This window comes from Tachypleus tridentatus, chromosome 1 (assembly GCF_004210375.1).
Source record: "Tachypleus tridentatus isolate NWPU-2018 chromosome 1, ASM421037v1, whole genome shotgun sequence".
Classification (NCBI taxonomy): Eukaryota; Metazoa; Arthropoda; class Merostomata; order Xiphosura; family Limulidae; genus Tachypleus; species Tachypleus tridentatus.
Genome location: NC_134825.1, coordinates 67718072 through 67790160, shown reverse-complemented (window position 1 = coordinate 67790160; position 72089 = coordinate 67718072). Strand labels below are relative to the sequence as shown.

At 32.5% G+C, this 72089-nt stretch overlaps 3 protein-coding genes and 1 pseudogene across 4 annotated transcripts in view; 1 reads left to right on the top strand and 3 right to left on the bottom strand.

Moving 5' to 3' along the window:
* The window catches only part of LOC143251127 (hemocyte protein-glutamine gamma-glutamyltransferase-like), a 7892-nt pseudogene extending 245 nt beyond the window's left edge, over positions 1-7647 (bottom strand). Inside the window, exons 1-14 of the transcript XR_013028510.1 lie at positions 7276-7647; positions 6667-6876; positions 6073-6351; positions 5835-5955; positions 5548-5674; positions 5066-5243; positions 4227-4365; positions 3652-3754; positions 3182-3337; positions 2425-2535; positions 1975-2259; positions 1160-1320; positions 901-1037; positions 1-392 (exon numbers count right to left, since the gene is read on the bottom strand). The exon at positions 1-392 is cut by the window's left edge and continues 245 nt beyond it. The product of XR_013028510.1 is annotated as a hemocyte protein-glutamine gamma-glutamyltransferase-like (transcript). The remainder of the gene's footprint in view (positions 393-900; positions 1038-1159; positions 1321-1974; positions 2260-2424; positions 2536-3181; positions 3338-3651; positions 3755-4226; positions 4366-5065; positions 5244-5547; positions 5675-5834; positions 5956-6072; positions 6352-6666; positions 6877-7275) is intronic.
* Positions 7648-28496: 20849 nt separating this feature from the next.
* On the bottom strand, positions 28497-35388 carry LOC143251122 (uncharacterized). Its single transcript, XM_076502496.1, has 2 exons — positions 34924-35388; positions 28497-29340 (listed from the first exon to the last, which is right to left on the bottom strand). Exons 1-2 carry the CDS (start codon positions 35248-35250, stop codon positions 29104-29106), a joined length of 564 nt encoding a protein of 187 aa, XP_076358611.1. The 5' UTR covers positions 35251-35388; the 3' UTR covers positions 28497-29103.
* Positions 35389-43646: 8258 nt separating this feature from the next.
* On the top strand, positions 43647-48392 carry LOC143232489 (peroxiredoxin-5, mitochondrial-like). The gene is given in 8 exon segments (XM_076468036.1): positions 43647-43661; positions 45255-45344; positions 45347-45391; positions 45684-45714; positions 45717-45799; positions 46785-46823; positions 47518-47573; positions 48258-48392. Coding segments are annotated over 8 exon segments (465 nt in total). The 3' UTR covers positions 48364-48392.
* Positions 46856-65136, bottom strand: LOC143251115 (5'-AMP-activated protein kinase subunit beta-1-like). The gene is made up of 7 exons (XM_076502483.1): positions 64892-65136; positions 64034-64188; positions 59058-59151; positions 56802-56919; positions 54151-54287; positions 53397-53465; positions 46856-52349 (listed from the first exon to the last, which is right to left on the bottom strand). The coding sequence occupies exons 1-7, from the start codon at positions 65057-65059 to the stop codon at positions 52272-52274; spliced, it is 819 nt and encodes a 272-aa protein (XP_076358598.1). The 5' UTR covers positions 65060-65136; the 3' UTR covers positions 46856-52271.
* Positions 65137-72089: the final 6953 nt, after the last annotated feature.

The following is a 72089-nucleotide window of genomic DNA, read 5'->3' as shown; positions in this document are numbered from 1 at the left end:
TTCAAGACTTCGAAAATATATTTAAAACTTCCAAGAAATACTATAACATATCGTATTGAAATGAGAAAGCAAAAACAGAAAATTAACATGCTTAAAAAAAAAAAAGTTGATCCCTGAAAGGCATAAGTTACACAGAAATACGAGTATATTAATTAAACAACACGATTCAATAACCTAAAGTTTACAACACTGCATCTCAAACAGTAACTTTAAACAGAACTTATAAAGTCTCGTTGTGGCTTGGATCGGATTTTGGGATCACCTCAATATGTTTTGATCCCATGAGCTGGATGAGCTGCCGAGAGCTGAAAGTGACGAATATTGTCTTGGAACCAGGCTGCTGAGGAACGAGTTTTTCGTTATGAGTTATAGTTTCACCTGGTTTGATATCCCTGTAATGGTACAAAATTATGTTATGAAAAAAAACATAATATAGCCATCGATGTGTAAACTTTGTATTGTTTTAAACGTAGTTAAACAGGTAACATTATTCAGATTCGATATTAATCTACAAACTTAATTATAACTAGTATCTGAACAACAGTTGTTCGACTTAAGAAGATCTTAATTGAGTTTTTTTGTGTATGATTATCTCACCATTTAAATGTTGGTTAAATGAAATTCTCCTTAAACAATATTATAAACAAAGTTAAAATTACTATATGAGAAACAACTGTTAAGTTCAGAAGTATCTCTTAGTCTTTCAACCGTTTTTTATCAACTTCTCACACATTGTCGCTGAATTCGTTTATTTTAGAATTGTTATTATAAAGTAAAGACGCATGGTATTTGTTTGTTCGTAAATACGGATAGGTTTAAAGAAATTTTGTGTGAAATTGAATTTACTCAAATACGGAGAGTTACTTTGTTTTAAGACACGAGAAAGCACATTTTCCACACCTGAACTTTGAATGGTACGGTCCTGCAAGTCCCGGTCCTTCAATATTGAAGACACAATCTTCCAGAATACGTTTCAGTGGGTTTTGAAAAGTGATAACTAATTCAAATGGTCTTCCAACCTCTGGAGTTCCGTGGACCTAAGTTAAATAATAATAACAGTACATTTCATTATCGAGGATTTATCATGGATTCTAGATATGGAACATAATGTAGTGTCTATCGTTAGAATTTTAAAAATATGATCTTTATTTGACCTTACCTCAAGACTCAACTTCGGTTTGTCCAGTACAAAATCGTCCTCACCAGACCAGGATTGCTGCGTTTCCATCACTGTGGCCAAAGCGTAGATTTTTATCATGGCGTAATCCACCAGTTTGTCGAGATATTCGCTTGAGGTCAATTTAATTGAAAGAAGTTCCTCTGTAAATAACATATATTTAATATAACTTTCTATGTAAAACGAATCTCTATAATCCCTACAGACAGTTATTACAATTTTCCCTAAACCTATTTCTCAATGCGTACCGAACGTTAAATTCATTTGTACACGTTTATGCTACACATTTTTCTTGTGACAACACTAGATCACAAGTTAATTCTATGTAATTCATTGTTTTTAATAATAAATATTGTGAATACATATCTTTAGTTACATCATCATTTTTCGTTACTTATATAAAGATAGAAAATTCCTGAACATTACTTCTGGGAAATATCAAATTTAACTTTAAATATATACATATATATATTAGAACAAATTTGTTGCTATGATAGAAAACATTCTATTAGAAACAATGGTGTTAATTAATTTAAGAACAGTTATGTTGAACTAGTACAACAGTGTTTATCATTTTAAATAAAGTTGTATTAGACTTCTACGTTACCGTACTGAACTACGCAATTACAGTTTTATCAGAACTCTATTTACTTCGTCAACACCCACACCTGTCCTGTTTATCAATTACCTTACATATGGTAATTAGATTATTCTATAAACAGCTCATGAGGTCTATCTTCTAATCAGTACAAATCATACGGATACAAGAAAGGTGAAACTAGGTAACATAAGTGTACCTTGCTTAGGTTGAAGGATAAATTTATCACTCTTCCGTTTCAACATTTTAGCTGTAATTCCAGTGTAGTAAACGCTGCTGGCTGACAATATGGCTGACACTGTTCTGGGTTTGCTGCTCAGATTTTTAATCTTTATTGTTACATCGAATGGCCGTCCTATCATCACTTTCTTACTCTCCAATAGCTCGAATGAAACGTCTTCTTTTTCAACAGGTCGGTCGAATCTGTGTCTCACAATATCGTTGTTTGTGGCGTTCAGTACAGACATTCTCTCTTCCTCGGTTCCTGCAGGACACAAACCAGTTTTATCAGGCAACAAGATTCTCTGGTGCAATTTTATTTTCAAACTCATTGTGTAGCTTTCCACTTAGAAACAAAATAAACAAACTCTCCAATACACAAGTGTTCAAAACGTCGGTTTATTTTTATAAACATATACTGGTTACTTACCTTCTTTGTTTTTATACTCGTAAGTGATATCCTCAGCATCCCTGTTTCCATAATCATCATCAACTCCAACCTTCTTTGTTAGTATAAGACGGCCCACACTATAAGTTTAAAAAAACAACAGTTTATCACACTCGTATTGTGCCTTTGAAACAAGCTAATTCTCAAATTAAGCAAGTTGTTGTTGTGGAGTTAAACCTAACATGGAACGGAAATGAAATAAAGCCAGTCAGTAACTTGTTAGTAATTCATTTAACATTGAACATTTACGTCTACTAAAAAATAATTATCTTTTAAACAATATCTGCAGCCAGACGTAATATCAAATTGATAGCTTTTGATTGCATTAATTAATAATTGGATTAATTATCTTTGAGAAATAACCTATTATAAGAAAAGTTTGTCTTCTAGGGCCTATTTTATTATGCAAGCATGAAGGACCAGCTTATAAATAAGAAGTGTGATTTATATAGATATAACAAAGCGGTATTTTTAACTGAAATGTATTGTGCTCAAAAACATGCATAAGATTTCAGGAACTGGAATTTTCAACCTAAACGGCACTTTGTATAAAAGGTGGCTGAACTGTGAGGTCGCAGACACTTGTATTCAGGTATACCCGTTCCTGAGTTGTTACTACGGAAATAAAGGAAAAGAAGCCAACCAGAATATCAGTCACTACAAATGGCGAATACGGTGTACATTCAGAAACAACATGTAACAACATGTAACACTTAAAATTACGTACTGGCTAGTGTTTGTTTTCATTTTTTCCACCCAGTTTCCGCTTTTCGGTCTTTCTGCCAGTAAACGATGTCTGCATTGACTTCAGCGAAGACAAAAGGGACGTCGTATCTGTATCCAACTTCTCCTCTTTTCACAGCTAGTTGAGATGCTGGTCCTAACTGATAGATACCTGAGTGAAAATATCAAAACATATCTCTAATTATATTCCCAGAACTTTAAAGTAAAGAGTAATTTTTGATATCCTTTAAAATTTCTTGATTCTAAGACTATGAAACTTGCTTTAACTGAGTTTAATATTAAATTGCAAGATCCAAACTGCAAGTCATCATACAAAACCACAGTTTTCGTATTCATACTTTGTAAATAAGTAAATATTAAATAATATTGATGATTATTATGGTTTACTTAATACAGCCATAACAAATATTTACATAGAAACTATAATTTTATTCAGTTGAAACTATAATTTTAGGAGTTAGATACCTTCGCTGGTTTCCTGTGGGGTGGCGTCAACTATTTGCCATCCCCGTATCCTGCAGGAAGGTCAGATCTCGCCATCCAACACTCATTCCATACATGGAAGTTCCTGAAACACGAGTTGTCGAGTTAGTTAATACATCTTTGTTTCTTATTCAGAGGTTATCTGAATAAAGTGAACGAGTTTCGTGTTGTAAAACTAATCACAGAAGAAAGATTTCTTTATATAAAATACTTAAAAATGTTTAACACATTGATTTCATTCCGTTCAAAACTCAGTGACAAAGTCACACATACTTAACAAGTTTTGTGATCGATCGTTAGAGGATGTTCTTGTCATAAAGATAAAAGAAAAACCTTCTGTTATAATGAGCTACTTTCCCTTAACTTTTCACTGTTTAGAAACGTATTTTCAAAAGTTATATATCATATAATATATATATATAAGAAAAACAAATGCAGAAACTCTTTATAAAACTGTACTAAAACGGCTAGTAATTAAATCTTATCTGAACATGCCGTTAATATGCAATAATTTGGAACAATATTATCACATTAAAGTAACATAAAACCTTAAGTACCATATTGAATCGTTTGTTCCTCCAGACATCTGATCTCCGTTTTCGTTAAATAGTTTGTCAATGGTTAATGTGGCGTCTGCATCATGAGCTGACACGAAGTTTGAAACTGGCCGACAGGGGAGCCCCAAGGCTCGGCAAACTGTAACCATAACACATCAAATTAAAGTTTCATAAAATGTTTTAGCAACCGACAAAATTTTCGTAAGTACATTTTCGTGATGTACAGTAAATATTAAAACAATAACTTGGGTTATTGAAATCACTATATTACTTCTGTTTATCGCTTTTATGATGTGGAAAGAGATTCTTCGGAATGTAGTGATATGAACAGGAGGTGTTAAGATAGTGAAATGTTAATAATCATTTTGTGTGAATGTTAACATGAATGAAACAACTGTATCATCTTATAAATAGTTACCTTTAAATAACTTCTAAAACACTTAATAACTTTAATGGTTAGCTCCTTTTGTAATATAGTTGTATAAAAAATTGTCATCAACTTTATGTTTAATAAATGGTTTAAGAAACTTTGAACATGACATATAAAGGCATATACGCAACATTAGATTAGTTTGTTGTATGTACATGTTAATAAAAAACCTGTTATGTCTGCTTGTGATTAACAGATTAAATTGTTATATTTGTTGTCACACAAATGACTTTGATTGCTCATCATTTCTTTCACTGATATAAATATCTTAAGATTATTGATTTTTCCTTTTTATTTCGTTATGACAAATGTATGATATTAAAACAAATCATGAATCTACATTTTATTAAATCCAGCTAATAAAAGTTAGTTATCACATAAAATATAGGCAGAAAGAAGCGAAACCTACCAGTATTGCATACACCAGCAAATACCCAGCATTGTCCATATTTCACTGGATCTCCTCCGTTTTTCATAAACTTTTCTAGAATGGCAGCACTTCCAGTCCATTTCCAGGGGGCGACACCTTCATCATAAGGCTCATGCCATCTACCTATTATCACACCGTTGTCGTTAAGGCTGTTCACCTTTAATCAGAAAAAGTCAAAGGTTTTTAATGATTTCTGATTATGTGTTTATTACATTTACTGCTAAGTATATGTAAAGTGTATAGTTAATCTTGAAATATTAAATTGGATTAAATATAGTTTTGAACGCGCTGAAACTCGTGAAAACAATTAGTTATTATACTATTATATTTAGACAATACTTTTAATGATTTCCTGACACAAACAAGTGGATAAAACTTGCATCACAATTTTGATAAGAGACAAAAGTAAATGTATTAAATTAAGGTAATACTCGTATCACGATTTTTCAAAGAAATCTTACCATGGCCGACACAGCACGAGCTACTTTGACTGGGTTAGTCCTGGAACTGTAATCGAGACGAGAACGTTCCAACAAAAACATGCAAGCCGGAAGGACCGAGTCTTTAAACTGAAATACAAAATATACTCTTCTTATTGACTCAAGTAGAATTGATAGAATTGTGCCGTGTAACTGTTTAGAAGCCGAAATGAAACATAAACATCAATATTTTTCAATAGTTTATTTTTTAGATGCTATTAAACTGAAGAGAAATGTCAGTTTTATTTAAGTTATTAAACATTTATTACCTGCCCAAAAAAATCCACTGTCTTCCTTGTGGGTAGTTAAACGAACCTACATAAATCTTTCCAACGTCATTCAAAACGTATTCTTTTCTCATTTTATCATCTTGCATGTAGACAGAGTCATCTGTCGACCAAAAACAAAATTACATCTCGTTAGTACTCTTAGCACCTTTATTTAATGAAAAAAATCTCTTCGTAAAACATAAGTTTTAGTTATGGATATTTTTACTTTTAAACTCACCTTTGTTCCATGGATTAAAGAGAACGTAAATATTCTCCTTGCATTCATACGTTTCTGAAGAAGAGACTGGTTCGTCATCTTTTGAGTTTAATTGTGAAGTAACTTTCATCTTCCAAATTCCAACTCCCACGGAAGAGGGCACGTGTACTTGGAGAGTTATGTTAGAACCATCGTGACTTTGTAGTCGCACATCCCACTTTGTTTTATCTTCTTTATATGAATCGTTGTTGGTTATGGGTATTACAACTAAGGTGCCTTTACTGATTTGAGGGTTCGAACCTAAATATAAAATGTATAGAAAAAAGTCTTCAATTAGTGTAATCACGTGACAAGTATGTTTTTGTGCACTTATCACACCTTAAGAATAAAATAATACATTTTTCCAGAATATTTTATATCGTAAGATAGATCTCGTAAAACTCTTAATCGACAAACCCATAATCACTGTCATCAAAGTTGAATATTATAAAAACTAAATGTTTGTTGGTTATTATATCATTTTTAAAATCAAAACTTATTCAACATGTCTTTAAGACGTTAGGGTTAATAAATACGTTTGTAAACGTGTAGCAGGTTTTAGTTATTCTAACTCACCACACGACATTTCCAGTTTAAGCGTATGTTTCTTTGGATCGTAGTCTCTATTGAACAGAATGGTAACAGTAAACGACAAGCCACGCCGAAGTATGAGAACAGGCTTAGGACCCTCTACGAGTTCGTACATTTGGGTGTTGTGTTTTAGAGCATTATCTCGTGGAAGGAAATCCACGCTCTCTACTTTTAGAGCCGAGGATCCATCTTCACCTGTACAAAGCAAAAATAAAGTGATAAGAATTGCTGCATCTGATGTCTTAAACACAATTTTCGTAATAACACTAAGATAAAATTACTAACTGTATGGATTTTGTTTTACTTTATGTGAGAAACAGAGCTCTTGCTACATAAATATTTATATTTATATAATTTCATAGACTCGTATTTATATGAGACAATTTATATTTTCATGAACGGTAGCCCCAGGTTTTATTATTAGATATTTTTAAGATTACCACACACCCAGAGGGAGACTTTATATTGTTTACTTATACTGAGAGAGAGAGGTTTACAAAAACACTACAGTTTATGTTCAGGTATTATTAAATGTCCGAAGTAGAAATAAAATGAAATTTAGAATACAATAAATCCAAAATATGAACTGCCTACCGTTCTCAGAACCGTTCAATTCTCTTCTTTTCTCGTACTCTTCTAACATCTTTCTTAAAAGGTCTCGCAGGTAGCTGTTATAATCATCCACGTCACTGACATTATAACTGGAGACTGTGTTGTTGGACACGTCGGACAATGGAAGTCTTCCAAAACTGTACATCTTCCGAGTTAAGATTTCTCAACACAAGCCAAATAGTTTTCTCACTACGATATACTTTAGTAATTAATGTCAACTTCGTATATAACAAAAAGTAGCTGTTGGTATTAGTTTGAAAACTCCTTAAATCAAACGTTGAAGCAAAGATAAATTATAACTTCTGAAGAACGTTATAATCAGAGTATAATAACTTTCGTGATATCTTAGATCAAGTAAGCTAGTGATCTTCTTTATATAGATGAATGAGTGAACAGTTTTGGAAATACCAGTTTCTTAATATATCATGTGATGGTAAGAATCAATTACGAGAGAAATATGTTAGCCTATTAATTGGAAATTGGGTTCTTGGTAAGAGGGAGTCTCTGCTGGCCTATCGGTGCCTTTATCTGATTTAATTACGTGTACACATGTTACAAGGTACATGTTTATATGTTTCTTAAACTGGACATTCCCTTCCGGTTGGAAAACAACAATATGACGTTCAGTGCCAGGGTTTCTAAATGGGCAACGTCATAGAAGACGTCACATTCCAGCCCATCTGTTTTCTGTGAATTTGTTACTTTTATTTCACACGTTATCATAATCTACATATTTTGAGAAGCAGGGTCTTACGAAGCAAACAACATTTTCAGCTACAAGAATAGTGGTTATACAAGCGTAAAATAATCAGAGTAATTTTCATTATGAATTGATACTCACATAACTTGTTTTCATAGCTTTTTACATGTAAGTGATTTGAATAATTTTTTATCACGAGTGGCGCCATGGCCAAGCGGGTAAGGTCGACTCGTAATTCGATGGTCGCGAGTTCGTCCCCGCGTCGCGCTAAACATGCTCGTCCTCCCAGCCGTGGGAGCGTTATAATGTGACGGTCAATCCCACTATTCGCTGGTAAAAGCGTAGCCCAAGAGTTGGGGGTGGGTGGTGATGACTAGCTGCCTTCCCTCTAGTCTTACACTGCTAAATTAGGGACGGCTAGCACAGATGGCCCTCGAGTAGCTTTCCAAAAAACAAACAATTGTCACGAGTATAAATAGTTTTTTGTTTCAGTCCGTTCTTTATAAGCAATTTGTTGTGTGCACGTATAGACACAAGATTATTTTCATCTTTCTATATGATACAGAGCAATAAAAGTTTGAGTAACCATTCTTCGTTTTCTGACAGAAAAGTGTGAGTTAATAGTGACGTCACCTAGATTGATGACGTCTTGATTGTCAAAGTCAAACGTGTGCAAGCTTTGTTTAGGCATAACATATGTAGCGAATTAATTGAAATCTAGCAGATATGTAGTTTGGTATTTTTAAACCATAGTGTTTTTATTAATGGTATTTTCATACGATAACGGTTTATTAGAATAGTGTGACGTGTTACTAAATAATGTCATATCAATGAAAACTTTGAAAATTAAACGCTACAACTCTGAGTAATAATTCTGTACAAACGTTGTTTGCTGTAATTCCTGTTGTGTAGTTGAACTATGATTGTCTAATATGTTTGCTATTTAATGGTCCACTAGTAGCTCAGCAACAATTTGGTGGTCTTATAACACTAAAGCTGTTGTTTCGATACCAGCAAAGCAAACATAGCTCATTGTGTAGCTTTGTGTTCCAAATCAAACAGATAATTAACTGATCCATCCAGGCGAATGCGACTCTACGATTTTTTTTAAATATCGATTGTAACATTTTATGTAAAACAATAAATAAAAACACATTTAATTTTTAAGTACATCTTCAATATACGTTTGTTTTTAAAATGTTCATTCCTAATTACTTTCCAAGACTACACTATACTGAAGCAAAAGTGTAACTGAAAGTGAAGTATCGATAACTATTATAATTGTATCAATTATGTTTTTATTTGTTCGCGTGAAGGCCAATTTAGTGTAACTCCCGGACTATTCACCTACTAAGGGGGAAAAAAGAGCGCATGCGCGTTTAAATTTCTTGGGAAAAGGGTGTTTTTAGTTGTTCAAGCTCGTGCATAAATTGCTGTAGAAATCTGCAACAAATTATGAGCTTTTTTTGTTAAATTTCGGGCAAAATTATTCCAGGGTTATCTGCACCAGTCGTCACAAATTTTGAAGTGATCAGAGAGCTCGTCAACATTTTCCATCGTCAATATTTTGGTTACTTGTGTTTACCCACGACTGGTGGATTTGACTGTCATATTTTATGGCCCAGTGACTGTCAGTGCGAGAATGTTTGGTGAAGGAATTCGATCTCCTCACTCGCAAGTTTCGAGTCGAGCGCCCTAACCGTCAGGTTATGACTGCTATTATATTGAAGTTGTCGTTTGTGAATTTCGTATAAAGATCTGTTTTAAAACTTTGAGTCTGAGACTCAAGCTAGTAATTATATATATAAGTGATGAAAATGTAGCTCAAGTTACATTTGTACATTGTTCTGTCTTTTTAACAGCAAGCTTTTCGTAAGACGTAATTTCTTTCTCTTGTTGCTGTGTATTACAATACAACAAGACATCCTGGTTGGTGCAAGCTTCTCTTGGCCATTTTTATAAACGTTTCCATCATTATATTTTATATGTAATTGTATATCTCTTTGTAATAATTGAGTTTGATTTGGTAACTTGTTTTGTTCCACACTGGTATGGAAAACACTTTTTTTTTTAGTATCGTAGTACCGTAGACTAACCGTTGAGCCACTGGGCTGCAAGAGCTGCTAGAGATAAACGTCAACTGATCAGTTGTTAAAATAGTGAACTCCTTTAAGAAACCAGCACTGTCTCGCTGGTGTTGATGGAAACATTTTATTTTATTCTATCTACAAAGTAATGTGGTTACTTCGCACTCGCAAAGCTACACGTGGGCCAGCCCTCTCCGGTTTAACAGTGCAAGACTGGAGTGAATGCAGCTAGTCATCCCCCCACCGCCAACACTTGGGTTACTCTTTTACCAATGATTGACCGTAACATTATAACACCCCTGTGGTAGAAAGCGTGAGCATGTTTGTCTTTTAATTAAGAGTACGCATATAGAAGCTACACGATAATTTTAGTTGTTATAATTAGAGTTCCTGTCCTCGTAGCTGTGAGAAAAGCTTTGAATTCGAATACAAGTCGAGAAAAAGTTTAAAATTGGTGCAATAAATGTGTGAAGTTTTGTTTATAATAAGGAAAAGATGCGGCAGTTTGGGTTATTTGTTAAAAAGGATTTTAATAACAATTATTTGGAAATGATCTTGAATTTAATACGCACATTTATTCTTACTTTGTTAAACATTGTTATATTCTCAAAAACATCATAGTTAACTAATATTGTCGGGTCTGGTAGTTGGGTCATTCCTTTGGTAATCTTGACACATTTTTGTTAAATCTACAACATGGTTAACGTCTCTCTATGCATTAATATATGTATGCTTTGGAGAGTATTTAATTTTATAAACAATACACTGGTCCAATCTTCATGTAAGTGTTAGTTCGTAAAACAAGTATAGATGAAGACAGCATAGGCAGATCCTGATAACGTATTCCAAAGTACACTTGAGCAACAGAGAAGCTGTTTGAGACCACAATAATAGGAGGTTTCTAATTTACTGAGATGAATGTAAACACAAAACAATTTAGAATTCGCATTTTCAACCAAAGTGACACTTATGAAAACGTGGGCTAAACGGCCAGGCTGGAAACCCCTAGAGATCATGTTATGTATCCTTAATTTTGAGCTGTTGACCAGAGGGAGGGAGGGAAGGTAGATTACAGTACCCACCGCCACGAAGACTTTGTCTGGCTTTATGAACCAAACAACATGATTGACTGTAACTTTTTATCATGGATCAACAACTGAACGTGTGCAGTGCATTCAACAGCATCACGCCTCGAACATTGGATCTTAATAAACTGCTGATTAAAAACCAATGAAACCAGTCAACAGCATCCTTGGCTTCTTTTAAGCGAATAGTGTAATAAACGAAAGCTTTCATAACATGTCTACAGCTAAGAGTTTAGCACGCGTTAAGAACCATTTTTTAAGAGTTAAAACCAAACAGTTTAAAAGTGTACGAATAGATTAGACATTATATAAAGCACAAGTTGATTCTCTTGTTCTCATCTTTTACTAGTGAAATGTATAATCGCACCAACTTCTCACCTATCATCAAACATGTCTTTTAGCTTTGTACACGATTTACCACTTGGGGTTTTATCACCCAAAACGTTATCATCAGCATAAATGTTAACCCTTTAAAGAAGCTGTTTTCACTACTGTTATTAATTTCTAAATGTGTACTTGATATCTCTTTCTGCTACTGATAAAGATCCCACATCAATGACTAACTTATCTTACTATTTTTATCCAATACAATGATTCACAAGTACATTTGAATAGACTACATTACCTCACGGATATTGTATCACGTTTGTATTTTCTAAATACAATATCACTCTCATTGATTCGGACGAAGAGAGGGCGTAATTATTTTCAGTATTTGATGAGAGAGCAAATTCGGTGCGATCGGGTGTGCAGCACGTGAAATCGCAGAGAACGGGATCGACGAAAATGAATGTCAAAAAATTGTTTTCTGGTCACTAGTTGGTTTGGTTTTGGTTTCTTTTGAATTTCGCGCAAAGCTACACGAGGGCTATCTGCTCTAGCATTATCTAATTTAGCAGTGCAAGACTAGAGGGAAGACAGCTAGTCATCTTGGGCTACTCTCTTACCAATGAACAGTGGAATTGACCGTCACATTATAGTCCCCTACGACTGAAAGGGCGAGCATGTTTGGTGTGACGGAGATTCGAGCCCGCGACCCTCGGTTTACGAGTCGTCACTAACTGCTCCTTGCAGGTATAACCTGTATTCCTCGATAAAACGTACAGCTAAAACATAACAAATGATTCACGGAAGGTTCGTGGAAAGTGAGCAGCACAGCCAACAATAACGCTGACTAAAGCCAGGATTTTCTATATAATTTCGTAAAAATGAGAGATTCCATCAGTTGTCTGGTCAGTTCCTTAAACTGTGTTGTAACGGGAAAAATAAAATTACTCAGTGTGGTGTAACATGATAATCCCACAGACAGTGAATGATATGTAACTAACTCAGTAATTTGAGGGTTAAATTACTATTGCTGTGGTCCTTAGATTTATTTTTCAACACATATAGAGATGGCTCTAAGAAGGGGAATAATTTATTTGCTCTACTTGTAAAAAACTAAAAAGACACTTCCTTTATCCTCTAATGAAATATCGAATGGAAGACTTTTTATTCTTTTCAGTGAACAAATATTTGATGGAAACCCATTTTTTTTGCTCTGGTGAAACATCAGATGAACACTTAGATTGTTCCTCTAGTTAAAACTCACATGAACAAACTGCTTGTTTTTGTGGTGAAAAAATGAATAAATATTCCTATCATCAGATGGAGATGTTTCTTGGTCTTCCGCTAAAAAAAATCAGATGAACATTTTATTTGTACCTTTGGCGAATATACCTCAGTGGGATAGACGACAAACCTTTGGAGTTACAACATTAAAATCAGGGAATTCGATTCTTCTTGGTGGACACAGGAAATAGCCCGCTTTGGCTTGGCTACAAGAAAACATAAGAATAACATAGCCTTTGGCGAGAAACACCAAATCAGTAAAGAGAACGCAAGAACTAAAAACGTGTAAACACATATTCTTCCTCTTGTTACCTCCCCCTACATTTTGGTAACAAAATTTTCTAGGTCAGCAATTACCCTAAAATGTGTCAAATTTCATTATATTTTACGAAGCCTAATTTGACATGTTATGAATATGGAAAACACCCTTTCAGTATTTCGAATTTATTTTTACCTTTTTCTGTGTACAGACACGCTTTTATTCCTAATATTATTATTTACAATAAACCCTAAACGTACTAACAATAGTTTCACTGGATTGCAGTTGGTGTCTTAGAAACAATGGTTGCTTAGATAGCCTAAAATCAGGTTCATTGTTTCGCCAAGGTCTTATTTTTATTTCAGAATTTTAAGCCTTTTGTACTGCTTCATGCCATTTCTGCAGTTACTTGATGTAGGAGAGTAACTCAGAAAGATGTTTACTATTTTTATTTAGAATACTTTAAGGTTGATATTTGTTGAATTGTGGGTACATGCTACCAATGGGATGTTGTACACATGTTTTGATTCAAGTTCATTAATTTCCTGTTTAAGTCTGAGTTCTAAGTAGATGAGATATTTGTACGAGATATTTTTGTAGCATTTACAATTAGGTGAATTAGCACTTGCCATTTCTATTAAATGAGGTGAAAACCAGAATAAAACTACATATATCCTGATTCCTCCTTCATGTTAAACCTCGGGTTTTAATGACACGTTGTTCTTATCAACCTCTTGTAAAAAAACAAAGCTTATCTACTAGTAGTTAGTGATGTCTTCAACATCAGTGAGTGTAAATATTCTGAATAAATATTGTGTTATGTCTCGTTTCATGTTATGTATGAAGTACATCTAAGAAGATTCTCTCATTAGCTTTTTCATAGTTTAAACATAATTCAAATACCGTCTCATCTCGTAGTCTGTAATAAATTGCATTAGTCTGTGACAGTCTGTATCCTTTGTGAAGTAGAATTCCATGTCAGCCGAGATCCCTAAATCCTTGAAAGTATTTAATTCAATATGAATTAAATTGATGAGCTTTCGTTATTTGGACTAATTTGAAAGAAACCTTTATTCACTGTTAGGGCATTTATGAGACACCAAACTCTATTCTAATAACGTGACATGAGAAGAATTATTAGAAGTGTGTTACCCAACACATGTAGCAGGTCACATATCAGTTCAAGAAGAAAACCCTTGTCATACACAGTAAGAATAGCTTTCTGTAAATAGACTAGTTTGTATCAACTGCTACATCTTCATGTCCTAGTTGATCAAGAATCAGAAAGGAACATTTGAATGCTGTATGTACTGTCTAAACGTCAGTGGGCTGGCATCAATATTTAGATAATATCCTACTGCAGTTGGCGGAGGTACATTTTTGTTACGTAACTAGGTGTTGAATGGACCCCCCTCTAAATATAAAGAATGTGTAATATAAAAGTAGAATATGTACAAGTGAGTTTAAGTGCTGTCAGAAATATTCTTCAAAACTCCTAGTAATGTGTAAATGTATTGATTGATTGTAATTAAACAAAACTTTATACAATAAATTATTTGTGCTCTTTCTACCACGGGTTTCGAAACCCGGTTTCTAGCGTTGTAAGTCCGTAAGCATGCCACTGTGTCACTAGGAGACGTAAATATATTGAATGAGTTTCTACCCTTTAATATAATACAGTTTTACATAGAGTGTTTGAATAATTTTTATAAAGAAATCTCCAACATCACATTCCTTAGGCAGCGGCAACAGAAACAGCTAAGAGTATGGCTTGTTCAGTGTTAACAGAAGATGGTCTTTAGCTATATGTCTTCTTCAAAGTTAACTACAGATGGTCTTTAGTTATGTGGCTTGTTCATTGTTAACAGCAGCTGGACTTTAGTTATACGTCTTGTTCAATGTTAAGAGCAGATGGTTTTTAGTAATATGTCTTGTTCAATTTAAGAGCAAGTTTTCTTCAGTTATGTGTTTTGTTCAAAGCAACAGCAGATGGTATTTCGTTAGTCGGATTCATAACAGAATTTAAGATTATTAGTCCACTTCCTATAGGATTGAATGGAATCATCTTCTCTAGAAAAGTTAGAATCATGGTTTAATGACTGGTGGCACTAACATTAGGTGATCCTGGTGATGTTGATGTTTGAGAATATGATGCTGAATGATGTTGTATTGATACAATGAATCTACTATGTCAGGCTACTGCTATCCCAAAAGAAGGAATTAAGAATGTGTGGCCGAGTGTTTACAAATAATGTGATGTATTGTTCCTTTATGACCTACTTGGATGATATAGAGGATTTGATTTTGAGCAACTTTTTGCATGGTATATCGTAAGTATAAGATATACTAATGAATATGAAAATTATCTGTGAGCTCTCAATGAAATTCTTCACGTTAATCAAAAGGAAAATAGTTTAGATGTTTGGAGATTTGGATACATTATGGAGTAAGTCCTGTCCAACGGTGGATACTCTTTGATCAAGTTCACCTTTCGTAGGTATTTGCTCCAATGTGCTATAGTCATCTCTGATCTCAGAGATCATCCATTGCCTGCACTTGGTAGTTGTAAAGATCATATCACCTGAAGGTGGCTAAGGCATTTAGTTTATTATTTCATTCAGTTCTTTGTGAAAATCGCTGACAACACTGTAAATTTCTCAAATGTTAACAAGATCATCAGCTGTGAGGAACTTCTAAAAGTGATCATCATATGTGGCTAATATCTTAGGTGTTTGTTAAGTACCAGATTCAATAACTTGTCCTTTAGGAGCTCAGGACAAGACATTATATCTGCTTCACTTCTTACCCCGGGATGCTAGGAAACAAATCTCGAAATACTTCTTAGAGAAGTGAGACATGATATTGTCGCAGATCATTCATTTTCAAGGTTTTATGATCAATGATGACACATCTGTGTATTTCGCATAAATGCCTTCAAATGTATATGAAATGGAGCAGTTATAATGACAATGTACTTCTGTTGCAATAGAGTCTTTGTAAGAAGAGGGACTTGCGCAATACACGGTCAAGAATATACGTCAGAAGCTTTGTTTGTTTGTTTTGGAATTTCGCACAAAGCTACTCGAGGGCTATCTGTGCTAGCCGTCCCTAATTTAGCAGTGTAATCGTCAGAAGCAAACATGAAAACTATACTGAAACAAACGTAGGTATTAAAATAAACGTATGACGGCAAATCCGTTACAATCAACAATTCAACAATATTGAACCACGAGGTTCCAGGTAATAACGTTTCTCAAGCTCTCGTCTACTTTCAGTAACTTCGAAACAAATATCTCTGAAAAGAATTGAAGGACAAAATGGAAACCCGAGGTAAGCCCAGCTAAGAACGCCTTCATTCTGGAAGCTCTATTTTAACTAATTTGCTGCTATCATGTTTCAGATATAGTAAATACGAAACGGTATTGCATGTTGTACATGATTTTATTACGAATTTAAGCAAACTGTTGCAAGAGTGATGCACAATGAGAAACTAATAATACGGAAGTGAGATATGCAATTTCTAATATGATAGTGTGATACAAAATGTATAAGCACTGATAGAACTTTTCCAGGTTGTTGGAGAGTGAGATTAGGGTAGATATTGAAATGATAAACTTTGACCTATTTCTAGAAACATGCAGAATTATGAAGTAGTCATATATTTCAATGTTTTGATATGAAAAATGTGAGCTCGCCAGAGGTAACACCAAAATAAAAATGATGCCATTTTTCAGAATCCATGTGGTAACGTATTTTCTGACTTTCGTTACTTGTTTGTATGTTTAGTTTCGTAATTGTTAATTATGATTTAAAAAAACAAAAGCATATAGTAACATCTTATAAGTGTTAACACTGTATATGCTGTGTTCATTCATTATATTCTATCTTGTATTGCTAGATACAATTATTAGATACTTTTCACGTTTTATAATAGTTATTAACATTGCTTCTTCTTTGGAAATTGAGATAAATTCCTATCATTACGCTATATGTCTAAACGTAACCTGTAACTATATCTTTCAGGAATGTTTTTCCAAATAGCGTTTCAGCTGGTTTATGGTTTGTTTGGCATATCTTAGGGTTGAACTGAGAGTATCTGCAAAGTGCAGTTATCGAATCACCGACACCAATAACAATAAATGTTTCAAAACAATATGCGTGAACGTGAATAACTGATAATTTCTAAAGTCATCGATAGATGGCAGAAGTTAAGTAAATAACTATTCACAAGAATAATCAGTGATGACGAGAAACCCACTTGTTGAGAAATTTATATGCAAAAAACGGCTCGTTTGGGCTGAGAAAACACTTTACATAGAAGAGCGAACAACGTTTCGACTTTCTTCGGTCATCGTCAGGTTCACAAAGAAAGAGGTAACTGACCGGAAGCTGACCACATGTTTGAAAGGGGTTGTGTAACTGTGTGTCGAAATGTAGAGGGCGGTATTAGATGTTTGAATATATAATTTATTATATTAATATAGGTATAAAGGCGTTCCTTTATATTGGTTTATTTTGGGTTTAAGTTGTTGTATAAGTAAGGCTTCTTTAATTTTACGTTTGTTTATGTTTGTTTCTTTATTTAATATTTGAGTGTTTTCTATGGTTATGTTGTGTTTATTTGACTTGCAGTGTTCGAAAACGTGTGAAGGTGACTTTTTATGTTCTTTGAATCTGGTTTCCATTTTTCTACTTGTTTCTCCAATATAGAAGTCGTGGCAGTTATCACATTGTATTTTATAAATAATGTTGGTGTGGTGTTTGTCAGTGTAGTTTTTACATAGTATAGACCTCAGTTTTGTGCCGGGTTTTTGAATAAACTTGGTATTAATTGGAATGTCATATTTTGTTACTAATTTTTTTGCCAAATGTTGGTTATTTGTTTGCTGATGTCGGGAATATATGGTATACAGCAGTATATGGTTTCGTGGTTTTTTGATTCGTGAGCTGTATTTACTTTAGTTGGTTGATTTTGCTTTCTGTCTAGGTGTGTGCGTATAATGTTTTCTACGGTTTGTGGAGGAAACTTATTGATGTTGGTGAAGTATTGTTTTATTTTGTCTAATTCATCGTTAATTTTATCTGGTGAGCATAGTTTTATGGCTGTGTTTATTTGGTTTCTTAGTATGTTGAGTTTTTGTGTTGTTTCATGTGCTGAGTCCCAAGGAATGTATAGTCCAGTATGGGTGATTTTTCGGTGGATTTCTGTTTGAAATTGTGTATCAGTTCTTGTAATTTTGAGGTTAAGAAATGATATTTGATTGTTTTCTTCCTGTTCACATGTGAAGTTGATGTTGGGATGTATAGAGTTAATGTGATTGAAAAAATTTAAGTATGTGTTCTGTAGATTTGAATCCCGCAACCGTGTCATCTACATATCTATACCAGTATAGTGGTGGATGTAATGCTGTGTTAATTGCTTGTGTTTCAACTTGTGTCATAAAAAATATTGGCTAGAACTGGTGATACTGGGTTGCCCATGCTTAGGCCGTTTGTTTGTATATAGTTTTGGTTGTTGAACATGAAGTTTGTCTTTATCGTGGTGAATTCTATGAGGGTTGCTAACTGGTTACTGGGAATTTCTATAGTTGGGTTAGGGTCTCGGATATAGAGTTCTAAGGCTATCTTGCAGGCTTCAGTGGTTGGAACTTCTGTAAAGAGGATATAACATCGAAACTGGCCATTAAGGCTTTATGATTAAGTTGATTTAGATTAGACTTGAAATTAAAAGAGTCTTTGATAAATGAGCTGGCTGATGTTACATATTTGGAGAATGCCCATGCTATGTATTTACCAAGGTTGTAATTAAACGATTCATATGTGGACATTATTGGTCGTAATGGACAATCTGGTTTATGAGGTTTGGGGATGCCGTATATTTGCGGTGTGCGTGAGTCGGTTTTACGTAGGTAGGAATAAAGTGTTTGTGAAATGGTGTTGGCTTTTTTTCATTTGTAGTAGTAATTTGTTCAGTTGCGTCTCGTGTGTCTTTGTTGGATTTGTGTGTATTGGTTTAAATTTGTTCGTGTCTGATAGGATGTTATTCATTTTTTGGATGTATTCATTCGTGTTCATTATGACTATAGCGTTACCTTTATCTGCTTTTAGAATTTTTTATGTTTTTGTCTTGTTTTAGGTTTTTATGCAATTAATGTCTCTTTTTGTAAGGTTGTTTTTCAGTTTTCTGTTTTGTGAAATTATGTTGATGGTTTTGTGAGAAAATTTTCTCACTGAAAAACAACCTTACAAAAAGAGACATTAATTGCATAAAAAACCTAAAACAAGACAAAAACATAAAAATTCTAAAAGCAGATAAAGGTAACGCTATAGTCATAATGAACACGAATGAATACATCCAAAAAATGAATAACATCCTATCAGACACGAACAAATTTAAACCAATACACACAAATCCAACAAAGACACACGAGACGCAACTGAACAAATTACTACTACAAATGAAAAAAGCCAACACCATTTCACAAACACTTTATTCCTACCACGTAAAACTGACTCACGCACACCGCAAATATATGGCATCCCCAAACCTCATAAAACCAGATTGTCCATTACGACCAATAATGTCCACATATGAATCGTTTAATTACAACCTTGGTAAATACATAGCATGGCATTCTCCAAATATGTAACATCAGCCAGCTCATTTATCAAAGACTCTTTTAATTTCAAGTCTAATCTAAATCAACTTAATCATAAAGCCTTAATGGCCAGTTTCGATGTTATATCCCTCTTTACAGAAGCTCCAACCACTGAAGCCTGTAAGATAGCCTTAGAACTCTATATCCGAGACCCTAACCCAACTATAGAAATTCCCAGTAACCAGTTAGCAACCCTCATAGAATTCACCACGATAAAGACAAACTTCATGTTCAACAACCAAAACTATATACAAACAAACGGCCTAAGCATGGGCAACCCAGTATCACCAGTTCTAGCCAATATTTTTATGACACAAGTTGAAACACAAGCAATTAACACAGCATTACATCCACCACTATACTGGTATAGATATGTAGATGACACGGTTGTGGATTCAAATCTACAGAACACATACTTAATTTTTTCAATCACATTAACTCTATACATCCCAACATCAACTTCACATGTGAACAGGAAGAAAACAATCAAATATCATTTCTTAACCTCAAAATTACAAGAACTGATACACAATTTCAAACAGAAATCCACCGAAAATCACCCATACTGGACTATACATTCCTTGGGACTCAGCACATGAAACAACACAAAACTCAACATACTAAGAAACCAAATAAACACAGCCATAAACTATGCTCACCAGATAAAATTAACGATGAATTAGACAAATAAAACAATACTTCACCAACATCAATAAGTTTCTCCACAAACCGTAGAAAACATTATACGCACACACCTAGACAGAAAGCAAAATCAACCAACTAAAGTAAATACAGCTCACGAATCAAAACCACGAAACCATATACTGCTGCTGTATACCATATATTCCGACATCAGCAAACAAATAACCAACATTTGGCAAAATTAGTAAATAAAATATGACATTCCAATTAATACCAAGTTTATTCAAAAACCCGGCACAAAACTGAGGTCTATACTATGTAAAAACTACACTGACAAACACCACACCAACATTATTTATAAAATACAATGTGATAACTGCCACGACTTCTATATTGAGAAACAAGTAGAAAATGGAAACCAGATTCAAAGAACATAAAAGTCACCTTCACACGTTTTCGAACACTGCAAGTCAAATAAACACAACATAACCATAGAAAACACTCAAATATTAAATAAAGAAACAAACATAAACAAACGTAAAATTAAAGAAGCCTTACTTATACAACAACTTAAACCCAAAATAAACCAATATAAAGGAACGCCTTTATACCTATATTAATATAATAAATTATATATTCAAACATCTAATACCGCCCTCTACATTTCGACACACAGTTACACAACCCCTTTCAAACATGTGGTCAGCTTCCGGTCAGTTACCTCTTTCTTTGTGAACCTGACGATGACCGAAGAAAGTCGAAACGTTGTTCGCTCTTCTATGTAAAGTGTTTTCTCAGCCCAAACGAGCCGTTTTTTGCATATAAATATTCACAAGAATTTTCCTATTATTTTATTTTAGTGATCAGCCTGTATTAATTGAAATATCGTATTACTAGTTTAAGCGAGACTTGTGCACAGAGCTTTTGACTCAATCAGTCTACTTCCCAATTAACCTTCGGTTACAAACATTTGATAAATACAACTTAGGTTTTAGATAGTTGTGGTAATTGTACTGGTAAACAAATAGATTAGTTCAGTTTATGCTAAAATCTTTATAAAGTTATACAACTTATAAAAGTTATATACTTGTTTGTATATAAGACTGCTTTTACTACTTCTTTCATTTCAAAACCGAAAAACACGATAAAGGAAATCGTAAAAAGGCTTCACCAACTTTGGCAATTACTTCAAGCCACCAACCCAACTGCCGCCACGTACCACTCTGCTATCTATTGACCAATTCATGCAAACAAGTAGAAATACTTCTACAACTGATCAAGCCACCCAGATCGACATCTTTGAAACTAACGATTCATCCATGTAAGCAGACACCGTCATTTATGCCACCAAGTTCACATAGGCTAAACCTTACACGAGTAAAGACCACCGTTGACCACTTTCGGCGAACAACCTTCATGAAATCTTCTAAAACTTCGATTCCACACGCCTATACATTCCGACCCTATAGCTTTTGACGGCTTCTTCCCTTTCAACCAAATCTATTACCATGATTACAACAGCGATTACGAATATAGCCGTTCCTTGAAAAGCCTGCAACGTTCTGATGGTAAATATCTTCTGAGAAAATAATGTAATGTTTCTCACTCTCATCTTTCCCTCCATAAATGTCTTATTCAGTCCTTTTCTTCCCGGTAGTGACCCAGGCATGTTTTTTTGGCATTCCCGTTTCTTCCACGATTTGGTTTTATGGATCCTTGTCACTTTAAAAGATTCTATGCCTCACAAGGGTCATTTGGTTTATGAATTCTGGGTTCAAGACTCTCTGGATTCCTCCTGACTGCTTGAAGCGTCTTCAAACATGTCTTGAAAACACAGTCTGCTTTAAGTTAAAACCACAAAACTTCAAGTACAGCCCACATCAAAATCACGACAAAGGCGAAGAGAAATTAAAGTTTCATTCCGAAATTCGTGTTACGTATTGAATTGAAATAACTGATAATAGCTGAAAAAGGACAGGCCAGTGTTCTCTCGAAACACGTAATATGTTCCATCATCAGTAAAGGTATTCCTTGCGCTCATAAATCGATGTTTGCTTACCTATTATTATATTGGAATAATAATGCTCCTTTACTCAAGTAAGCACCATCTGCTGACCACAACGAGAACCAAAACTAAAAATCTACTCTGTTGTGAGTTCTGCTAAATAAATAGTATGTATAAAGATCAGAACGAATTCTTCTATCAGCAAAGTACTTAGCTGCTAGCGATATTTTCGATTGCAGACATAATGATATTTGTTTGATTGAAGTTAGCCATTAAACCATATACTAAACTAATAAAACAAAATAATATATATAATAAAATACAATGATGTTAACGATAATGGCATGAAAGAAAGAACAAATTACATCTTACTTACAAAACACACAATTATTACTTATTACTTCCATATACTGTCGTCGGTAACAAGTATTTGAAATGTTATTTTTAATTCTACTTTTTAACGAAATAAATTTAGAAAAAAGTAACCTTTGCTAACTATTTCAGTTGATTCCAATTCAAGTACTTTTGTGTTTTGTATGTACAGTAATTTGTAACTTATTTTCTAATACATTAGACTATTTGATTCATTAACACCTTTGGAATAAAGATGTTTTATTACATATTCACGTTTGTTTGTTTTTCAAATTCATGCTCTTTCTGCATGTTGTTAATCTAGCCCGTGTTGACCAGATATCTCAATGTCGTAATCACGTGATTATATTTTTACACAGGTAATGGTTACGTACTGTAATTTGTAGAACTTCTACGAATTTATGCTATTCAAACAAGTAATAAAGTAACACGTTTGTGTCTTTTAGAGCAAAGCTACATTAAACCATCTACTGTATCCATCTCTAGAAATCGAACCACAGATTTTTATTGTTGTAAGCTTGTAAACGTGTCGCTGTCCCACCAGAAGACATGTACAAGCTGGTTTGAAATGGCATAGAACAATATATAAACTACTGGTTGAAGTATGTTATCTGAGAACTTACAAGGTACGCCACAAAGATCTTTGCCTAGCTATAAAAGTAGGTGTCCACATAGATCTCGTTCTTGGAAGGATTCATTTTTCACTCCAGCAACCAGTTAAATTCTATGAACTTATAAGAGGAAATAAATTAAAAAATATAGATCAGCTATCCTAGCTCTGCAATATTCAGTACCGATGAGAACCTTTGATCAATACCAGAACTCATCAGGTCAGCTGGGATACGCCAGGCATATTAACGGTCTAGACAATATTTATGTCATTAACCTTTATGATTATCGACTATTATGATGTAAACTAGATTAGGTTCATGTAGATAAATCACAAAAAGTGCGTAATGATGAAACTTTTTTTTTACTTTACTTATATTATCCTTGAAGTTATAGAGAAAGCATCTAAAATAAACAATGTTATTAAATTCCACTCAGTTTATTAAAAAAAAACACCTGATTATCAAGTGTGAATTATGGCATACAAAACAAAACAGTCATTAAATGAATATAAACTACATGTCAAATTGTACTTTAATTTCTCACAATTTGTATGTGTGTCTGAAACAATTATGTGTAATAACAGACTTTATCCTTGGAGAAAGAACTGTTTGAATCAGCTTGTCGTTTCCACACATGCAAAAAATTCACAGTATCTTAAAAACAAAACAGAGTACAAACTATTCGTGATTCATTTCATTATTTTCGTCATGGGAAGTAACACCCTTATATTCTTTTCTCCCCACCTTCGTTTGTATTATTCACTAAAATACGTCATGAGAATATAAAACAAAAAACAAAAGCGAAATATGAACAATGTTAAGTATAAATCATAAAGTTTAGGTATAATAATATAAATATTATATTGTTTGCTGAAAACTTACTTTTGCCACAGGCAATTTACAATTTACAAAGGAACCATTAAAATAGTATAGACTAAACACTAAAACTAAATTTTGCATCAGAAATGAAAAAAAAAAGATCTAATATATGTTGGCTTAATACGATTGCTATCATATAAGGAAACAAAAACTTAATAATCCGTTTGCCTAATATAAACACAAAACTGGCATAATTCTATTGTAGTATTTTCAGACTAAAATATGTTATTTCTGAATTTATAAATCTTTAATTGGGAGGGAGTCAGACAGAACAAATATAGCCCATTGTGCAGCTTCACTACAATCAAACATATATTTTCTTCTGTCTGAAAGATCTGTTCTAGTCTGAGAAAATGTATCCTTCGGGATCTAGCGTTACAATAGAGAATAAGAGAGGTTGTTACCTCGAAATATCACCTGACATACGAATGAAGAAAAGTGTTGTCTGCTTTCGTAGAATAGGTAAAACCTTACCGTTATCTTCACTACAAACAAAAAATAAGTTCCTTTGAATTAATTATTTTTACTTATCATTCAGAACAGGCAAACCAGTGAGAAGGGAGCTTCACAACCTTCTTGACCGATGTATTATGTGGAAACCACACATACACTAGAACAATTGGTTTGATTTCTTTTGAACTTCGCGCAAAGCTAAAGGAGGGTTATTTGTAGTAGCCATCCATAATTTAGCAGTGATAGAGAAGAGGGAAAGCAGCTAATCAATACCACCCATCTCCAACTCTTGGGATAATATTTTACCAATGAATAATGGGTTTGACCATTACATTATAATGCTCTCACGCCTGACAAGGTGAGCATATTCAAAGATTCGAACTAGCGACCCTCGTATTGCGAGTCGAGCGTTCTAACCGTCAGTCCATGCTATACTCACTAAAACAAATGACAAATCTTAAAAAGCTCAATACTAATATAAACGAGTAGCAGTATATGATATATCAAACTATAAGTCATCACAGCATCATATATTGTCGCATAAGACGTAAATACTAGGTTACAATAAGAGAGAGGTAGTTAGCACTAAACGTTATCTATTCACCTCTTTACTGATTATTTATTAATGCGTAGTTAGCCCTATAATGGAGCTTTGTTCTTAAAACTTCCGACCCAAGCTCGAATCCTTACGATGCCACAAAATATTCCCCAACTTTAAAATGTGTATGCGTTATAAGAGTGAAAATTAATAATCTATATTGGATGGTAAGATCCTGTTGACTGGTTGCCTAGTCAGTAGTTCAAAATTAGGGACCTGAGTAGATAACTTTAATTATTTTACTATAAACATAAAATACAAATAATAGGTCATTCAACAATATCTAAATTTTACATATAAATACAATACACCATTAAGTTAATATAAGACATATAATATTTTGTTTATTATTTTCACTTTAAAATTTTACTTATGTTTGTGTGTTACCTACAAATATATTTCCATTTAATTTTCTCTAATATCAGGCAACTTAACTGTTTTTGTTGGGGTATTTTTTCTACCAATTCCGTCCGAGATTTACAAACTAATTTAAGATACATCAGAAAACATTTTAAGTTTTTTTTATCTGACACTAATAGCATTTGAAATAAAACTTTCTATCATTACTGAATCATTTCACGCATTTCATTTTTAATTACTAGGATTCGCAAAATTTAGGAACATTTTATAATTGTAGGTAATTCAACACATTTATAAAAAGGGAAATCCCCTAACTACTTGATTGCTTCCTTCATGCGAAAATGTCGTACCAAAGATCTCAGATAGTCGCAGTCCCAATAAATTGGTGACGAATTTCATTCGGCACTTTAATTGGTTGAGTTGTTGTTTGTTCGTTTTTTTCTAATTTCGCGCAAAGCTACTCGAGGGCTATCTGCGCTAGCCGTCCTTAATTTAGCAGTGTAAGACTAGAGGGAAGACAGCTAGTCATCACCACCCACCACCAACTTTTGGGCTACTCTTTACTAACGAATAGTGGAATTGACCATCACATTATAATGCCCCCGGCTGAAAAGGAGATCATGTTTGGTGCGAGAGGGATTCGAAACTGCGACCCTTAGATTACGAGTCCTGTGAGTTGTTGTAATGGAAGTTTCTAGAAAGAATGCAGCCAGCACAAATTAGTTTCTGTTCTTCAATATTTTGTTTCAAAATATGGAAACTAAACATATTAAAGTCCTAATTTTTGGTAGTATCTATTTATCCATCTACACCTACCTATCTATTATCGGTCTATCAAGGTAAAAGATAAGCTTTTCATAATTCACTACTGATTTACTAATTTCATTTGTTGTGCATGTACACACACCTTGGCCTACTCTTTAACCATCGAACATTTGGATTGATCGAAACAATATAACGGCCCCTCGGCTGAAAGAACGAGCCTGTTTGGTGGACGGGGATTCGAACCTGCAACCCTCAGATTATGAGTAAAGCGTTCCTAATCATCTGGCCATGCCAGACCACACCAAACAATTTTTAACCTCCTTGGAATAACCTAATGATGACCAAAGGAAGTTAAAATGTTGTTATTTGTTTTGTGTTTTCTACGTACCACATATTTACTTAAAGTAAATTCCTCGTCATCACGAATTAATATGCAATAGTTATGGTGATTAGCTACAAGAAAAATATATTTTTATAATCCACCCAACGAGAGTTAATTCACAAGCATTTCTAAGTAGAAAACCAGTCAGACGCTTTGTACGCATATAGAGCAGAGATTACACGACATGTTTTTTTTTTAAAGGAAATGCTTTAGACAAAAAGGAAGTTCCTGTTTAAGACATCTTACTGTATGCAGCTCTGCGTAACAAATATCTGTCAACAGATACGCATTGCGAAATTATAAATGATTTTTTTATCATCAGCCCTCTTGCAGCGTTAAGTATTTCACACAAAAAAAAAGATTCGGGGGAAGGCGGGTTGTTGTGTACAACTTGTGTAGAAAGGAAGACACACAGGCAATTTAAAAAAAATAGATAAATTTTCTTTACCTCTAAATGGGAAGTTTAGAGTTGTTGGCATAAATAAGATGCACACAAAGAAAGGATAGGATATATTCGAAATAATCAGAACTGAATAAAAATGAAATAAAATCAACATATTGACAAAGTTGAGAATTAGTGAAAGTCCAAAAATAAAACCGTATTGAGGTCAACCATAGATAATCGACCAGTCACATGTGCACAAACACAACGTGCGAGAGTTCTATTTTCCCATCTAGTTCTCGTGTCGGTAACTCCCCTAGGTCAGCTAGCTGCAATGCCCGTCAAAACCAATTCACAATTACAGTGTACTATAGAGGCAACACATTTCGTGGCCATGATTATAACAGCTTAGGGTTCAAACTGGGTTGATTAAAAATACTTAATTTTGATGTACAGAATTATAGGAAAGTATAGATATCATTTTCGAAACAGTGCTGACTTCAAAAAGAGCATGACTTAGCACTGACTGCGTATTATTCGTTTAAAATTATATGCCTGGGTTTTGAAGTTCTGTCCCTGCTACAAATGAATAGATTCGGGGCAAATCTGGCCCATTTTATTCTGTTAAAAGTCAGTATCAGAAGATTTTTATATTATTGTTTGTTTGTTTTTTAAATTTCGGACAAAGCTAATCGAGAGTTATCTGTGCTAACCGTCCCTAATTTTGCAGTGTAAGACAAGAGGGAAGGCAGCTAGTCATCACCACCCACCGCCAACTCTTGGGATACTCTTTTACCAACGAATAGTGGGATTGACCGTCACCGTATAAGGCCCCACGGCTAAAGGGCAAGCATGTTTGGTGCGACCGGGATTCGAACCCGCGACCCTCAGATTACGAGTCGAACGCCTTAACCTAACTGGCCATGCCGGGCATTTTATATTAATATACATATATATATATATAATTTGAAGTGATTGTTTATTTGTTTTTTGAATTTCGCACAAAGCTACACGAGGGCTATCTGCGCTAGCCGTCCCTAATTTTGCAGTGTAAGACTAAAGGAAAGGCAGCTAGTCATCACCACCCACCACCAACTCTTAGGCTACTCTTTTACCAACGAATAGTGGGATTGACCGTTACATAATAACGCCCCCACGCCTGAAAGGGCGAGCATGTTTGGTGCGACGAGGATTCGAAACCGCGACTCTCAGATTACGAGTTGAATGCCTTAACCCACCTGGCAACACCGGGATAACTAAAATTATGTTTTGATATTTAATAACGAAATTCTTCAAATATTAATGTCTTGTTTGACAAAAAGTTGTAAAGACTATGTAAGGACTAAGGACAACTAATTCTAAATTACTTTATTTCATTACCAAAATACATAAGATATTCAACTCGCATTTTTTAAATCTCTCAGAAAGTTTTCTATTTAGCCATAATGCCAATTGGAGTTCATTTTTACAGCATTCTGTTTCTTCAATTGGCATTTTAAAACATTTGCCTTTTAAGTAAATTCAGCCCAATTATTAAATTGGTCAAAATGTCAAATTGGCTAGATGTGATGTAATTCATATTATGATTAACGTAATGTTATATAATTTCACAATTATTAATTTGGTAAAATAAGAACCTGATTGACTACAAACGGTTTGCTGTATAAAATCCTTTTCCTTTATATAAGTTAATATTTCACTGATATTTAAACAATAAATTTAATATTTTGTTTTCTTCTGAAAACAACAAAAATTTTCGAAAATTTATTTACAATTTATCTTTTTGAAAATAGTAACAATCAAAATATTACCTGTTCTCAATAAAACCAGTAAAAATAATTAATTGATAATCATATATATATACATAACTTTCATTAGAATAGCACCATCCACCCTGATTTATTTATAAATTTTAAATTTACAGAGTCCATCTCAGTGACTTTTGTTGTTCCGAACTGTCTTACCACACACTAATTGGTCGATTTCTACCCCAAGGATTTCCAGTATAGTTAATTGATCCATATTGGTTAAGTCTTGAAGGATATGTGCATGGGTAACAATAATTTTCAGAGTACCAGAACGGATTTTCCACAGAAGCAGCCATTGGCGTTCCAACGGTGGGAGCCATGTTTGCCAGCCCAACTCCAATATAACGACATGCCTTCATCGCCGTTCGTCTGATTCTTTTTGAACGTTTCTTGAATAAAATAAAAATAAGAAGAAATAAATTAATACAATCTGTAAGTAAAGGATCACCTTACTCACGCATGCGTGTTACTTGAGCAGGCTACAGTAAAACTTTTGAAAGTTCTCGGATTAAGAGTTTGTTCTAATTGTGATTTATCTTTATCTTTTGAGATATAAGTTATTAAAGTCTCGTTAAATGAACAGAATAAGCACTGAAAATAAATGTAGCAAAAAAGGGAAAATTATTCTCCTATAAGGGCCCGTTCCTTTGAAAGTGCCCTCTGGTGGGTCAACGGTAAATTTATAGACTTATAGTGCTAGAATTCGGGGTTCAATTACCCACGCTGTACCTTTGTGCTGAAACAACAATAACAATCTTCTGAAAATACCACTGATCGAAAACTTAAGGACTGGATGTTTATTTCATTTGTTATTATTGGTATTTTGTATACCACTTACGTAAGCCCATCTTAATACCCCAACTTATTTAAGTAATTTAACTTGTTTTACTTTAGTTTTTCATACTTTGCACTTAAATATCTGATCCTATAAAAATACAGGATCGTTCCATAATTCTGTTAAGTATCCCGTGTAGAGCCTTTACAGATCACTGTATATATATAGTATAAGAAAAACAAATATTCTTGGCAGTTTCCATTATCATGACCGTATATATATATATATAAGATACTATGTGTCTTAAAACGTGTGTAAACTATATACAGTGGAAATATTGTACTTCAAATATACACAACACTTTTGCATGTCAAACTTGAAAATTAAACACAAAACAAAACTAAAAAGGTTTGTTATAATATTTTGAGACGCAAAAAAGCATTCTGCAGCTCCTAAATTTGTATCCACTACAATATCAGTTTTCGAAAACTTACATCCAATTTAATCCCCCGGTAAGATTCAGGGTTTACATCGCTATGATTCTAGTTTCGATTACAGTTAGTTACTCATGAAACTTTATCCTAAAACAAAAGAAACATTCCAAATATTTCCCTTAAAAAAATTTGTCCAACATCTCTTAATTCTGAACACATCCAAGGAAAAGTTTATTTTATTTTAGATATAATCAAACTAGCTTAATCTCATTTTGAAAAGCTAAGTACGCTTAAATGCCAAATTAATAAACTCACGCACACTATATCTTATGGCTAGAAGCATCTAAGAGGTTACTTATTTTGTACAAAATTTTTATGAATATTTTTTTTCTGTTTCTCAAGGCTTCCTCAAATTTCATCCGATAAAGAGCCATCTTTAGAAAGTAGGTCAACATAACATCGCTGTGTATTAACAAACTGCAATGAACAATTTTCAATAACTCTTGTCAGTTACTTTCTACACAAATAACGATACATTTTGATATATATATATATTTAAATTAATAAGAATTTTGTAATAAAGCTTTTGACTGCTTCCAGATTAGCTTATTTTAGTATATAGGAGACAGGGGTTTAGAAAAGTAAGTTTGGAATAATTTGATACATCAGTGTGAAGTGTGTTTTATCATTGTTGTCCTATTTTCATATTTACTATAAGGTTAGATCCCAGAGTAACAATAAAAAAATATAAGTTCTGTTCTCTCTCACTATATTTGTTACTATACTTTAATACATGTTTCTGATATATCCATTTTTCTGGCACTCAGTGTGATTTTGCAATCACTATTTTCTAAGAAGGCTTCTAAGGCCGAGAATAGTTTCACTGTGACGCAGAAAACAATTGGGTAAAAGATAAGAACAAGTTCCTGTATCATTGTCCTTTCTATGTTCGTTTTTGCAAAAATACACAACAAATGATGTTGTTTGTTTTGTTAACTTTGATTAGCAATTGTAGATTTGGATTTTTTAATTTAATTTTAATAAACTGTGTTAACTTCATTTCTTAGTTCACCTTTTTATTTCTTCCTATTGGTGGTTAGGCATTATCATTATTATTTATTTCTTCCTATTGGTGGTTAGGCATTATCATTATTATTTATTTCATCCTATTGGTGGTTAAGTATTATCATTATTATTTATTTCTTCCTTTTGGTGGTTAGGCATTGTCATTATTATTTATTTCTTCCTATTGGTGGTTAGGTATTATCATTATTATTTATTTCTTCCTATTGGTGGTTAGGTATTATCATTATTATTTATTTCTTCCTATTGGTGGTTAGGTATTATCATTATTATTTATTTCTTCCTATTGGTGGTTAGGTATTATCATTATTATTTATTTCATTTGTTCTGGGTTGTATGTTTAATGTGACTTAATTCTTGTCAGTGTTTAGAATTCGGTTTACACAGAGTTTGGATTGTCGTTTTATTTTTATTAGTTAAATTAATTACGCTTATGTTTCATTCAGGCTTAATTATGTTTAGAATTATATTTTGTTTTACGTATTTTCATTCTACTCTTTTAATTTTTGTTCACTCGTTTTCATGTTTCCAACAACTCCACGTACTTGTACAGTTCCTGAACTTGTTTACGCATCTAGTTTCCAAGGCATAGTCCAAGTAACTATAAAAATATATGATTGCATTTATCATGTGCACGGCCTTTGTGTGTTTGTTATTAAGCTTAAAGCTGAAAAAAAAGGGCTATCTGTGCTCTGCCTACTACGGGTATTGAAACTCGATTTTTAGCGTTGCATTCTTCGTGTAGTGACTAAAATAATTACAGATGTTGCCCTTTCATAACTATCGACAAAATTAATTTCGATTGATTAAAATCATTACTGGACTAAAATTCTACCATCAAAGCAACCAAAGAGAATCGATAGAAATATCCAAAACTAGACGAAATACACACATATGACAGAACTATCGCTCAAAATCAGGAGGTTTCAAAATTTTAATCAGGAGATTAAACTTCGGATCAAGAGATTTTTTTAATCATTGTGTTTTCGGCAAAAAGTGCAATAATTCTAGAGGTATTTGTGTATACCTTGCTCTTATTTTACCAAATCCTAGCCATATATTGCTTAAATACTGTGTCTTGTTTTCAAATAAACAAATAAATTTAGTGCTTGAAATTTATTGTCATCTATCACATTTCAACGTACATATTACAATATAATAACATTTATCACATTTTAAGTCAACACACATATTACAATATAATAACACCTATCACATTTCAAGTCAACATACATATTACAATATAATAACACCTATCACATATGAAGTCAACATACATATCATAATATCATCTATCTCATAAGCACTCATCACTAATACCAAGTTTAGCTCTAATCCATCAAGATATAGTTGCACATTGTAGAGATAATATTCGCAGAGGTATGAATTTTTATATTAAACGGAAGGTCGGAAGGGGCCCTCTGAAAAAGGATTTTTTTCTTCCCGTAGGGAGTATAACAGGTACACACATTATTGGAATTTTTTTTAAATTAGTTAGTAGACGTTGACCATTCTAGACTTGTTTAAATTTGAAATTGCAAAACATAAATCATTATTGCTATATATCTACACATAATGAACTGAACAGTTTTCCTCAGTACACTGAGAATGACCAACACGGTCTGCCAAAACTAGACATGTTTTTATTCATCTTTAATCATTTGTGCATTGTCTTGCTGATACATTCTTTTTCTTATGAATTTACACAATGTCTGTTTGAAATTAAACATAAAGCTAAACGATGGGCTATCTGTGGTCTGTCCACCACGGGTATCGAAACCCGATATCTAGCGTTGTAAGTCCGTAAACATAACGCTGTACCACTAGGGTTTTAACACAGTGTCTCATCCTTCTTTAGATATAATAATCTTATTATTAACACAAAGTCTAAAGGTTGTACTCAGATGAAGTTGCACTTTGGCTCTGTGTCTAAACCCTCAAGGTAGTGGTGAGTTTATCTCAATCTGGCGTACCTCACATACTTTTACCAATTGACATGGATTAGAAAATTCCTTCCTTGGGAATATTACTTAAAATAGTTGGTGACATATGCACCGCTGATTTTATTTGTTTGTAGTTAAGAGCAAAATTACACAACAAACTATCTGTGTTGTGCTCAAGACAGGTATCGAAACCCTGCTTTTAGTGTTATAAGCCATCAGGCTTACCGCTGAGTCACTGAAGAGCTGCAGCGTAAGATTTTAACGTTTTGTTATGGAATTTGGCGGTAACATAGAATTTCTCTGGTCTTTGTCTAGTGGGAACATTTTTACTTTTTAAGGAAAGACTTCTTGCAACCAAATAAGCCAGTTAAAGTCAAAACAGAGAATTATGAGTCTGCCAAAGACTTGCATGTTTTGGATAATTTGGCGAATCTAGGTCGCGGGTTCGCATTGCATGCTTACAAGTTATTCAATCCTGGATAAAACTTTGGTGTTATTCTTTAGTCTTACACTGCAAATTAGATTAATAAAACTTTAGTTTATATATTAACTTGCATGCGCATATCCGTTTCTTTTCTTTTTTTTTGATCATGCTTGTTTTATTATCAGCACACATTACCAGAAGTTGCGTTTTGCAGGTATTTTTTAACTAAACTGTCGGATATCAGTGGACTTATATAAACACATTTCACAAGCACTTTCTCCTATCAAACGTAGAAAGGTATGATAGTAACGGTAGTGGTTATGTTTTTTTTAAAAAATCGCGTATTTAAATGCCATCAAAGACGTGCAACATGCTAATGAAAATAAAGTATGTCCGTTATGTTGCTGTACAGTTTACCTTGGTAGACTAGACATCGAATGAACTGAAATAGCAAGTACATTCTACTGATGGCAGGGTATATGTGTTCCAATACTTATCTGTGACGTGTTGAAACTGCTCGTCTTTCATCTGATAAAAACATTTTGCAACCATCTTATGTTCACTAGAATTTATTCAGTTATCACATACGAACTACATTTACACTGAATGGATTCGTGTACTCCAGATACGAATATTATACGCTGGTGTTTTACTTCTTGTCAACAAACATAATATAATTCTTCATGTTAATTAAACCACTTTTGTAGGTTTGTTTTTTGAGTTTCGCGCAAAGGTACACGAGGGCTATCTGCGCTAGCCGTCCCTAATTTAACAGTTTAAGACTAGAGGGAAGGCAGCTAGTCATCACCGCCAACTCTTGGGCTACTCTTTTACCAACGAATAGTGGGATTGACCGTCACATTGTAACGCTCCTACAGCTGCATGTTTGGAGCGACGGGGATTCAACCACGCGGCTCTCAGATTACGAGTCGAGCACCTTAACCACCTGGCCATGTCGGGCCTTTTTTATTGGTCGAACTACTTAATTGTTTTCTTTACTTTTTCAGCGTAATTAGATGTTGTTGTTTTAACTGTTATTGATACTATTGCCAACTACATGGTAAACTTGAAGATGGGATCAGTCTAGAACTTTGTTACTCGTGGAAATAAAAGTGTGTGACAGTTTTAGGTAACAATACTCAGTTATGCATAATTATTTTCGGTTAGAAAACTATTTCGTAGTATTACATCATTGGCGCTTCCTTCGTGATGCATATTTAAACAATTTAACACAGTTTCTTTTCACCTTTCAAAATTACTAAATAAATCTTATATAGAGAAAGTATAACTAAGACGAGAAAATGAAAACATACCTTTTTCTTGACAGGCTTGTTATTACTCTTGCCTGTATCATTTAGTTTCGAAAAATTCTTAAATTCATTTCCGTCTTTTGTATATGGTGGGCTTGTTTCTCCAATAAGGCATCCCGTGTCTTCGAAATCAACAGATTTCTGTTTGTGGAGCTTTCCAAAACCAAGGTACGATTTTAGTGAACGTTTCTTGTGTTTTGTAGTTTCTTGGAATTTTTGATATGCAGTAGATTGTTCTGAACCAGTGGTAGACAGCGAAGTCTTTCGTCGCTTATCTGATAAAAGTTGCGAAAATAATTTTAAAGTTCTATGCTTGATTGAACAGTGCATTTCGACAACTTCAAAATTAAGTAACTTTACACATACAGTTAAACTGTCATTGTTTATCCCCTACTGAAGCTTGACAAGTTGGCAGTGAATTGACTGGAACTCCGAATCTACAGGCGTACGAAAACGACCTTGTAAACTTCGTAAACCGATTGGATATTATAAACTTTGACCCGCACCGGGCATATTTGTAAATGTAGGTAACGCGTCAAATATGTATTGCTTATTATAGTTCTTTGGTATCGCATAATCGGAATTTTAAACGAAAATAGTGTCACTTGTCTATATTTCTCGAAAGTATTGATTAATATGAGAAAAGTATTTAGCTACATAAATGGTTAATTTAAATTATTTAAACGTCCCTTAGATTTGTTTTTGCCGTATACCCAATAACACAGTTGATTGGCAGAGCGTTGTCACGTGCCACATTTTGTATAAAAGTTGATAACAACGCTTCAGCACTAAGTAGCGTTATACTTTCTGTACTGTCATCACTACAGTTAAAACAAAAATACATTAGATATTATCCATCAGTGGTAAAAAAAAAATGGATAAAATCGACGTAATAATAATAAGTATCAAATGAGTCATTAAAAAATGGAATAAAAGTGCGAGACATTTCAGACATATCACTTCATAGTATCGTTTTCGCACAGTTTCGAAGTCTACAGCAGACGCCGACAAGTAACTTCCTTTTTCGTAGGTAACAACTTTCGTCATTTTTTTGGGGTATTTCCTTGAAATATTTGTTGTAGGTTGTGATTCTTTATTAGTATATCAATAAATAGATTTTGTTCCTCGTATATTTAACAAAGAAGTTGTTTCATCAACGTTTCACAACTTTTTATAGTCAAACGTTGGCGAAATTGTATAAAAGCATGACAGTTTCGAAATTGTAACCACACTAAATTCACAGCTAATCAACTTCTTGTCTCTCACCCGCCTAGATCAGTTTTTCAACGCAAATTTGTGAGCAGTTTTCTTTAGCACTAGACGTTTAAAGTTTGTACACTTTTTATCATACACTAATACCAAGTTATTAAGCATATTCCTAAATCCAGAGACTAATCAAGGGATATTTTTCTAACAAAAGAAGTAATTAGTAAATATGACAAACTGATAAAAATATATCACTTCGTGGTTACATTTAGGAATTGACATGTTTTCCTTTGCAAATGATCATGTCTCTCAAGTTTTTCTATATCCTTGGAATGTGTTTAAAAGATCTATCTAGTGTAATTCTCCCGTTGATTATTATGCATTAGTTTGTTCAACAGCACAACTAGAAAGAATATATATATCTTACAAATAACTAAAATTATTCAAACACATCATCAGTATGTCATATTTTCTACCTGTGTTACACACTCTTGTTTCAGCATTTCTATCCATCGTGCCATTCTGTGGCAAACAAGGTTGAAATTGATTTTACTTATGTATTGATCCGGTCAGTTTTGCATTAATTTAAGAGGATGGACTTAAAAAAATATTTGATTCAGCCTTAAGAATGTTTTTACTTGAAGATACATCTTCAATTGCACAACACACATTATTCGTGATTTTATGGCAATGTGAGTTGTTAAGTTACAGACAAAGAAGCTAAAGATCTGATAAAGGTTTGCTTTGAATATATTTAAAGTAGTAAAACACTTCATGATACCGAGTTTTGCCGTACTGCATTTATTTTGTTTTTTGCAATCCAAAATAAACAATTCTCAAACATAAAAATAAGGCAGTATTAATTAACTGAATAAATTTGTCAATAAAATAATGATGATTTACGATATGAATAACGAAAGTATTATTGAAAGTGGTAAAGGAAAATAAGTTATCAAAATGTACTTTCCTTTTCTGAGTATTTTAAAAGTATGCGAAAGAGAAAAAAAGCAAACTTTTTCGTTTCTTTTAGACAAAAACACAAACACTAGTCCAGTTACTGTGAGACACTTTTCCTTCTGTTTTAACATACGGTAAAGAGAGATACTAATAGTGTAGTTGAAAATATATTTGAAGTTGTTACAAATGACTAGATAAATTACAGACGGAATTGGACCGCTATTAAAATTACTATATAAAGCTTTGGTTGGTTGCCTAAAGCCAGTTAGGCTTAATATCATTTTGTTTTCACTTTAACCCCCTATCTCATTCCGGGCGTCAGATAAGTCAGAGGGCTTATAACGGTAAACATAGGGTATCGATTCTTCTGTTGGGCAAATCACAGATATTGTGGAGCTTTGTGCTTAACAAAAAACAAACAAATACAAAATTAACTACAAGATATTCAACATATATTCATTACAGCAAGTAGATTTATAGACCTGAAAAAAGAATGTAAGAAAAGAAGTGAAAAGGATACCATTACGAGGTACAAAAACATTAAAACAGTTACTAGAACACTTTGTTTGTAATACCATGGAGGAGATGCAAAAGCAAAAAAACAACAAAAAACGTTAAAACAGCACATGTTCCATTAATAAGATATTTATTATATATCGCATGAGAATGCTCCACATTGTTAGGAAAAAAAATCAACATTTCGGTTAGTTCTCGATATTCATCAATTCGAAGAATGGGAAACTAAAGTAAAGTTTGAATGGCTAAAACACTTTGTACTTGTACAAAGTAATGAATACAGAAAACATTATTATTTGGAACTTAGTAAAACATAGTTACCGACCAAAATACAGAAACGTGTTTCTGTTATTGAACGTTCTAATAAGAAGTGCCCCATAGAAAAAAAAAAAAAAAGACTAAAATTTAGCTCCTCCCTCCGAATGTGGAATCACACAGTTTTCATGAAGTTTTCATGAACATACAACTAAAATAATTATCGATAAAAGTATATAATTATAATGCGTGTAGACAGTTTATGAATCAACCGAAATATTTTAAAGCTATTTCTAGTAAAGAAAATTAATTATGAAAGGAAGAAAAGTTCCAAAAGATTTGTAAGGACATAACACATGGATGATTATAAAAGTTGAAATATACAAAGCACATGTAAAACTGTCGCCATTAATTAGGCATCATAGTTTTATATCACTCAGCTCTTACCATCGGAATTTCAACTTCACAAATTAACTATCATCGGTTGTTTCTGGGTATGGTAACCAGATTTCAAAATCAAAAAACCAGGTAACCTAGCCCCTAATTTTAAAATATTTTTTCCGAAACTGAAATATTTTAAATTTTATTACACTGTTACAAGTCTACAACAGTCCTTTTAATTAAAAACCCTGCGCAGACTTCAGTTTCTCAACAAGCATAGACAGGGCTTGAGAGAGAATTTGATAGCAGAAAAGTTTGTATTACAACAAAGAGCAAGTGTGTATGTGTGTGTTTTCCTATAGCAAAGCCACATCGGGCTAACTGCTGAGTCCATCAAAAAAGTAAGTCAAGTAGGCTTATTACATTGATAATTTGATATGACTGACAATGTGCTTTCGTTATCATAAACGTGAGATTTTTTTTTCTCTTTGCATCCCAAGGACTTTTCTTGAAACCATAACGGATTCGTCGATTTTAACGTCACTTTAAATCGAACTTATCTTAGGAATTGCTCTGCAATAACGTTCGTTCGTTAATAATCACAAAGCTACATGATAGACTATCTGTGCTGTCTTTGTCCACTCGGTTTTAAGTTAAACAGTTCAAACAAGCACGAAAATAAATTCCTCGAATGATTAACCATATACACCTATTTGAAATATGAGCAGCATGTTGTACAAGTTGGTCATTAAAATCATTACGTTCCATCCATACCAAAAAACAAAACGAAAACATTGTGCAATATACAGATCATCTTAAAGTAAAATAACCTATGAACAACAAACAATGGAGTATTTGGTCCTTCAAGGTTGTCATTACTCGCTATATTTTGACAAAATATAAACTTTAAATCCACTCTTTAGTCTTCTGAAAATTAGTGATACCCCTTTCCAAACTCTTGTAAAGTGCCAGTCTGACCTACTGCAACTAATTTCATAACCTAGTTGCCCTACTAACAAATAACACTTTTTACTGAAATCTAGTATTTTTTTTTTAAATATTAAACTTAGGCCCCTCTATATATTGTCTTTAAAATGAGAGGTCTTTATCATATTCTTACACTGAGTAATTTTGTAATATTCAATAGCACTATCTATTATCCTACTTTTCTCCAGGGAAAACAAGTTATAAGATCTTAATTCTAACCCCTTAAGATATCCTTTGATTTCTAGAATTATCCTACTAACTCTCGTAAGTCAGTATCCTTTTATTAATAGATAAGGATGCTAAAACTGTACACAGAATTCAAACCCAGGCCTAACTTACCTCTTCTGACATATAATACACATGTTTCTAAATATACCATAAAATTCTATTAGAATTGCTACTAGCAAGAGCATGATGCCTCGATAGCTTAAATGACTTATCAATCACTGTTCTAAGATCTATTTTTTTTCACTCGTGTTTTTGATTGTGTTCCAATCTATGTTAAGCATGTGATATCACATAATAATTTGTGTTATAATAACACAAATGTATTACCTTACACTTAATATAATCAAAGATCATTTGCCAAATATTGGTCCAACTCACCAACTGATTAAATAATTCCGTAATACGTCGCCATCTTCAGTATAGATAAAACTGGCAATGCGTTTAATGTCACAAGCAAACTATACTAATAATAATATTTTCAACTGTATTTATAATTTATTTTTCAATTATCGAGTTTCTTATATAACCCTATTAGCATACATAAAAAACAACAAACACTTTATGTGCTTGTAGAGCCGATCATTCACTACAGGTTTCCTAGTCGTTTAAGATATTATTTTAAAAGTTTTGAAACATTATAGAAATTACTTCAAAGGAAAATACACACATTACTCTTTCTTGTACATATTATTTTAGACGTGAAATGGAGGTTCCTAGTTCATTTATTTTTTGAGTACACATAATATATTTATATGAAAATGTATATTTTTAAAACTTGATGTTTGCCTTCTTTTAATAAAAAATAAACGTATTTTCTGTTATGTGTTAATTGTTACAGATATCTGTTTGATGAGTTATTGTAATACTTGTTTTTTTTTAAGTTAGGCACAAAGCTACGCAATGGACCATCAGTTTTCTGCCCCACCACTGGTATCGAAACCCTGTTTCTAGCGTTGTAAGTTCGCAGAGATACCGCTCTGACGTTGGGGGGTATTGGAATACAAAAGGTTTTGTTTGTTTGTTATTAATCAATCACCAAAACTACACAATGGGCCACGCACACACACAGGAGTGAGGAGGTGCAGCGTCACTTCCTAATATTAATGTTAGCACGTCATGGGCCCGGCATGGCTAGGTGGTTAAGGCACTCGACTCATACGCCGAGGGTTGCAGGTTCGAATCCCCATCACACCAAACATGCTCGCTCTTTTAGCCGTGGAGACATTATAATGTAACGTTCAATCCCATTATTCGTTAGTAAAAGAGTATCCCAAGAGTTAGCGGTGGGTGGTGATGACTAGCTGCCTTCCCTCTAGTGTTACACTGCTAAATTAGAGAGGGCTAGGACAGGTAGCCCGCGGTGTATCTTTGCGCGAAATTAAAAAAAAACAAACCCAAAGTATGTAATGAGTTAGTGTGTGGGTGGGTGCTTTTTTCATTGCATCTCTCACATCGCGCTCTCTGCTGTCTCCACCGATGGAATCGAGCCCCTACTTTAACGTTGTAAATCCGCAGACTTACATGAGTTAGTCATTGACAAATGTTACTAATGTGCCACATTTTCACGAAGTTTATATTCATATGAATGTTCAGCATCTGCTCCACCGGTTGAATAATTACGAGGTGTACACAAACCGAAAAATGACTGAGTGCTACAGCATTAATACATAATTATTTTATCGCTACCATCAACAATTATATTGTATGCAAGTCATTCATGGAGAAACATTCCAGAAGAGCAGAGCATGTTAATATATGATTTCATTAGTTCACAATCTGTGATTGAAATAACATATATGTTATTGTTGTACAGATATGTATAAAACAGTGATGTAACTGAACAATTAATAACTCTGCATGTAGACAGTACAGTACTTTACTATAATAAAACCTACATATTTACACTAATTTAAATCTTGGCGACTTTTCATTGGATGTTTGTGGATTTTACGTTAACAGCTATGCAATTATTTAAGCCATGCTTCGTTCAGTATTACTTCTAGATTGAACCTCATAGCAGATATTTTCACAAGTTTTCTGGGAAGCATGTCTTCAGACTCCCATAGCATTAGCATGCTCATCGTGTGTTGCACAATATATATTGGTTTTGATCTCACCAATTAGAACTCTCTTTGAAACGTTATGTGTAGAAGCCTGTGGGCTATTTATACTGTACCCAATACGATTATCTATACCCGATATTTAGCGTTATAAGCTTACAAATCCTCGCTGATACACTAGGAGACGATACAAAAGATCTTAAGTTTATATTCAGCTATTCCTGCAGATTTAATAACTACGAGCCTTCCTCCTCGTTTTGTAATGTTTAGGCTGAAGGTGTCTACAATATATGTACATATTGATATATATACGCTATTCAACAATCTGTATAACTTTAGGTGTATATTCAGAAGGATTTTTCGTTATCAGTAAATAAAGAAATTTTGTGATCTCGGCCTTTTTTTGACTACCAGAATATTCCGAGTAAAATTTTGAAATCATGTCGAAATAATATAATTCACTATATCATAAGTAATTACTTACTCAGAACTGAAAAGTGTGTTTGAGATTTGAATTTTCTGACTCATAAGTGGTGTTAAAGATTTTAAAGGAAGTACTTCCTTATATCGTTATTGCTTCCTTCTTAAGATTGTGTAACAGGGGGCGCTATTGCACTGGAACCGGCAAAAGGCAATTTGGTTGCATAATGCAGATGTTATATAAGATAAGGTAACTGCAGTTTTGTAGTATTTATAATCCGGATTTAGTTGGTAAAAAAAATATATTCACGTATATATTAAGGTTTAGTTGGTATTGATACATTGTACGTGAAGAAAATGCCGATAAAGATTATATTTATTTGGATTTTTATTTGCATATTTTTACTGCCAAAAAGTGGAATTGACAGTAATATTACCAATCCAAAATACCATTCTTACTAATAAAAGTCTATATTTTCTTAGGTAAAAATATCAAAACTGTGCATGGTATTCTACAATGTAGGAGTAAACATTACTTAGTATGCAGTGTTAATAATTGCAATTAAAAGATTGATTAATTAACAATTAATTTGGGTGATCGTGCAGTAACTACGGCAACGATTGTAAACTAGTTGTCACTACTTTCCGTTACTAGCATATATAAATAGATTATGAAAGTTAAATTTGAAATCTTATGCTTGATCTTAATTCCTAATATAATATTCTGATTAGTATTTATATTTAATAGTAATTAATAACAACATTACAACTAGTAATAGTATTGGTACTAGGATGATTCTAAGGATGGAAAGTTTATCTATAAGAACAGTACTTTGTCAATAAATTAAGGGCAAGGAGTGCTTTTGATGAAGTTTGCAATATTATTCGGGGGTTTAGTAGAATAAAGTCCTTCAGTTTCTTTCTGCTATATTCTGGAAACAATGAAATAAGAGAACGCACGTTTAAAATCTGTGAGTGACAGGCAATGTTGCAGTTAATATAGCGTACTCACGAATATATTATCTAATACCAAGTCTAAATTTTTGTTGTTTTTGACCACTGCATAAAAGAATGCAAGGACTAGGATACTGTTTGTTATGCACATCTTAATTAGAAGTAGTTCTCTTTAATACGTGCTTGTCATAAATCTACTATAACTCTCCAGCTGTTTGGCTTGGCATTTGTCCTTGATCTTATGTTACTAGAATATACAATTACGTAGAGTATATAATAGATTCGTTCATTCTCAGTGTAAGGATTTTTATTATTTAGGAGGTAAGTGTTTTAAGAACCTGAATTACAAGATTAGATCATGAAAAAAGAAGTGATGTGCTATACCTTCTGCTTCTTAAGAAAACTTTCAAGTAGTATTGGTTGTTTAAACAAATTAAGTAGTAGTAATAATAAGAGAAAGATGAAGTTACATACTTTCATAGACGTTACGATTCCACAAACATTACTAACAAGCAACAAACCTTTACTAGCTGAGATTTCCCAAATACAAAATGGTGTTTATTATGTTTGGAAGGAGCAAATAAACGGAATTGTATGGAGTACAGAAGAAAGCCACTAGTTTTTTGGGAGAATTTTATGTGATTAATATTTTAATATTAGTTGATTATTTCTTTTCAAACCTAACAAAGAGGTCTACATAAATGCTACATAGATTTAAAACTGTAGATAGAGTACCATTGTTTTAAAAAGCTATGTAACTTAATGGCAGACACTGTTGTAGGTGGTTCACAACTCAAAATGAGTTGAACTTTTGTAATGCTTCTTCCTGTTTGAGACTTATTCAATGATATCTCAGGATTGTTCTAACAAATCATCAGTTTCTTTTTTATTATGTGTTTGGTAACTGTTTGTGACTAATGTTCCTTACTTGCATTAAAGAATGTGAATGAACTGCAAATGTCTGCCATCATTCATTGGCAAGAATATATTTACATGACCTACAAATTTAGTTTTATCAATCAGGTTTGTAGGCTTTTATTAAAATAAAAAACTTGTATCAGAAGAAGCTGTATCATAAATAAACAATGTATATATATATACATACTTTTTTTTAAAAACTTTATAAAGTTTGAAGTAAACACATTGTAGAGTAGTTTTTGTTATTATGAATCTACAATGAATATACCTTCATTAATGCAAGTATAATTTTTAAAACTACTTAAACAGTATTTATTTTTACTTGGAACTTCAATAATTATGTGAAAATCTAAAGTGAGACATATCCAATGACGAGAGTTGACTGCATGAGAGTTATACAATAATTTTAGTAAATGGCCATGGACTTGTCCACAAACACATTCCACTTCTCATGCAGTGTTAAAACTTTTATTGGTTACTGCCATTTGTGGTTGCAATAATAAATTTATTAGAAAATCATATACTTGTCCTTCTGATCACATTTAGGCCAAACAATACTAAGTTTTACACCTAATGTCTTATACAAATGATCAAACCTAAAAGATCCCCGGTCAAATACTATCACATGACTCGTTTGCTTTGTTTGTTTGTTTTTGGAATTTCGCACAAAGCTACTCGAGGGCTATCTGTGCTAGCCGTCCCTAATTTAGCAGTGTAAGACTAGAGGGAAGGCAGCTAGTCATCACCACCCACCGCCAACTCTTGGGCTACTCTTTTACCAACGAATAGTGGGATTGACCGTAACATTATACACCCCCACGGCTGGGAGGGCGAGCATGTTTAGCGCGACGCGGGCGCGACCCTCGGATTACGAGTCGCACGCCTTACGCGCTTGGCCATGCCAGGCCTAACTCGTTTGCATAAATCATCAAGCAAGTGGTGCTAAATCAGCATTTTATAATATACTGCAAGCTACCATGTCTACTGTGCTAAAGTGAGAAAGTAAGCCAAGTAAATGGACAAGTTGCCATTCCCTGCTAACACAATTACAAGAAAAATATCAATATATCTATAAACAAGTTCCCCATCTTGTCATACTCCTTTGTTTTAGTGTTTTTTTTTTCTAACTTGTTCCATTATGGTTGTGACTAATTTGTTGTTCATCTAGTCTTGTTCCATGCAAAACATGTTCAGCCTTGTATGGTGTGACTAATCCCATATTGTTGGTATATCCAAGGTTGGCTCTATAACACTGCTAAATTGACTGCACAATTTGTATTTTACACTGTATTTTCACTGTCAAATTTGAGTATATAAAGCCTACTGGTAATAACATTCCATAAAAAATAATGCATGTTAACTTTTTTGGGTAATTTAAAATCAAACAATATAAACAACCTTAATGGTCCATAGAAGCTCATAACATCTGAATCTTAACATTGTTTTCAAAAGGTGGGGGATAAATTACCAAGCATCTGCTTATGTGAAAACACCCCTGACAACAAAGTCAACATAGCAGAACTTTTGCTGGAAAAAAAATCTGAGTGTTGTTTGCTGTACCAGGTGCTTTCACACCAGGATGTTCTAAGGTCAACTCTTTAATTCTTTATGGAGTAGTTAGTAATTTGTTTTATAGCATTTTTCACTTAACAGTAATCAATGTTAAATTTACAAAGTGAGTTGCTATTGTGTCATTTTAAAGTTATCTATCAAACATCAAGTATACAAGTTAACCTTTTCATAACTAAAATGTTTCCATTGCTAGTTTGTTACATTTATTTAGACAATTAAGAAAACATAATTTTGCCATTAGTATATTAAAGCTAAACCAAAGTTCTTTTTATAAGTAAAAGTCCTTAAGTATGTTGATTTTTTTTTCAGACTCATCTTCCAGATTATGTTGAAAAGTTTGAAAAGCTCAAGTTGTTGCCTGTGTATCAGTCAATGATCCATTTGTCATGGAGGCATGGGGTAAAAACCATCAAACTGACAACAAAGTAACTGCATTTTTACATTTTTCAGTGCAAAAGAAATCAGTCTTGTATTTTAAAAAATTATTTGCCCAACAAAGACGTTGTGCACTTTATTCCACATACACTTTATTTATATTTACAATAAATGACAAACTCATTGGTCAATCACTTATAAATTAGAACCTAGTCTGGAAATTTTTTGTTTTATTTTTTGTTCTCTGTGGTTATGTTTTATATCCTAAAAGTTATGAACATGTGTATCATTCTTAGTCTGTGCATTTATTGCTCATTTATTTGAAGGTACATTATGTTGAAATTGATCTAAAGAAACCATATGTGGTGTGTTGTGGTCTTCTCAGTTTTTTAATCTAACTTGTACTATTGATGCACCAAACAAAACTAATGTTGCCACAGGTTTGTAGAGATGAGTTATCAGTGATACTCGGTAATATATTAGCACCATGGTGAATGCAGAAAGTTGGTGGCAGGTGATCTCAGTCAATTGCCTTTCTTCTGATTGACATTCAAGAAAGAATTGTCAGTGGGTACTGCCAGACAGTGGCATATGGCTTTAGTAGGATTGCCATAAAAAAAAGAAATAGGCACGTTCCTTGGTGTTATGGATCAAACCCGATATCCTCAAACTGAAATATTTAAACAAATTTGAGTAAAAATAAATAAATAAATAAACTGCCTAAAATGAGGCAGGGCACAAGTGGCTTGTTATGTAACTTTGTTTAACAATGTCAGTGACGTTTCAATTACTTGAATAGTTGAAACAATAATAATTGGAAGCCTTAATTTTGATTAGTTTTTTTTATTTTTGTGATAATTTATTTAACTGTAATTCTGATTAATCAGTTAGTTTACAGGACAATAAATAGATGTAAATCTCTGCTAGGATTAATCCATCATATTGATTAAATTGTTCTGCTCTAACAATTGGATATTAATAGTATCAAAACATGTCACAGTTTTCTAAAGTAGTTTCATTTTTGTATCTCCACAGGTTCGTATGCTAGCTGACCCAGCTGCAGAATTTACTAAGGTAAGAAGAGAAAAACACTTATTGGAACAGTGTACTAGCAAAGCCTCAATTTTATTGAATGAATTATACACTTGGAAATATGCAAATGATTTATTTTTAAAGCTAAACTATAATTTGTGTGTGGAAGTTTTAAATATCAAATTTTAAAAACTTAGTTCAAATACTTTTCTTTTAGGGTATTTTGCGAATAATGTCCAACACTGTAAATCACATCTTTGTTCACCATTAAGATTAATATATTAAAGCCATAACTTGTAAATGGATAAAATAGTTAAAATGTAAATGTCCAATATATGAAACACAGAGTTAATACTGTTAATCTGTCCTATATTTCTGAAAACTTTGTTAAACAGTTATACAATATTAACTATTTTTTAAGATGAATAAAAAAAACATTCCTTATATTTGTCCTAAAATCTTTGTATTTTAAATACTTCATTACTTTTTTGATATAAAGAAATTAAATAACTAAAAATTGTGCTAAGCTGGTTCTAAAATTCGTGAATCTGAAATAGATCTCTGGTTTGAATTCAACTTTGTTTTTCATTTTATTTTTGAAGTATCTTGAAAATGTATTTGGGCCTAATGATATTTAATTTCCTGAAACAGCTAAAGCTTCAGTGTAATATAAAAATCAGTGATATGAATCTGTATAACTCAAAGCATAGTTTAATTTTTGTTACCCTTAATGTAGGCTGTTGAAATGGAAGTGGATTTAAGTGGTCCATTGGGGAATATTCGTTCTAAAAGGTAATTGTGACAGTTCTTACTACTGTTATAACTAGTGGAAGTTAATCAGTTATTTGATATGAAACTGCATTTTGATATAATTAAACATGGTGGTTAATTACACTATCTTATTATAATCATTCTTTTGTATTTTGAACTTTTTTTTTAATCATGGTCTATCGTAATACTAAAATCAGTCTTTCAATCTTTGTGATTAATATAACTTGAATAACTTGACTGTTTGTACAAATGAATAACCAACCCCACTCACCCCTTTTCAATTAAAGTTAGAAAAATGTTTTACCATTGCAATTTCATTAAGACTAGTAGTTCTTTTTGGATGAAAAACATTTGTCTAGAGCAGAAAGGACTTTGGCAGTAAAGTTATGAACAAATTGCTACTTCATCCTTCCACTATACTCTACACATTCAGAAAAATGTAACATAACTAATTTCTAATCACATTATACACTACAGTTTTAACAACACTTTTGTCATTAAATTTATTTAAGAGTTTATTACTTTACAAATTAATGTAGAAACGAATGGCATGTAAGTTGTTCTACTGAAAATATGCCATATCAATTCTTTAATGTTAACTTCTAATAAAGCTTTATTAATGTACTCCTAGATCAAAGTGACACAAAAAAAATTATTTTCAATGCCTTATTTTCAATACAAATATAACTTTTTTTTCTTAAAAAGATATTCTATGGTCATTGAAAATGGTATTGTCAAACATCTGAATGTAGAACCTGATGGTACTGGACTGACATGTTCCCTGGCAGATGACATTATAAATCAACTCTAATAGATGAAACATGGTCATAAATATATCTTGTAATATTGTACTCCAAGTTTTGGTAAATCTAGTGTTAATTTTTTCTCTTTGTAATAACGTTTCTGTTTATAAATATCAGTATGTTTTAAAAGATTACTGATAAGTCTAACAAAAAATATACTTAAATACATTTTTGTTGTAGTATATTTACAAATAAAAATATTCAATTTTTAGTTTTTTCCTTAAAAATGAATCAATCCTTCACTTTTAATCTTTTTAAAATTTGATTAATAAAGAAAATTTCTTTTCCATAAGGTTTGTTTGTACATGTAAGGGAAGAATGTAAAAATTTATAACACTGATGAGATATTTTTCTCTTTATTATGCATTATTTAGTGGAACATTAGATATGCATCTCCTATAGAGAACATTTAAAATAATGTAAAAATTTGTTACACTGAGAAAATTACAAATGATCTCGGTAACTTATTTTTTTTTATTTACTGATAAAGTAATGCTTATGCATATAAATTTAAAGAGAGGATCTGATAAGGAGGTAGCTATTAAGTTAAGCTACATGACTATCAGTATTTCTAAACATTTTCATTATTAACTGAAGAACAAAAGAAAACATTCTAATCAATAGGTTATAGAATGACCTATTTCAACCTGAGCACCGACACAATTTTACATGAAATTTTGTAGCTAACTTAAAAAAAACAAAACACTTAAGTATAGTAGTTATTCTGTAACAAAGCAAGGCAGAAATTCTTGTATCTACTAGCACTCAATTTTAATAAATGCTACATTGTCATTTTCTTGCATATTTCCATCAATTTACATATCAAAGGTTTGATACAAACAGATTAAAAATATAACTGTTAACCTTAATAAAAGTCACCACTGTTATATTTCCTATAACATTACTACTTGTATAATGTGTTCAGAAAATTTCAATTATTAACAATTATCTTTTGAGATGAAACTTGTACTTAATGGTCACCTGACACAATTAACATTATTATTGATGCATTTTTTTATATAATCTAAACAGATTATATATCAAAACTCTAGTCAAGCTTACTGAAACTGTTTTAATGATGAATATTTACAAATAACTAGAATATAAATTATATGTAGTTAATTATTAGCCCCAAAAATTAAGAGAAAATTATTTACTTTCCATATTTTATATATATTTCCCAAACTGTAAAGGAGTTATAATTCTAAATGCATACAAAAGAAGAGACATGATACAGGCACACAAGTAACTGAATAAGCCAATCAAATTAGTTGAATAGTTTCAAACAGCATAGATAACAATGAAGATAAATAGCTCAGAATAAACCTAATGAAGACAGGCAAGTGGGTAACAGTAAGTTAACCTAGTAAACATCAGGAAGAAGATAAAATAATTTCTACTATATTCTCTCTTATTATACATCTATAATTTAAACCTAATATCTTGAACTGTTGATTAACTGAACTTGGGTTATCTCCCCAGTTGTGAAACTACAGTGGAACCCCTCTAAGCAGCCACCCCTCAGATTCAGTCACCCCTTGAAAGCGGTCATTCAATCACAGTCCCTTTTTTTGTTTACATAATCCCTAATTATGTACAGTAGAACCCCTCTAATGAGGCCAGTTAGTCTCAGTCCCAAAGGTGGCTGTTTCAGAGGGGTTCCACTGTATTGATACATGAAACCATCACTACTTTCAAATTAATTTGAACTGCAAGTCAGTAAAATACCATTATTTGGTGAATTAGAAGTCTTATTGTACTAAAATATTTTCTCCACCATGCTAAACTGGTTTTCAGAGTGAGACACCACTGGTAAAACTATTAACAGTTGTTAATATAGTCTATTTAAATTTATGATCACATCTTAATACATTCAGTTCATAATACTACAATTATTTATAATAAGAGACCTGATAAAATTTGAATACACACAACCTATTAGACAACTAAATGTTCTATATATTTTAAACCTAACAGAAGTTTTTGTCATTACTTTTACTTTTTTTGAAATGATGCAAATGCCAGTTATGAATGTTTCCAGCTCAATATTTAATAAAAGGTATCTATTACAAGATTCACAAGCTTCTGTATAGAAGAACATACACTTTGTCTAAAGTGTGACAGTTGTTGTATGTTATATTTATTAACAATGTTAAATATCCAAATACAATTAAATGTTACATATATTTACTAGACACTCTTGCTCTGTGCAACAAATTATTTCATGGAAGAAGAGGTTTTATAAGTTTAAAACTCCTTTATACCATCATTTATCATTTTTGCTAAACCTTCCCTAGTTTTTAAAATATCTGTGTAGCCTCATTTGTTATATTGTATAGGATAAAAGAAGTAATTACTATGAACGTCTTGATTTTCATATTTTGATGGGAATATAAAATATTGATAAAATTGTTATGGACAATGGTTAAAGAACTGCATGATTACCTCAACTTGATTACATATAGTATTAATGTATGAAACCATATGAATAGAATACTGATTTTACCAATGTATGAAATCACACATTCTACAATTCTGAATACAAAACAATCTATAAAATTACTCAATTACTATATATTGAAAATATGTATTTGTCTTTATACAAAAAAGTCTTCAAAACTAAAATGACTGCATTTTGAATACATAATAATCTAAAAAATCATGAAATCCAGAAATCTGGAGTATGAACACAAAAACAATCATCACTTTCAATTTCTCTGGTTCTGTTGTAATTCATAAGGTCAGCTTGGCTCAGCTTTTCAGTATCAGGTTTAAAATCATCTAACCTATATGGACATTCATTAACAAATGCACAAAGGTCACTTGACAATATTAAAGTATAAAGGGATAGACAAGAGGAGCAAGAAGAACAATAAGGAATAATGTCTAAATATTCGTAGTCCTAGATCATTAAAAATGTTTACACCTGAGTCTAAACATATGATGGAACTTGAAGTTCAGTAACTGTAAATAAATACACCCATTTAGTGTATTATGACATTCTAGCACACTGTTATAAATATGAGCCTATTAAAAAATTGTCCAAATGTGAGAATCATCTGTTGAAGAAAAACCACTTGGAATCCAAAATGGAGTTTACAAATGAAATGTATATATTATATTAAGTCAAATTAGATAAAAGCCAAGTAAACATAGTTGACAAGGAAACTACAGAAAGAGGCAACATGATAAACAAGGCTTCAGCAAGTTGGTTTTAAGCAGAAGTTTAAAAGGGTTGTTTATATACTAAAATAATGACTCAAAAGCTAGAATAAATGATACTAAATTATTTTAACATTTATATGAAAATTAAACAAGTTAAATAAGTGTTTCATATATACTTTTATCAGTAGATATTTGTGTAGTAATAAAACTTTCATTTGACTTACAAATTTATTTCGTTATTCAACACTGAATGTTATATTTAAAAGTTAAACTCAATCTTCAGAAACAAAATCTTATACCCAAGAGGAATGTCAAGTTACTTGTATTAGAAAAACTGTAATTTCTAAACAGCAAGCTGTTCATTTATATATCACTGAAAAAAGTTCTGACAAAGTAATACTATGAACTTTGTTTGAAAACAAAATATGTAGAAATAACAAATTATGAATTACCAGTAAAAATACATACACAAAGGATAAGTTGAATCAAGAAACTAAAATTTATATGACAGCCAAAGAAAATTTAACTGTATTATTCTTTAGTCCAAATTTAATAAAATCTGTAGTGTGGATTAATTAGATCAACCCCAAACACTGTGCCAAGCAAAACTTCACATGATCTTGTATATTTTTCTGTATCTCTTGATAACTAATAATATCCACATGAAAATGTTAAACATGAATCCTATGTTAATTTCTCATACATGAATACATGCAAGTACAACATGAATGACTACTACCAACTTCAGTCTTCAGATAGGTTTGTACAACAAGGTGGTAACATACTTCTTCCGATACCTGTGTGTAGCACTGAGAACCATTACTCCATCCTGTCAAAATTAACAGATATTTAACAACTAGAACAGTGCTTTCTTTAGAACATCAAGATGTGTTTGCTTCCTGATGCTTTTAAATATATTAGGAAAGTTAGAAAAGGTTGTCTTCTTGTTTCTTATATATTTTACTTTTATGTTAAATTATAATATTGTGTTTGAGAATTTTTTTAGTTTTATTTGTTTTCATTTCCTATAGACATTTCTTTCTGTGTTATTAATGAGAGAATAATCACAAGTAAAACAGGAAATGTACTACAACCTTTAATACTGGGAAGAAATAAGAACAGGAAAAACTTAAAGATCTATGATTAATTATGTATTTTTTCTGTCCATGTTCAGATAGTTTATATTACGCACTATTTATTAATAAAAAATTACTAATTTTCCCATTAAATTTGACACAATAAACAAAAACTATTGATCACTCACTGGAAATAACAGAAATTTAAAGTTTAAACTGACATTACTCTGTCACAATGAAAATTCCTCTCTTTAACTCTACATTAATTTTTTGTTGTTGTTAATAAAGAAAATAAATGAGCACACCATAACTTTTTGGAACAATTATTTATTCTACTTAGAAAAAATATGCTTTGATGAGTGTTTTGTTCAGTGATTCCCAACCTGTTGTTCCCTTCTTCAAGTATAATCATTTTTTTTCTTGCACCCCTCCCCAGTATTATCAGCATTTTATTACCTCTTTTATCCACTTTAAAATTTTAGTGACCATTTATTACAAGGCTATTCTGAGACATTCCCCCAGAAGTGAGGAATTACTGGACTAGTAGGACAATCATTAATCCAACAAGGAGGTAGGTTTCAAGCTGTCCAGTGTATATATCTTAAAGCCTTCAAATAAAATCACCTATTCACCTTGAAATTAATTTAAAGAGTGGTTTCATAAACAACATACATTTACCCAAGAAAAACATTCTGTAGCATTCATATAACCAGCTAAATGCACTCCGAGAGATTTAATACATTAAACAACTTAAGTTAGTATAATGATAAAAAAAAACAAAAAAAATAACGATTTTTCACCTTGATGGAGAGAGCATACAGATGGTTTAACATAACATGGTTGGGTTCAGGAAGCAGAGTTGGTTCACACTGACAGAAAGGATAACAAAATAGATATGACTAAACTAGTAAGCACATCAGTCACAGTTATTCAAAATGAAACAAATTAGAAATTAACTGATGCTGGATTTATTGTGGAATTACTATTCCATCCAAAGAATATTTATGATTAAAATACATTTGAGTTAAGCAACTGATAGGTGCTGCTAACAAGTTCAGTTGAGTTGTTAAAATTGATCTGATATCAACCTACATACACATTTAGGTAAACTAAACTGTTCAATGCAACTTTGAGTTAAGATCCAAAGTTATCCTAAATAAACAAAACTGCACATATATTCAAAATAATTCTTTAAAAAGCATTTAGTGTTCTTAATGCCTGTGTTAACATTCAAATATTAACTATCCAAATATACACAATGATCCAGAAGGTAGGCAAGAAAATGCCTATCAATTAGCTCAACAATGAATTTCCACTGCACACTAAAATCAAGTTAAAATTAACGAAATCCAAAGTTTAAGAAAAGCTTTGAAGAAAATATTTATTACACCAGTTAGTACAAGAATTAATGCCTTGAAAACTTCAAGATAAAGAAAGCATAAGTTGTAGTAATGTACAAGAGATACAACTAGTAAAAATTTATGAAATTAAGCAATTTCCACATGGATAATGTTTTCTTGAATTACACTTAAAAAAGTAATAAAGAGAACAAACCGAAAGTGAAATATCTTTGTTTAGGATCACTTGAAGAAGATGAGGAGGAAGAATTGGAGGTCCTGCTGACTTATCATATGGATTCCTCTGAGGAATTTCTTGACAATACTCGCCAGGTGGAGTTCCAGCCATGTCTTCTATATGTACAGAACACAAAGAATATTTAAGATCAGAAATATACTGTTTTGATACTGCCCTCCCATATGTTACAAAAAACATAGATCTGTTTTATCCACTTCATTCTAAAATCACTGTATTTTGTTTTGTATCTCTTCAATATACAGTTAGCAGAAGTCTATCACTGACAACTCAAAGAATGGTAATTATTTGTAAAAGAGCAACACAGTAATTTGGGTTGTTATGAAGATATTTACCAGCAGGATTTGGTGGGTTAACCATTTATTTCAGATGAGAGGGCACTCATTTAGTATCTGACAGATTTCTAGTTCAAAGCTAGGGTGAGTATATATATATATATATATATATTTATAAAATACATTACACATATCAAGCACAAAAAGTGTTGAAGCACATGAATGTTAGCTTACAAATTCATTTAAAACAAGTTATTTTATTGTGAAACAATTAATAAATATTTATATTTCTACTGCTTATATTTTACCTCTTTCTTTTACAGTTAAAAATGGTAAACTATGTACCTTTCTTCCTTCCACTGAAAAACATTTTATTACAGTTTCTGATCAACTTCTAAACCATTTGAATGTACTAGTAAACTAGTAATGGTTTAAAAGAAATAATCTAATTAAATGTGTCCTCAGAATTAACTGCACAAATAAAATTTTCTGACCCATTAATATTTATTGGATGCTTCCAGGGTTTTGATCAACAAGATTCCTATTCCCCCCTGTATACTATCTAGTTAAAAACCCCAGTAACTGACATGAAGTAATCAGCTACTTTAATTTACAAAATTATTCTGAATCTATTCAAATTCCATGGGACTGTAAAGAGCTGGGTGCTCCAATGGTAAAGCAGATGATGTCTTAAGATTATGATTTTATTGAATGAGAATGACTGGTCATGTCGGCAGAGCTAGTTACATGCGTAATTCTGATGTTTTCTGTTAAGTAAGAAATGTTAGATTTAAACAGCTTACAAAATATCTTAAGTGAGTTGGTTTATAGAAAGAAATCTTGAGAGAAGAAAATCTACTGATCTATTTATGATTCCAAAGAAAGTTGACCATTTATTGTCCAATGCAAGTATGTACACTGTGTCTTATGTCATTGATATAAATAGACTGTTATCATTCTGTGTTACACATAATGACCACTTTGGTTATTTATTAGCTTAAACTCACTCAGCTGAGTTAACATCTGATATACAATGAATGGTACATTGAAAACGTCCCTGAGGATCAATCATGGCACAATGGAAGCACAGAGAATTGAAAATTGTTGATATGAAATGGTGTCTAGTGATTCCTAAACCATGTGGGGTGGTCTCTAAAGGACTTCGAGGCCATTAACAACCAGAGTAATATTACTCCAGCATTGGCCATGATCCCTGAAAAGACTGGATATGCCAATGGTGCATTCTCCACCAGTTAAAGCTGTTTCTCTGGGAGATGAGGCAGAGGGATCCAACAGGAAAAAGACTGCAATTCATGTAGTAGTTGTAAGACTTTCTGAACCAGAAGGTATCCTACCAGGGTGACCACACATTGCAAGGAAATGTGGAGTTTTGCAGAGCTTTAGAATAAGCTGTTGATATCAAGTTGTAACTCTGTTGCTCTGAACCATTCACCAACAATTCTGAATATGTCTATAGCCTTATATTCATGTTGAAAATTAGTGATATCTCAGCCAGGCATTGGCCAATAAAACTCAAAGGAGAGGCTTTAACCAATCCTACAGGTTCTTGTGAATGAAACTAAGCAGCTTTTTTTTTGACATTCAAAGGTGAAGTAATATTTGGACTATTATTTGAAGCATTTCTGGCACGTAACTGCTTGGGAAGAATGAACTAATAAGCAGGCAGTACAACATTTGATTTTGAGCTTACATGGTCCAGCCTTGTTTTTGGACAACAAAATACTGAGAAAAGTTATGGTTGAGTTGCACTGACAATTCTACCTAATGAAGAATCAAGAGATCTATTAGACCAAGTTTAAAGTTCAAGTCACTGTAAGTCTGGATAATTAGGCAGATGCAGTGGCCTCAGCAGATCGAGAAAATATTCTGCTGTACAAGTTTGATAAGGGGCTTCCTAGTGTGGTGATGAGGCACAACCATGACTGAAACAGTTTCCATTTAGACCAAGAACAAAGTGGCAACTTCAAGCTAATTGCTGAAGAGGAAGAAACTCATACACACAGCTGATGTGGCTACATCTCAAATGGACTTTCACATTCAGATATTTGTGAAACATCAATTTTCATTACATACATCTAATGATTACACAATATTCTTTACATAATTGAATACAAACACTTAACCTGCCAGCCAACGTAAAGAAGAAACTTGAAAAAATATTACGTGAATATCAAACCTGTAAAACTTTTCAAACACAATGAAAACAGGTTTCATAAGGAAATAATTATTGCTAGATACAAATATATAGACATCAAATTATTCATCTAACTGTGAATATGACACACATCTTTTTTTAAACGTCCTTTTAAATCTTACTTTGAGAACCACTTCCCGAGTTTACACTATCCATGGCAAGAGCTTCAAAAACTTCAAAATCCTGTTTCTGGACATTGATCAGGTTCTTCTTGGCTCCACTAGGGTCATCAACATTAGGCTATATGGATCAAAACAAAACAATTAAACCTTGCCTGTTTTTCAGATAAGTTCTAGTGAAAAATAATAAATTCATTTTTTACTCATTATGATGTGAGACAAGCCTCAGAAATAACAATAATGTCTGCTTCATATAATCAGGGACATTTTCCTTTACAATTTATGCCTGTCATTTTGCCCTAAATAAATAAATATAATAGGAAATGTTTTTACTTATAGTGAAAACAGTCATATATACATGCACAGAATACATTTACAAATAAAGCCAAGTAAATTCCTATAGAGCACTGTAACCATTTAAAACATTAGTTTCCATTATGTGCATCAAATGATTACATATGTGCAGAATTACATACACACTCTTAACTCCCAGTCAATGTAAAGAATAATCTTAAGAAAACATTATGTATTTATTCTATATTATTATTTCTGATAGCTCAAAGAAACTATCTTCAAAAATATCAAATTGTAATGTATTAGAAAATTAAGTCCAGATTTTTACTTTCAGCTTTTAAGACCATTTTATCAAGACCCATAAAAAAAATATACAAAATTATCATCTTAGGTAAATATTTTTCTATGATGAATTTTTCAAGAAATCTCTTTTAATTAAATATATTAAGTTAATAACTCTTTTAGCATGTGCTTCTTCCCAGTGACGAACCGAACCTTCTAACAGTTTGTACTTGTTATGGTTTTCATGGTATAACCTTTAAATCAATAAGCATATCTTCAAGAAATTTTGTATATTATCAGTAAGCATTAGCTGTTCTAAGATTTCTTAAGTAATGTTTGATTTTAAAATTAAAAATTCTTTTATGCATCAGAAAATTTTCAAATTTCCTATGGGAAATCTTTAAAACCTCTAGATAATTATCTCTTTTAGTTACAAACTTTGTACTTGTTTGCTGCTTGCTGTAGATTGCTAAACCTTATTTAAATTTTATATATGGAGGATGTGAAACAATTCTTTTTTTTTCAGTTTTATATATACAGTTGGAAATAACCAATAATCATAAATTACTTTTTCAATAACACAGAATTCCACTATATTTTTTCAAGCTTAGTAATTAAACCGTATTTAGGTCTGAAACATACAAAATCTCAAGCTAATGTTTTGTGTCATCTCGTGTATTGACGCGCGTTCAAAATTTCATTGAATTACTATTTTATGAATGTATGCCAATAATATTCAGTATCAAATTTGTAGATTATAATTCAACTTTTAGTATTAAGCATTAGTTAATTTCTTAAGTTAAAAGTAAATGTTACAAACACAATCCTAAATATAAATTTCTGTTTGCAATACTTCATTTTAAGAAAACTTGATTAAAAACTTATTTATAAATAATAATAATAAAGTATGTACATACATAATGTATTATAACTGAAATGTGAATGTGTTATTCAAAATACTAGTCCACTAAAACACAGCCAAGACAGGTCACTTGTAAACTGTATGTGTACTGCATCATTCCAATTTATGTAATTATAGCCAGGCATAACTGAAAGGTCAATAAAATAAAAATAATAAACATATGATGTCATGAGAGCTAAGCTATTCAGATTAAACATTTGTATTTTCATGTTATAACCTGTAGTCATTCTAGAATGAAAAAAGCATAATTTTATTTATTTCCTAATTTTTTGTGGTGGTTATGAAGTCAGTCAAATTGACCCAATCCATACAAAGATACAGTATTGAAAATAAAGATAAAATATAAAGTTTTTCTTTAAAATATTTGATAATTATTTGGAAGTTATAAAGATTTTGTATGCAAAATTTGAAAATGTTCTGATGCATAAAAGCATTTTTAATCTTAAAATCAAAATTACTTTGCATTTTACGTAGTCAAAACTTAAAAAAAAAAAAAAAACATGATAAAAACATTATGCAAGAAATCTTAAATCTTAATAAAAAAATCTGATATTTTGTGTATGAAAGCCTTGTAATCTTTACTAATAATCTGCAAAAGTTTGCAAAGATGCGTTTACATTATAAAAAAAATTATAAAGTAATTAATCTCATGGATACTTTCATGATTACAAGCTGAGTGGCTTCCACTCATCCACATTGATAGGGTTAAGAGCTGTAAGAGTAACAAAAGTTATAATACCATAAAAATATCAAAATCTAACCTCTTTTGGGTCATGTTGCCAGTGTCCATCAACCAAATACTTATACTCATGTTCACCTTCTGGCACATCCAAAATAAGAACAAAGTTGTCCTGACTGTAGACAAACAGTTTTAAAATTACAAATAAATTTTAAATAATTCATAGGTCAATGCATAAATGCACTATACAGTTCACTACAAGTTAAAAGAAACTATACATATTTAGTCATAATACAAACTCAGTTCACAATTTAATTGACAAAATATTAGTAATTTTCGCTCTACAAAAATTAAGAGAAAACTGAGTTTTGGGTGATACTTATCAGTACTGATAATTTAAAACATATCCACATAACTCCTAGGGTGATAAATTATTTTAATCTCACTTTGTATACATAAGAAGTAAACCTGCAAACTCTGATTGTTAAGTAGGTTCTAATTTTTCTTTTTCTTTTTCAAGAATTACAAAACTTTTGAGCTGGACTACATCACACAGAGTTAGGGTAAAGGTTGTTTTGGGGAAGAGTGAAAATGAGAATGCTTGGGTGATAAGAATGATATAACAATTAAGGTGACAAACTTTAATCTATGGCTGCATACAGTGAGGAATAAGATGACAGGTTTACGTAGTGGGAGATTCTCTCATTAAATATGGTGATGAAAGTTATTTGCAGCAGGAAGAGGTGGATCAAAATTTGCTTGTAGGAGTAAATAACGTTGGAAAATGTAAGTTAGAAGATCTACTTAAAAATTTATAACAATTTGTTTTCAGAGGGACAGAAATGGATAAGTTGTTCTTTTGAGAGTTCCCCCACAGGCTAGGTGTAGTAATGAACCCCTAATCAAGATCCAAGGCTTAAATGCAAGATTATTGGGGATATAATCATAGCAATGGATGGGCTAGTTAAAAATGTGGGATGAATTTCTGGATAAGGGTAAATTATATCTTAAAGACAGACTCCACTTAATAATGTAATATTATATATATATATATGTTAAAGAATTCCACTACTTATTATACTAATATTAGACATTTCAAAAGGAAAATTTGAATTGCAGGTTCTAGTCGAAATGGAAAACAATAAAATAATAGGAAATTTCTGAAATCTGGTTAGATGTGGCAAACACTGAAATAGGAGTTATTTTGAAATCCTAGTTTATAAGTTGTTTAATCATGACAGACTTTTTTAAAGGGGTGGGGTGGCTCTTTATATAAGGGATGAGCTACAGCTTGTTGGGTCTGAAGACATTAACTGTAGTGAAGAGGTTGAATCTGTAAGGGTTGCAACCATGGTTATCATGGGTAAAAAATATTTTACTGACATTTGTTATAAGCCAGTTAATTTAACAGTTGCAATCAAGACTGTCCTCATAGCAATAATGATTTTATATTTCTCAAAGAGTTTAATATTAGACACACTAAATGGAATATTATATGGAGTTTGGTAGTGACTAAAAGAAATTTTTTAGTGGTACAAAATGGTTTTACTATAGTTATCCCTTATCATTTGCAATTTCAAGTATTCATGATACAGCAAGAATCAACACCCAAAACTACTGTGAGACTTGCACCATGCTGCATAATCACTTCTCATGCCATGTTGCACACTATAGCATCCTTCCTATGTGTTCTTAGCAAGAATCAACACCCAAAACTATTGTGAGACTTGCACCATGTTGTATAATCACTTCTCGTGCCACACACCACAGCATTCCATGTGTTCTCAGTCTTTATTCAACCACCATGTATTTGTGCAGACCCTCTCAAGTCCTCTGCTACCTCTACCCTGTCTGCCAGTCCTACCTCATCTTCAAGCTGTCCAGATGACCCTCAAACATACCAAAAACATCAAGCAACTTCATCTTTGCCATTTTCATCACCTTCAACGTTACTGTCAATATCATCACTATCTTCTCCATCATTATTACAAGCAAGTTAAGTTAAAGGATTTTAGTTTAAAATATATTTATTTTACATTACTGTACTACAATTCTCTACTTGTTGTTTTAGTGTGTATTACTGTACATTATTTTTTATTATGAAATGTTGTTACTGTACATACCATATTTCTGTATGTTTGAAACCTATATATATTGTCTTTTACTAATAGTATTCATGGTTTTAGCATTTGCAGTAATTTTCAGAACTTATCTCCTGTGAATGGCATGGGATAACTGTATACCAAAGGATCATAGAGCTAACCAATGAGAAAATGTTTAGATTTGTCGTTAATCACTAACGAGAATATAGTTGAAGTAAGGAACATTTGAGAACAAATGTAAGGAACAAGTGATCATTGCTAATTAGGTTTGATGCTTTGCTACACATTGTGATAAAACTGAAAATAATTTTAGTTCTTAATTTTCATAAAGAATATTTTCTGGTGAAGATAGTAGGTTTGTCACAAGCGAAATGGAATAAGGAGTTAAAAGGTGATCTGAGACAAGTTTGGGAAATTTTTAAAAATAAATTGTTTTAAATCCAAGATATTCATGTTCCTAAAAAAGAGAAAAGGGATAAGAGGGAAGATAAATCAAACTGAAGTACTAACAACATTAAAAAGAAAATTATGGATAAATTCCATAAGTTTAAACAATTGGCAGAAAGGCTGTAAGATTTATAGAATTAAAGGAAAACAAGGAATTTGATTACAAAACAAAAAACTGTGAAATCTGAAGGATTTATGTGAAATAGATGGCTCATAACATTAAATCTAACAGCAAGAACTTTAAATGGGTTAAAAGAAAGCAAAATGTTAGAATAAAGATTGGGCCTTTAAAAGATGCTGACAGCAAGGTGCTTGTTGTAGATAATGAAATGAGCAAGATCTTAAATATTTATTCTTTTCTGTTTTTAATACATCTGTTCTTATAAAAGTAATTACTATCAATATTCCTGATTGAGTATTTGATGGGAAATATTACATTTGATAACCATATAAATGATAGGTTCTTGAGCGTAAGTGAAAAGCTTGAGAGATTAAAAACAGATAAATGAACAGGGCTGGTCAAAGTTTTACTAAGGGTTTTAAACGTCATAATAAAAGCCCCCCCTCTGTAATTTTTATAACAGTAGGCCAAGAGAAAGTAGATAAATGTCTGATGATTGTAGAGTTGTTAATATTACTCCCATTTTTAAAAAGGGTGATACAGAAGCTGTCAGTTAGCCCTACTTCTGTACTAATGGGAAAAATTGAAGTAAGTCTGGTGAAAATAGCTTTATAAAATCTAATGTCATAAATAAAACCAAGCACTAATTCACCAAAAGGAAATCTTACCTTACTAACAGGTTGTTTCTTTTTCAACTATGTTATTATCTGGGCATTGGAAAAGGTGTGGAATTGGTGTACTTAGTTTTCCAAAGCTTCAATATGTGTCACAAAGGGTAGCTATGAAAGTTTTAGTTGTGATAAAAATTAGGTTTTGGGGAGGAGGGAGAGAAGGCATTTCAGGGGTAAGTGTCTGTTTGAAATTTATTTTCATGTAAAAAAAATACAATTCAGGTATATTTGCCTTTTAAATACTTAAAGCCAGAAAACCCAAACTGTAAAAAAGGTGGGAACTGCTAACTGTGAAAAAAAACACAAAAATATATCACTACAAGCCACAGGGTGAGAAGTGAATAATCTAGATTACAAAATAAATGTAAACAAGCAGAGTCCTAGGAAGATCCAGAACTAAAATAATTCACAGAAGAAAAACTGAGTGAGAAAGAATGAGTACAGTTTATAAGCATTATGAAAAAAATTAAATAGAGAACACTCATGAAGAAGGGTGCCATTTCATAAGACACCCTTTAAATTCAGAAAAACAGGTCAGTTTTATGAAGACAATAATATATTGAACCTATGGAGTCAACAAACAGACAGAGGTGGTTCATAATCACATAACGTAAATACTATATTCTACTCCTGCAGTGGAAGGTTCTCAGGGGAGCAGCCCAGACATATATTATGAAGGAACATGCTGTAGAGGCAGTAACTCCCTTCATTAGCTTCAAAAGTAGCCAGTGTAACAAAAATAGGTTTAATTCTAAAATATATACTATACCGAAATAAAAATAGATGAGATCAGCATGGGTACTGTCAGCATTAGGGCAACCACCATAGCAGACAAAGTCAACTTTGCATACACTAAAGGTCAATATGGAATGAGCAAAAATACCAACCTTCATCAAAAACAAACAAAAATGGCATCTTATGCTGACTAAGCATCCACAAGTAATCTTACCTGCCAAGATAATAATTATACAACAGTACTAAGACACTGAAAAACCAGAGTGGACAACAGAACTACAACTCTACACTGTATGTTAAAGGCAAATTATGCAAATAAGGTCTTCAACTAAGTTACAGAATTTCCAGTAGTGTCAGAAATATTTGTATCAGGAAGAAAGTTGCAGCAAAGTTAACAGTATGGCTGTCAACAAAAAAACTTATAATTATGGTGGAAAAGAAGAGCTTATATAAAATTCACTGTTGCTTATGGTAACATGTCACACACATGGAAGAGCAGAAAATTAGAGATGAGTGTTGTATACACTGGTATGCATAAAGGATATTTGGAAATTGATAGTAATGGGTTTTCTTGCCGGTATGATTTCAAACTCAACAAGGAAAAGCTTTCGGTATTTCACAGGCAAGTTCACCAGGTTTAAAATTTTTGTTTATCCTGATTTATTACAGAGAAAACTAAACTTGTATGTATGCCTAACAGTGACCCCCCTATATCAATTAAGAAAAAAACACATGATGTAGGCATCTTAAAAGTGTTATGCAGTCAACTGGAACAAGATAATATATGAATATCATAAACAAACCATTTCACAGCATTAGGCTTTCTGATGATTAGCAGTAATATTTCCTACACTAATCAATAAGACTAAAGCAACTACACCATTTTAAGGTATAAAAAGGGCCAAATATTTCAAGGTATTTGTTACAATAATTCAACATGAAATAATTTGCAAGTTACTATTTCAACTTCTGCTCATCCTACCTGTGTACCATTTTCAAGGGCTCCCACTGTGTAAAACTGCCACTGATATAGACATCTTTGCCACCACCATCCCATTTAAACACAGTCGGTAGAGCAGTTTCATTGATGTTTGTGCTTGAAGTAATAGTTGATGCTCTTGGACGCATCTCCCCTTCCTACATGCACAGGAACATTAAATGAGCATTATATTGCATTTACTACACTGTTGATAAGAACACTTGTGTTTTCTTCCAGTTAAATGCTGCACACAGCTGTGGAAGTTTTCTTTAGCAGACTCACTACTACATATTATTATTAATTTAATAAAACAACTACCCAAGCAATAATAAAACTTATAATGAACAAACACCATGCCTCCCTTGACAAAAATTCAGCAAGAACAATTTTAAAAGAGATTTATTACATGGGCATTAGAATTTCAATACATATACATAAATGTTAGCTATTCATGATCTTTCTTGGACATTATTATATGAGAAAACAATAAAAATAAGACAAATAGGATATTGTTAAATTTATTTAAGGTGTTAGCCAATTTTATAAAACATACAAGTTAAAATACACTCTGACTTAAATTTTTCAATTATCATACTTTTATCAGCAAATGCAATTTAAAAGGTTTATCACTAATTAAAAAAAAAGGTCCAGTATAAGAAGTTTCCTTGGAAAATAAACTTGCTTTCCACACACATCACTATAAGCTGAGAAAATTTTCCATTTTGTTGATGTTAACAACACTCAGGAAAGGTAGAAGACAGCATATAAACTGCAAAATCTATATTTGTGTGTGAAGTAAACAAGATATTGTTTGCAAACCAAAAGAACAGGATGACAAATATTTTATTTGATGTTCCTCACCTTTAATGATAAAGGAAAATCATCACTATCTTCCAGAGAAGGCTGATACAAGAACTTGTTTTTCTTTCCAAATTCAAATGCTTTGTCTTCTCTACCTGGAGAAGATGGAGTGCAATCAGTGTCTGATGAATACGCCCTGTCCCGCTTCCCAGATGCAGAGTTCCCCATTACTATATGCTTGAATACAAAGGACTGTTCAAAGCACAGGATGAAACATATAACGTGGAATCTAGAGAAACAAACATATAATTATACACAGATATTGCCAAAGGTTTGCAATATGGGAAGGGGGGTACTGGTATTCAAACAACGAACATAAGGTATCACAGGTCTTCTCCATTTATTAAACTTTAATTTCATAAACTGATATATGCTTTCACTATGTCTAATGCATATTTTTGAAAAGTTATCTTAATAAAATCAAATACACAACATTCTTCATGAGTAGTGTACCCATTTGATTATGGTTAATTATATGTTATTATTTTAGATGTTTTGTACTGCTTGGTAGAGGTGTTTTTTGGTATGATAAAGAGACAATGTACAATACTTACATATTTCCTGAATCTCTAAACTTCATGTGGTGTTTAAAATGTTTGTGAGATTTGAAGAAAATTTTGGTTATAAAACATCACAGTAAGAGAATTAATTATTCAGTTATCTAGTTAATCAGTGAAATATTCAGCAAGTCAGCTTATTGAGGCAAATTTTGAATTTGTGTTTCAAAAAATAAAATACTGTTAAGCAAGTGATTGTTCATATTTATTAGTTAGTAAGGGTGTAGCTGGTGGAACTTGTACATTACAGTTCAAGAAACAAATTGCTTTAATCATCATTAAGTGGACTGAACTTTGCTTTATTTTTAACAAATAATCAAGAGAACCCATCCAGTGATAACAACCATTACAAGAGCATTTAAACAATGAAACAGTTTATAACTGTTATGAAAATCAACAAACTGCTGTAAAGTATAAATGAGTTAAAGTAGAAATCATATCATCTGTATTTTTTTCATGAAAATACAAAAACAAATTTTAAGACATATTTTCTTTATATACATAACAGTACAAAATATAACCAGAAAATTCAACCTCATAATACTAAATGAACAGTGAAAATAATGATAATTGCAAGAAGTTGTATGCATATGCAGATATGCCATCTATTTCTACTACTTTATTTAACATAAAAAGTTTCAACATTTCTGTAAGCAATGAATATGTTATCTTAATCCTACATGCATAAATTGGGGTCCAAAGGGTGCATGCCACTATTTGTTACAGAATGTCAATCAATAATATTACATATTTGATGTCAGATCCATCAACTATTCATATTACCCTACACTGCTAATTTAGCAATAGCTTGTGGTAGGAAAAATTACATTAATTAGTGTCTTGGAAATTAATCAACTGTCACAAGAATAGCCAACTGACCAAAATTAGTGTTTATGACTGTTATTGCTTTTGATTATTTCAATAATTAATTAATATTAAGACTATTATTGTTTTCAATTATTCCAATTAATTGAAATACTACAGTTGTTTATGGACAAAGCTATATTATTTGAACTTCTGACTATAGGGTAGGAAACTGGTTGACAGCACCAACTGCCAGCTCTCTATCTACTTTGATGATAAATAAGATGTAAATACTTCTTCTTCTTCTTGTTTTTATAGTAACTTGCTTCTAACTTAAAATTGGGTAACTGTATTATTTAACATTGTACGAGCAAGTACAAAACTAGAGGAGTGATCCAAAGAGTCCATCCTTTTTCTCCCTCTCTAGAAATTCATAACTTTATTTTTTAATGTTATATGGGAAGGTATGGATTGCAAAGAGGAGAGGCCAAGACCCATAATTTTCAAGAGTTAATAATTATTATTTAATGTTGAATAAGCAGAAATGGATATAGAGTAGTAAATGTGGGAGTCAAACCCTTTCCATCCATTTTTTTCCAATAATTAATAACTGCATTACTTAATGTTGCATAAGTAGGTGCTGATTTAGGGGTCATAGGAGCTCCTCCCTCTTTCAGAATTTAAGTTCCCAAATTTTTCTAACAACTTTAGAATTCATGTGACCATCTTATCCAACTTTGTTTTGATTTATCAACATTTCAAGTTGTGGGAACACTGCTCAAATTTTATTAGAAAAAAATTAAGCAAAATGTAGATACTAAGCTAGTCATCCCATAATTAGCCTCCCAGTATTGTTCCTCAAGGTCCTACCTACATTCTACCACTCTGCTCACCCTTAATGCATTTGAAGAAATCCTTACTAGTTATTTTCTTAATTTTCACTTGACCAGCTCTCTATAATCTCCTAATTGTTCAACTGCTGTAGTAAATTTAAACATCTAATAATCATAATGCTTTTCTTGAAATATCCTTCATGAACTATCCTGGTTTTGTACTTGCAACCACCCTTTTCTCTCTATAAAGAATCTGTCTATTTCAAATATTTAAAATTTATTTAAAAACCCTTTTTGTGCTTGGCCAGTATCTCCATCTAATTCACTTGTTCAATTCACAATACATAATTTCTTTCTCATCTTTTCAAACTTTGCTTTTCTAAAACTTGGAACCAAAATTTCATTATTCTGTATCTCCAAAAAAAATCTAAATGAGCAACGATCACTTGCACCCAGATTTTCCCAACTTCTACCCTAATAACCACTTCTTTATTAGAAATTAACAATAATTCTAAAATATCAGTTTCTAGTAGGTTTCCTATTCAATTGTTGAAAAAAACCATCCTGAATGGTTTCTAAAAACCCCATATTTTGTCTCCAACATTCCCAGTCTACGAGCTTGAAAATCAAACTTATTTCCTTATAGAATTTCTCATTAATTTCATCTGGTGGTCTGTAACAAGTTGTAACTAAAAGCCTTCTCCCCTTATAACCACTAACAGAAATCCAAACAGAATTTATATCACTGATATTAGCTTTGAAAACCTCAACTTGAATAGGCTGTAACTCACATTTTACATAGTCATTCTTCCCCTACAAATAAATCTATAAGATCATCCCATAAGTAATGTCTGAAAATGTAATACAGAAAGTACATCATCATTTCTGTCTTTGTAGAAGGCTTTAATGACTAAAATATGTAGTAGGGCATGTATAAAAATGTTCAGACAAATAAAAGAAATTAACCCAACTCCACTTTTTCAGGTCATTAATCAAATAAACCCTTATGAAAATGGATGTGTCTGAGGAGCACATTAGGCATATAATGCTTTATGAGTTTTATAAAAGCAACAGTGCAACAGAAACAACACAAAACATTTTAGGTGTTTATGGTGCAGAGTCTCTCAATGAAAGAAAATGTCAAAGGTGGTTTCAGAAGTTCAGATCAGGTGACTACTGCTTAAGTGATGTGCCACATTCAGGTCGTCCTGTTCAGTTTAATGACGACTTACTACTGGTTGCACTTGATGAATATTGTGCTGTAACAGTTGAAAAAGTAGCACAGAAGCTTAATTCAACCCACCTCAACAGTTCACCATCATCTTCAACAGCTTGGAAGGTGTCAAAACTTAGAAAATGGATCCCCATAATTTGACAGAAGCCAACCTTGGAGCAAGAGCAAACATTTACACTTCTCTGCACTCTGGTGAAACTCACCTTTTTTGGACAGGTTAGTGACTGGAAATTAAAATGGATATCTTATAAAAATGTTAAGTGCCACAGACAATGGTTCAGTGCAGGTAAACTGGCTGAAGCACAACTCAAAATGGGCCTCCACCCAAGGAAAGGGAAGGTCTTGTTAAGCATTTGGTGGGATATTGTTGGTGCAATCCACTTTGAGTTCCTAATACTCAATTTAACAAATACAACTTCTATTGTCAACAGTTAGAGCATCTGAATGTTGCACTGAAAGAAAAGAGGCCTGCTCTGATCAATCGTAAAGGTGTTGTGTTACACCAGGACAATCCAAGTCCCCATACAGCAAAGATCACATCTGTAAAGACTGAAGTGCTAGACTGGGAAAAACTTTCATGTCTTCCTTATTCTCCAGACCTTGCTCCATCTGATTATCATCTATTCCAAAGTTTGCAGAACTATCTTGATGGAAAAGAGCTTGGAACACATGAAGATGTCAAAACTACCCTCTCTACATTATTTTCCTCCAAACCCCAAGAATTTTATAGAAGTAGCATTCAGAAGCTTGTGAATTGTTGGCAGGAAGTAATTAATAATAATGGAATATATGTTATTGATTAAATAACATTAAGTATTTGAAATCCTTTCCCCTTTTTCTGAACCTAAAATTGGACATTACTTAAGAGATGACCTTATATAACACTATATCTCAAAGAAATTTGTTTCCTCATAAATGTCTACATTTAGGCTGGTTTCAGTTATTCCAGTCATATTGAAACATTTTCCAACAAATGCTCCAAAATCAGCTAATTTATTTCTCAATCTACTGGTATTACAATAATACCACTTTAACATACTACCTTTAGAAACTACCTTTATACCTTGTTCCCACACTGCTCCCCCTCACTATATTATATTTTTAATTCATTATTCTGGTCCTCTCCACTGTATAATCCTAGTTTAAAGTTGCTCTCACAGTTGTGTTAATAGCTCTTACAAACATGAAAGCCCCCACAATATTAAAATGTAAGTCATCCATTCCAAAAAAAACATACTTCTGCCATTGAATTGATCCTACAAATCCAGTACCTAACCTGCTCTTCCTTACATATAAACATAACCCTATTATTCAGTCTTAGTGACCTACTTATAGTTTCATCTCCACAGTTATTTCTTAGCAGTATCCTTGATACTGCCTTGATTAATGCCTTGTACTTAACAATCAGCTTCTCTGATCTATCCTACTCTGCATCTGTAGCCTCTATGTACATTATAAATACCATATCACTACTAGCATCCTTTACTGCATTTCTTGCTCTGTCAGTTACATCCTCCAACTTTGTCCCTGAATAGCACAATCTCTCTCTTCCTGTTTAACCCCACAAACTATCTTATTCATGTGCTTTACTAAAAAAAATCTATAACAGTAACATCCTCAGATTTTTCATATCCATCTTTATCTGCCCTTTTTACTCTTTCTCTCCTTAAGTTCTTCGCTTATACAAGACAAAAGCTGATATCTGTTCTTCAGCAGTCTTCTCTTTAAAATTAAATCTATCATCACTAGCCCTATTATTACTATTTACAACCTCCCTAAAGTCATCACCAACCCCTGAATCCCTTACATACTAAAAGCTCAATTTCCCTTTTTAAACCCTAGTCACAGTTTAACCTTCACCTTTTCCATCACCTCTATCAACAGCCTCCAATTTCTCACCCAATCTACAGATTGTACAATTTCAATGTTAACACACTTAAGACAGATATTCAATAAAAAGATATTAATGATTTCTCTACATAATACAATCACAGAAAGGGAGAAAAAAATAAAAACTGTAAATTTGGAGTCACAAAGTCTGTCTACTGAAGCACAGTCAATACTGAATTATGAGCTAATAAGAGTCACTGAATAGGTGACCTGTCTAAAATATAACACATCCTCTCACTTTAAAAGTTAATATTTTCTTAAATCAAATATGTATATTTGATAACACTTATAGCTATTATGGTTTCTTCCTTTGTACATCTAAACACTGGGCTCAACTGTCCTCGGCAATATCTATCTTGTTACACCTTCCATCTATTTCAATGCACTCTATGTTGGTACTGTATATAAACACCTCATTCATAAAATGTTATCACATATGAGATAGATTCAATCCTAATCTCTCATGCTGGCTCTTACTGTTTAAAAAGGGTGGGACAGTGTGGAAGGAGATAAGTATTACTGGAAGTATATTTTAGATTTAAGAAAATGTTAACTTCCAAAACGTACTTACAAATTCACATTTACAGCTAGAATCCACAACCAGATGGGCAGGGTAAATTTCACTTGATTTTGAAACTATGGGAAGAATGTGAAACAACTGTACTCAACCAAGGCTCAGGATAGGACCACACTGGGTTTGAAAATACAAGGGAGACAAATGACCCTCTATCACAAACAATATACTGAACCAATATTAATCAAAAATAAGAGCCACATTCAACCTAATCAGATAGCCAAGCATCAAATCTGAATTGGTATTACAAGCAGGCTCCAACACAGGCTGGTGCTACTCCTACCAACATCTGGGGAAAAAAAAACATCCAGGAGCTTGAGCAGGGGTCTTCCAACTTTGTCCTCATCTCCAAGAATGGAGGAATTGACTCTAGAAGAAAAACTTGTCTACTACCACAGAGAGAGCATGATAAGAACTATCCAGCTCCGCTAGTAGAATCTGGGGTGTAATGTTCAATGGGAACCCTGACGAACGGTGCTCTGGATACAGCACAAGAATGTGAACCAAGTTTCCTAATTTTTTAAAAGCAAACTGTTCTCAATTTATTCAATCCAAGGATCCCTTCATGCTCTACTCATGACAGTCCATGAGGGGTAGTCTAGCACAGTATAGTAATACCATCCATTCAGCCTCTAGGTGGTCTTATGGAACACCTCATTTCTATAGAGCCTGTAGGCATTGATGTATTCTAGAAAGATAAATGACTGAACATCACTCTTCTGAGGCCAAAATACCAACAGGAATAAAACTTTGGAAGAGCTACCACAACTCTCTCTCAACACCTCCTCACACCAACCAAACTTTGCCAAATATCTGCAAAAGACAGAAATACTACAAGTAAGGTGGATAACAACAGTGAAAATGTGAACTTAATGACTAATCCTGATTTAAGGACCTATAGTATTTCTGGATCCAAGATTAAGGATACCACACATCTAAAAATTCTCAGTGCCAAGCCCCACAGACCATGCAGGCATACAATATCCACCAATGTCATAACAGCAATCCAACCAAGCAGCAAAACCCTTAAATATAAACAAAATCTATTCTAGGTATCAATGTACCAAGAGGTTAATGTCAGGAATCGAAATTCATGAATAGGGGTGGAACTATAACCCTCTGTAAGAGCCAATTAAACTTTAGACTCCAATGACAACAGGAATGATTGTAGAAGCTGACAACTGAACTAACATGCACCATCAATGAATGCAGCACATTATCAATAAAGTTAGTGATCCTAAGTCTTTCAGTAAAGTAAAGTGTTATAAAACAAAATGATGAATTTTAGGGCTACAAGTCTAAAAGC

Coding starts and splice junctions, on each gene's coding strand:
- LOC143251122 (XM_076502496.1), bottom strand. CDS start 35,250: ATGCACTGTTCAATCAAGCATAGAACTTTAAAATTATTTTCGCAACTT. Junction 29,341..34,923: donor ACAAGCCTGTCAAGAAAAAG/GTATGTTTTCAT, acceptor ATTTTATTCAAG/AAACGTTCAAAAAGAATCAG.
- LOC143251115 (XM_076502483.1), bottom strand. CDS start 65,059: ATGGGGAACTCTGCATCTGGGAAGCGGGACAGGGCGTATTCATCAGAC. Junction 64,189..64,891: donor ATTTTCCTTTATCATTAAAG/GTGAGGAACATC, acceptor CTGTGCATGTAG/GAAGGGGAGATGCGTCCAAG. Junction 54,288..56,801: donor CTCGGGAAGTGGTTCTCAAA/GTAAGATTTAAA, acceptor CTGTACATATAG/AAGACATGGCTGGAACTCCA.